At 41.7% G+C, this 72,089-nt stretch overlaps 2 protein-coding genes across 2 annotated transcripts in view; one reads left to right on the top strand and one right to left on the bottom strand.

Annotated features, from left to right (window-relative positions):
* fgf10a (fibroblast growth factor 10a) overlaps nucleotides 1-1,582 on the top strand; it is a gene marked incomplete at its 5' end in the record, with an annotated part of 16,328 nt that extends 14,746 nt beyond the window's left edge. The window contains one exon of the mRNA XM_079179734.1: nucleotides 675-1,582. Within this exon, the coding sequence (XP_079035860.1) occupies nucleotides 675-875 (201 nt within the window). The 3' untranslated portion in view covers nucleotides 876-1,582. The remainder of the gene's footprint in view (nucleotides 1-674) is intronic.
* A 42,676-nt stretch (nucleotides 1,583-44,258) lies between these two features.
* Nucleotides 44,259-70,937, bottom strand: nnt (nicotinamide nucleotide transhydrogenase). The gene is made up of 22 exons (XM_079179675.1): nucleotides 70,894-70,937; nucleotides 68,902-69,119; nucleotides 64,894-65,123; nucleotides 64,467-64,684; nucleotides 64,213-64,300; nucleotides 63,971-64,059; nucleotides 63,585-63,772; nucleotides 63,168-63,301; nucleotides 62,882-63,073; nucleotides 61,582-61,735; nucleotides 60,484-60,645; nucleotides 58,006-58,116; nucleotides 55,852-55,997; nucleotides 55,495-55,690; nucleotides 54,699-54,932; nucleotides 53,467-53,627; nucleotides 52,796-52,975; nucleotides 52,330-52,489; nucleotides 49,892-49,973; nucleotides 48,542-48,660; nucleotides 47,857-47,972; nucleotides 44,259-46,859 (listed from the first exon to the last, which is right to left on the bottom strand). Exons 2-22 carry the CDS (start codon nucleotides 69,056-69,058, stop codon nucleotides 46,710-46,712), a joined length of 3,267 nt encoding a protein of 1,088 aa, XP_079035801.1. The 5' UTR covers nucleotides 69,059-69,119; nucleotides 70,894-70,937; the 3' UTR covers nucleotides 44,259-46,709.
* Nucleotides 70,938-72,089: the final 1,152 nt, after the last annotated feature.

The raw sequence follows: 72,089 nt of genomic DNA, 5'->3' as shown, positions 1-72,089 counted from the left end.
GTGGTCACTAAGGTAACATAAGCCACAAACACGGTGTCACGATGCTCTTTGCTGGCACGGAGCCCGAACCTTTGAGACGTCACATCGCACGCTAACCTCTCTCTCCCCCTGTGCCCTACAACACACGCCCTACACCCCCCATCATCCACTCCACTGACACACAAACATCACCTACAGCAATCTGAGTTCCATGTCCAATGTTTACAATCAGCTTGATTCCACTGGGGGATTGTGCAGCAGATTATTAAGCAATGACTGAGCATTTGTTGGTCCATGTTGTCATAAGAGGTAAAATATCAGGTCGTGTCTGTGCTCAGAACAACTAAAGCGAGTTATGATAGTAATAATGAAACTCTTAATAATGAAACTGAAAGATTAAGAAGAGGAATTGAGGACAAGATGTGGATAAGGAGAATACACATTGGATGGGAGGAAGATCATGACTAGGCTCCATTAAATTGTGGGGTTAATAAATTATACAGCAACCACAGTTGTACATTATAATAACCATCTGAATTGGGATAAGTTAAATAGGGTCATGGAAAACCCAAAGATATTAAGTTTACTATCATTCAAGACAAATAAAAAGACTGTAAACTGGACTTAGCATTAATAAACTAAATGGTTTCAGGTCTTACAAACTGACATTTACACTCCTTGTCTTTCCCCTTCAGAGGGACTTTGGTCCGGACTGCCGTCTGATTGAACGCATCGAGGAGAACAAGTACAACACCTACGCTTCAGCAGAGTGGCGCAACAAGAAAAAGCACATGTTTGTGGGACTGAACGCCAACGGAAAGCCAATGAGGGGGAAGAAGACACGGAGGAAAAACACTGCCACTCACTTCCTGCCCATCGTGGTACAGCCACGATGATTGGACATATCAGCCACGAGAGAGCTCTGCACAATGCAGGGTATTGGACTCTTTTGGAGTTACGGCGATGGCTACATTGGACAGATCTGAATCAGATCTGAATGATGCACTGAGGAGGAACGGAATGGAAACCTATGGACATTTTTATCTCTGTTGGATAAAGACATTTCTATTTTTAAAGAAAGAAATAAGATATATTGCCTTACAATGTATATTTTATTTTCTGTTTTAAGTTATCAAGTACATTGGCACAGTAGAAAATATGAAAAGAAATGACTTCTGTGCCAAAATGTGATTAGTAACTCACATTTCTAGATTTGTGTACATGTAAAGCGCTTGACAGGGAAGAGATAAAATGAGAGAATATGTAAGAGAGGAAAAGAAAAAGAGAAGAAGAGGAAGTATGGATAGAAAGCCGACTGATAGAAAAGGAGGAGAAAAGACAAGAAAAGCAGGAAAGGAAAGGATGAGAAAGAGTTAGCAGTCAAGAAGCACCATCACAACAGCAAGTCTAACACTATCATATGTTTTCTTTAAATTTATTTATTTTGTGTAATATTTAACGAAAACGAACAAAAACACAAAAAGGACGAATCTTGTCTTTTTTACCATTTATGCTTGTCTTATTGAATACTTATCATTTAAACCTGAATAAATATAAAAAATATATTTGTCTGTAAGTTGTTTGACTGACTTATTTTCACGTTTCAATTATTGGTTGTTCATATTGTAAATACACAGTAAAGAGATAGAAACAAATACATAAATAAACTAAACATTCAAGGAACTGCCTCAATCAGTTGACTCCGTAATTGATCCACTGTATTCCTTTTATATTAAGATGAAAAGTACTGGGAATTAAAAGATTGGAGTCCACTTACTGGCTTTTTCTGGAGCTATCAAACGCATCTCATGGTCTTCATTGGTAGATGGACCTTTACTCAGTTTGACTGGATGGAGCAACCACCATTCAATGATGTTTACTGTGTGGTTGACAGCTTCAGAGCTAGTATGTATTACCATTTCATAAGGTCAAGAATCATCTAATATTATCTGTTAATAATCATCTAAAACAAACTGTGAGTAAGTCGGTGGAGCGCTTTTAAAACCGAGACGTGAATCAGGAATCTGTAAGAAATTAGATTTTTCTTTTAAAGAATCCCAGCAGACAACCTGGTTGATGAGTTCAGGGGTTTTCATTTTCTCACCGCAAAAACCTCTCCTCTTACAAGTACACATGGCAAACATGGCTTCCTGGAGGATAAACACTGTCTTTTATGTGATAACAACAAAGACAAAACAGGCTTTAGAAATGGCCGACACACACGCAGGCTCTCTCTCTCTCACACACACACACACACACACACACACACACACACACACACACACACACACAGACAGACTGAGGCGGCTGGGTAAAGTGGTGTGTGCATCAGTGTGGTCCAGCAGCTGGGAAAAGCCTCCTCCTTGACCTTACTTGTCTGAAACCTGTTGCTGTGCCCCCCAGAGACAGAAAGACACATGGAACAGGCCATATGGTATAACGTAAATATCACTCCCTTGTTTATCACCTGATTCTAATTAACTATGATGTCATGTTTTCTTTATTCCTCTCTCGCTTTCCCTCTTCTTTTCTTAAACTCCCTCTCTGCTGTCTGGGTCCTGCTGTTTCCCCCAGCGCTGCATTCACTTTTTTTTTTTTTTTTCCCTTGTTTTTCAAACTTTTGTCATGTCTTGGTAAAGTTCAGATAGATTCCAGCATTTAGAGGGATCAGACCTAGAGCAAGGTTATCGCACAAACACACACACACACACACACACACACACACACACACACACACACACACACACACACACACACACACACACACACACACACACACACACACACACACACACACACACACACACACACACACACACACACTCACACACTTCATCTGCCCAGGGCTGCAGCAATTGTAATGTGTTCATTGCATCCATCACCTTCAACTCTCTGCCATCTGTTTCTGTGTGTGTGTGTGTGTGTGTGTGTGTGTGTGTGTATAAGGTATTTTCTGAGTATGATGGAGTCCACCGGAGTCGGTGGATTCCGTTGTGTTTATTACAAAAAAGGTCCTAGATCCTCTTTTTGTGTTCAGGAGTCCTCAGTGACTAGCACTCAAGTCAAAAACGTGAGTAAGTATGATGCATCAGAGGGAGATTCAAATTTCCTTTCATCCTCCCAGGGCATCTAGTCCTTTGTTTATATGATTACTTGGGTGTTCTGTAAACGACATATCATGTACAATTACTCTGAAATGTTTTCAAGACACTGATTCCCCCCCCCCCCCCCCCCGCCCCCCCCAACCCACCCCCAATCTCCCTCCCTCATAAAGTTCAAGGGCTGGCATTCCTAAGCCAAGATTTCATTATTATTTGGGGGTACAACTTCAGAGATCTATGTAAAGCTTCTCGTTTAAGTCCGTTTTAGAACATTGGAATCTTGAGCAGATATTTGAGACAAATGTGTCTACTTGTTCATTCAGGGGAACTTGGAATCAAGACTCCATATATATATCATGTGTAGACCTCTTTGGAATGGCTTGAAGTTTTTTTTTTTTTTTATTGCAACTTTAACATGACTTAATGTACCGCTTGCCTTTTACCCGTAATGCATAACAAGGCCAGACTTTAAAAGCAGGGCGTTTATCCAACACAGATGTTTCACACTGATTATCTACCCCAATGACATCTGAGTTCGTCTGTTCAGCGGCACCAAGCCACGCATCATTTCTCCCATTTCTGCAGTGTGCCTAACATGTTACTAAAAACTGTTTGCCAATGCCATTTTTTTAGTGTTGTGCTTGGGTGTGTTTGGTTAGTGTTTGGTTTGTTGAGGCATGTGGCGAGGCTCAGTATGTGGTTTCTGTTTTGACTACATCAGGATCTATCGGACCTGTGTCGGACCTCAAATGAAACGTACACCATCGGCTTCACACGTTCACAGCTCCTCTGTTTGCTCAGAGAGTTTTGTGGCCGTGCGACCTGACCGCAGCAGCAGCTGTGAATATTTTACTTCCCGGGGAGAGGGGGGGGGGGAGAGAGAGTTTGCAAGCTCTGAATTGGAGAAAGACGTGTGGGTTTGGAGGAGAGGTGAATAACTGAAAGGACCACAGTCCTGGGGGCATTTACGGCAGTCGAGATGGGGGGGGGGGGGGGCTAGAAAGAAAGAGAGGAGGGGAGTTGTTTGCTGAAAGGGCAGCAGTTTGGACGGGATGCCGAAGGGTGAAAGGAGGGGGTGAGCGGCTGAGAGGAAGAAGGGGTGATGGGGGCGATTAAAGGAGTTGCCAGAAAATTTGGGGTTGGAGGGTCGGGGGGTGGTTTTGAAGGGGTATTTGCAGAAGTAAAGAGGGTTGGGGGGGCAAAGGGGCTTGGAGGTAATCATTGGAAGCAGACCAAGGGAGTTCCTGGAACCGTGGAGGTGAACCTGGAGTCCTCCTCCTCCTCCTCGCATGTTCAGCTCCTTTTACTTAATTTCTTTTTTTTTTTAAATCATTTAGTCCTTCATAGCTAAACTGTTTGACATTGTCTCTCTCGTCAATAGCACCTTTACCCCCTGGCATGCAACATAATCAATAATCGATGAATTACATTAAAGTGTAAAGTAAATGGAATTGCTTGTACTGACAAACCCATATAGACTTATAAGAAAACTCTGAAGCTCCAAACTGCTTTTCAGCCTTACATATTTCACTGTTTTGGTTTAACAGCCAGAATGTTAATTCAGATCTTACAGCTCCAATCAACAAGACAGAAGCAATCAGCCATTTCCAGCAAAATAAAAAATCTGATTAACTGACGCTATGTCAGCTCTCCAGCAACAGATCAAGTCAGCGACGAGCTGTTGAAGGACGACATCTCGCTGCTATAGAGCTAGCTATCTTTCTCAGGTGTTGGTGGAGACCAAAACAGAGCTATGAGAGTCATTCATGAGTTAGCCGGAAAATTAATTCCAACAGATGACAATCCTGATCTGCATCTACCCGCCCTGTGAATACTATAACTGTTTGCCAAAAAGTTAGCCATAACGGCATATTAATGCAGTCGTCATGGCTGTGTGACTGACCGCTTGGTTTGGAGTTTGCCCCTATTGGCCAAAAAATGGTAACTGAAATTATTTATCATGCTAAAGTAAAGTTTGTTTGTAGTAATACACTTCTACTTACAAGTAATTACTTACTATTCAAATATAGAACAACACATTAGTAGTCATAACACTTGAGCACATACATGTATGTTTGCATTTGTTTGAGCTTGTCGGCTGAAATGCTTTAGCTACTGTTACAAGAGTTTATAGAGTGATTCCACAGTAGTACACACAGCATACAGATGTTACCTCTACCTGATAGGGAACCAGCATACAGATGTTACCTCTACCTGATAGGGAACCAGCATACAGATGATACCTCTACCTGATGGGGAACCTGTATGATGACCTAGACTAGCTACACTAGATAGCTGAAAAGGTTTAGCTACCAGTCATTTTCAGGTACACCAGCTAAACACACAGTCCTCTCATTTCTCCACTATGATGGCAGGCAGACACACACACACACACACACACACACACACACACACACACACACACACACACAAACACTGGGCCAATGGTTGCCCTGAACGTAACTGAACACATCCATCTCATTATTATATAAGTGCAAGGAAACCTGGAAAAGTTTCTCGGCGGGAAATTGGGAATAGATAATTGTAGAAAATGTTCCTGCTATTATGTATTTTTCTTTTCAGTGAAGCATCAGCCGACAAGCTCCTTGAAGTTTAAATATAGAAATAAGGATCGTTCCATCTCATTTGTAAATGTGCTTTCACACACACACACACACACACACACACATCAAGTAGTTCACCCCCTGCCTGCGCGTTGACACACACACACACACACACACACACACCGCTCTGAGTTTTCCGTCGCCCTTTCTGTTCTGGTTCAGGGGCGACCTGTACCTGGAGCGCAGCCTGAGCTCCAGCTCCATCTTCACATCTCCTGAGGGCTTCAAGTTTCCTGCAACAGGTGGCTCAAACATTTGCCTTGGCCTGCACTGAGGTGAGGCCTCTGTTTATCGATTCAGAAAGGAGAGGGAGGAGAGTCAGGAGAGGGAGGGAAAGACAGAAATAAAACGAAAGAGGAAGAAAAAAAGACGTTAAAGCCAGTCAGCAGGATAGAGAAATATTCAGGAAAAGTCACAAGAGTCCTAAATGTGAGTCAATGAAGTTGAGTATGTTACATGTGCATATGCTACATGGAGATACAAACAAAAATGTAAGCATGTAATTTGCAATAATATTCCGGTCAGGGCTTTGCTAAAATTATGAAACGTTTTCCAGAGCCGGAGTCAGAGTATACAAAACCTCAAAATGAGTCTCCTGTCCTCCCGCAGTTTCTTTTTTTTTTATCATCTCATTCCTGCCTCGCTTGATTCATGTCCTTTCTCCTTTCTCTCCTCGGCTCTACCTCTCCTTTCCTCACCTTTACTCCCCCACCCTCCTTCCTCCCCGCCCCCCCTTCTCTCCAGAGGAATATGCCTTCAGCCTAAACGAAAATATATTTGTTGTTTTTGTTGGCCTTCTCTCCTCCAACTCCACTGGCGTGTTTTAGCCTTAGACCCATGGCTGCTGGAAGCGGCTACGGCAGCAGAAAGCCTCTATTAGTCCTTGATCACCGGCCGCCTGACAGCAGAGTCAACATGCAGGGCATTAGGGCCTGACATGGGATCAAATAAAGGCTAATTTACTGGGTGTCTGTATACAGTAAAACCACATTAACCATTCCCCTCACTGTTTTTTTTTTTATATAATTAAATTAGCTGCCAATTAAATGAACAAGAGGAAAGTTTTTCTGGAGCAAAAACACTAAAAGGGAAGTTCTATAATGTATTCTGGTAATGGTTAGAAATGGGCAGCTGATATGATTAAATAGTATCCCATATAAAAATAAATCACATTGGTTCCATTTAAAGGCAACATGGGTGCCAACCAGTTTTCTTTTTCCATTGGAAGGCATTTGCTGATTTGAAAGGGACTTTGGTTGAATGTCTTGTTTACATTGCAGGGTAAAGATCTTGATACAAAGCACTACAAGCTGTTATGATGAAGAATACCTTTACCATCTGCTGTTGATTCATGTAGAAAAGTGTCATCATGATTGAGATCAGACTATCCTTCTCCCTGAGGGAACATGTTATTGCACAGACCTCCGAACGTGATGTGAAGGTGTTTGTAGGATGGATTAAACGCATTTAGACATCACTGCCGTGAGCTAGAAACGGCCACAAACTCACACAGTGATAATGCTTATACAAGCTTTTACAAGGTCGCTGTATTCGCAAAACCGTCTCTGTTCTTCGTCATGAACCAAGTACTGCGCCACAGTATCAAACTAAAGTAGTGTGATAGGCCAGGTGTGCGGAGGTGAGAAAGCAGGCTGGGTTTCAACTCCTCACTCCAGATCTCTTTTTTCCCCCCCATTCTATACACAACTATTTCTGTCTTTTTATTTCTACAACCAAGAGCAACTCAACACTTACGTTTGGTGTCTATATACTATTTAATTTATGGCAGAAAAGTGCTGGTAGGGGCGCTGGGGGGAGCGTTACAGGTATACAGTGACGGCACCCGTCGCATATTAAACTAGAAGCGCTCAGAGCGGTTGCACCAGAAGGCTCTGGAAAAAGATGATGTATGGACACCTTACAGCCCTGCAGGAGAGGCCGCCTGAAACGTGCACCGTCATCCTGATATTTCAACTAGCTTTGCCTTCCAAACGTGGTCGGACGATCAAGTATCCAAATATCTATTCATGCATGCAACGGCCTTTTCTCCGAGTTCAACTTTTTAGTAAAATACCTTTTCACCACTCCATCTATTCTTCACCAAATCTGGTACAAAATCCTTCTGCCTGCAGGTGGTGATGCAGCAACATGAGGAATTTAAATGTTTGATAATCAATTAGTCACTTTCATTTGGACAATTTGTCCTTGTCAAAAGCTCTTGTATTCCCAGCATGCACGAGGGCTGTCCCCTCTTATTTAATTAGTCAAGCAATCGGGCATTTTGGTCTTAGTCAACTCATTTCGATAGTCAATAAGTCAATGCTTCTTCATGCTCAGTGACTTATTTCCAAGAATCTAATGCGCACATTTCTGGTAAACACACAATTTAAAGTGGTGCTTTTGTGTGACTCTTTGTGGAGAAATTCCGTTTTACAGATCTGGTGATTAAATCAACTAATTGATTAGTCGAGTGTGAACTTCTTTTAGCGAGGACAGCCCTTCTTGTGAACATTTCATTCTATAAGATTAGGATTGTGTGGTCTCTGAGTGCTTTCTAGTTCTGAGCTTGTTTTCTTGATTATTTTTCTTACAACACATGTAGTTTTGAGAATTATAGCTATACCCAAACCCTTTTCCTGGTCACAGCGTTGGTAATGCGAGGGGTTGCGGCTGAGGTTGGTGGTTGGTGTGTTGTATGTGTGGTGAGAGTGTGTTTTAACAGTTGTCTGTGGTAGTGTGGGGAGATTGGTGCGGTATAGGCCTTCATCAGGGTAGTGGCAGGATCAAGCTATTTTAGGGAGCTCTGTATGTGTCCGGATGTACAGTATGTGTGCTGAAGCTCAGAATATATATGGAGATCATTTTACAATTTCTTTTGAAAATGTAAAATGCAAATGTGTGAACTGAGCATGGAGAATAAGAGGAATATTGTAAACATTCTGCATCCATGTTAAGAGTCTCTGTGTCTTTTTTTAATGTTTAATCGCCACAAGAATAAAAATCACACCGAGAGAGACAGTGTAGTGGAAGTCTCTAGGTCTTGTTGAACCCTATTCAACTACATTTTTCAGTGTCTGACCAAATGGTAAATGTAAACCATTAGCTTCTTCGTCACACACTTTGCTAATAATTACATCATGCACTTGGGAATCTCTACCACTCACCAACGTCTGTGTGAGTTATTGAAAGTGATTTCTTCTTTCAGTTTGTGCTCGTTTACTCCCCCTCGAGCTCAACTCCCACTGGCTGTTACTACAATTGAGCTCATTCTTGAAAACTCTTGGACTACTTCATGACACACAAGCCAAGAAAATCAACACATTTGAAAAAAAATAAAAGAAGAGAGACTCAAGTGGCGAGTCTTGAAACCTGTCATACATGATCATTTGCACAGACTGTTGGGCCCACGTGTCCCTCGATCACCAATTCAGCTCAACGGTTGGAATGTCGTAGTCTGGTTTGGAATCATTGCGAAAACAGTCGGCTAGTTAAAATTGTGTGGCAATAAGCAATATGTGGTTTTGCACTGAGAGGGGTCTGTGTGGGTGCACCACATCCGGGGGTTTAGATATCATAGTAAATCCTACAGCCTGTAGAAACATCAGCTCTGGGATGTATGCTCTCTGTGGTCGACTGTGTTGTATCACACTGTATGAAATACCAAAGCTGCTTCTCACGAATCAAGTTCAACACAGATTCACAATGAAACCGGATTTACCGTAAATGCAAGGGGTGAACAGCAGTAGATACTCGCAGCATAGTTGTTGTAGTTCAGTGTCAGATCGAACCTGTTTCTAAAAAAAAAATATTAGATGGATGCTCGGGCAGTATCGTGATTTTATTTCATTCCTCACAAGTTTACTGGAAAACTGTATAATAACACTAGTAAACACATACACACAAGGATTGCATTGGTATGATATTATGATTGATTGTCAGCTACCTTTTAAAACAAGATACAAGGTATTTGTCAGTGTGCATAAACACAGGCTGCCGGCTAAATGGTCGACTGAAGCGGGGAAATTAGTCTAAATACAGCAGTAACTGAAATGGATATTGATTTATTTTAGATGGCAGTTCACAGGTAATTAAAAATGACCCGAACCCTGATTTTTTTCAATGCTTTGAATACAATGTTTTCTTTATTCAGCTGCAGTTTCTTGTTAGTCTGGATGTGACAGTCTCAACATAACTTGCTTTGGAACAGCCTTGTTGTGCAGTGGCCCTGAATAAATTATCTGTTTCAGCATGAAACACCACTGTAAAACCAACAAGGTCAGGGTCAAGCCGTAAATTAACTTAAAACTAACCCACTAATCTTAGCCCATGGCCCTAACAAAATAATTCCACCCCTTTCTCTCTCTCTTTCGCTCTGCTTCAGAATAAAACAATGCCTGCTTCATTTCAACCGAGCCTTCTCCTGCTGGGCCTCAAAAAGGGGTAATCATGGAGAAGATGAGTCCTGTGATGGTTTGGTTGTGGTGTACGTGCACGCACACACACACACACACACACAAACACACACACACATGTTGGATGTGGACCCACCAGCACAGAGCCCACAGGAATCAGGTTTTCGGTGATGCACTTTGCCTTTCAGCACGGTAGAAGACGTCCCATTGATGTCATTTTCTGCAAGCGCTCCATGCCGGTGTATCATCATAACTCAGATGCATTATAATACCGGTTCCAGACACTAAGACAAACAGGGGCACTTAGGGGGCCTTCATAAGAGTCCAAATCAGTAATTCATGAGGAAAGAATGTTTTGGCTACTTTGGGATACTGAACTAGAATTGTTTACACGGATAGTCAAGCCGCAATCAAAAGCAGCCAAATACATTTACTTGATGAATTATAAACAAACCACAGCCATCCTCATGCAGGTGAGCCAGGACTGTAATGCTACACTGTAACTCTGTTACAGTTTAGATCTCACTTACTGCGTATCAACATCTGATCTGCAACAATTCATTACGAGAGAAAACAATCATTTAAAACTGTTGCAACAAAAGGAGATAGATAATAAAGTGCAGCCAATTCAAGACAAGTTTTCATTTCTTAGTTTTAGTATTATTTTAGCTAACAAATGATAACAGCGCAGTGGACGCAGTGTGATCATGTCTTAACGGTAAGAGCACCCTGAGACTACATATTACAGTAAAAAAAAAAAAGAATTTTCCTGGCAAATGTGAAACACATGTTGGCTCCATACGAAAGCAATAAACAGCTTCTGGCCCCATGTCCCCAGTTCCAGCCGTCATACAGGCCGAGTGTAGATAATAGCATTGATGACTGCCCAAAACACATTTATTGCATTTAATTATTTAGTATGGTGCTTTCAAGTCCTCAAGGTTATATGAGACACAGTCATTTGCCATTAATCATGCAGCTTTAAATCCTAATCAATTTCATGTGTGAAAGCTTAGTGTAATCTTAGTAACGAGTTGATTTTTCTATTATAGGATTGTCAGAAGTTGTTTATCATCACACTGCCATGCTGACAACAAAACCATTTGTATTTGATCCTAATAGATTTTCTTTTTAAAAGCAGTCAGACTTGCACACGAGATCAGCCCTTACTTTACGTATTTTGAGTCCATGCAGGTGACTTGATGTAGCTTGCCGCTACAGTAGCTATATTGTGTCCTTAGCAGACACCGGCAGACTCTAGCGCCCCGAAGGGTGTCCCCACAGTCTGGCAACCTGATTCTCACACGGACACACAAATCATCACTGCTACAGCTTGAACAATTTAAATGAAAGACAAGCCCCCTTCACAGTACATTCCTGCTCATTTTGTTCTAGACACTGTGGACAATAGCGTCAGACGTTAACTTAAGCTTAAAACAAGCGAAAAACAACAGGAAAAGCCCTTCCTGAAAGATTTGTCTTTTATTCGACTGTCAAAAGTGACGGCCGGCTAATAAGAACCGCAGGTCGCTGGAGACTTTGTGGCCTGAGTCTCACAGTCCTACAGTCTTTTTTTTTTTTTTTTTTTTACTGGTGGTTACGGCAAAGCCAGACTAGGACGGGCAACCACAACGTCACTCACAAACACTGTGCCCAGACTCTGTGTGGGTGCATGCGTGAGTGTGTGCAAAAAAAGGCATTTCTGTATGCGTGTGGAGGACAGAGGTGGTTTGGACTGGCATTCTTCGTCTATACCCCCCAGGTCACCTAAAGATCCAGATGTGTGATAGCTCGTAACCTACAGCGACTCTGGTGACGGCTGGTGGGGGACCTCCAGCAGTTCAAAGTGCTTCGAGTTTGCAGCTGCTAAATTTGGCGGGAAGTGTTCTTTTTTCTGGAATTAGTTAACCTCTGTTGCACTAATGTGTCAAAGGAGATTTTTTTTGGGATTGTTTTTGTTACTTGTGTGTGCGTGTTTGTGTTGCGTCCCGTAAAAAGGATGTCAAGACTATCTCATAAAGGGCTCCTAAACGCTGTGCTGATGCCGGCTGTTTGTTTAGAGAGAAAACAAGCCGCATGAGGCAGAGGAAAGAGACTCTTCAATTTCCTTATCTCTGATTCTCTCTGGTTACTGTCCAATATCCTTGGTGTGTGTGTGTGTGTGTGTGTGTGTGTGTGTGTGTGTGTGTGTGTGTGTGTGTGTGTGTGTGTGTGTGTGTGTGTGTGTGTGTCTGTGCGCGCGCGAGAGAGTACTCAGTCTCCTCCTGCAGAGTCCAGTCTGTGCGACCTGCATTCACAAGCAGCCTCTTTTGCTTTGCTCTCTATAGTAACAATCTCCATATGGCGGGCGTTATGATGTTTTGCTTCTTCTTGGATGAAATGGATCGGATAGAATTGATGACGGCCCAAGCTTTTTCCAGAACTTTCACGGTACTTTACACCGGCCACACGCAAACACATGCACACACACACATTTGTTGATCTGCTTATATCCATACAAATATAGGCAAATGTACAGGATGCAAGAGAGGATACAGACACACATAATTACCAACCAATGTATTGAAACACAGACTTCTACACACACACACACCACCAACTCACGTTTGCTACAGGTTTGGCCTCATCGTGCTCACTTCCATGCGTCTTTCATAAGTCAGACCAACCCCTCACTGTGTCTCACTCCCTTACTGCTCCGTCCCAACCTCCCATGTTTATGATCCAATGACCCTCTCCTGTACCACACGGAGTAGAAGATTTTAAAGGACTAACGTCATAACAACTACATTTTTTTAGAAGAATTCTTAAAAAAAAACTACTTTGTTATGCATTCTGATATCTCACCATACTTATTTTTATTTTATTTCACCTATACTCAACCAGTGGAAACTCACTGATGTCAGAAACCCCTTTTGTAAAGTAAACTTGGCCAAGACGGCAGCATAAAAACACGATACAAAAACCAACTGAAAACTACACTGTAACACTAAAAGCGGACAAAAACAGCTAAACGCACAGAATGTCAAACTCGATTCACTGACCACAAACTTTTTATTTTTTCTCAACTCTTTAACTCAGTCAAAGTCAGTTAATTTGCTTGTGCAGACAATTTCAAAGTAGCAGATTGCAGCATGAACTGTGAGATAAGTTTATGAAGACAGTGAGGGTTATCACGGGATGCCGCCACATTGGCCCTCTCGCACTGCAAAGGTGTTCCTTTTTCCCAAAACTAAACTTATTTTTGTTGGAGACTGCCAATGCTCTCAGAAGTGGGATGCGCAACATCAACCCTGCGCACATTTTTAGTTTTCATTCTCTCCTTCATCCTGCTTCCTTGCTCTCTTTTTAACCAGCTCCTCGCCCTGACTTCTTACTGGCTCTCTCTCCTCCTTTCGCTCTCCCGTTGTTTTACTAGCAGAGCTCTCCCTGCCAGATGTACTCTATAGACAGAGTTTATCTTACCTTGGCTTTAAAACTCGGGTCCTCCACATGATTAAAAAGAGTCAGGGAAAAGAGGGGATGAGGGACCTGCGGGGAGAGAAGGAGAGAGGAACGAGTGCGTAATGACGACGATTTATTTTCATGTGTGTATTCACTTGCTGCACTTATACCGCGTGCTATCACCGTAGAGAAGCAAAAGTACATCTCCCCTAATACAGCATAGATGTGAGAAGGACGAGTATTTACAAGAGTATATTCGGCTTCCAGTTCATTAAGTACACCGAGAAAAACGTCTAATACAACAGTAGGTGATACGTTACTGTATAAAACAGGATAAAACACGGAACCAGTCCTGTCTCTGCAACATTAAGATGTTATTCAGTGGCATCCAGTCTGTTTATATCGTCCCGCCACAAGCTGTACACAAAATTGTCCATTACATGAGTTTGTGTAAGTGTATTCCACTCCCAGAGTTAAAGGAGTGCGAAGAAAATACTCTACAAAACAATTTATGGATCACTACAGTGATCCATAAATCCACGAAGGTCAGCCAGAGAAAAATAGCAGGATCCTGTTATTTACGGTGCGGGAGGTACCCGCCGGGGGTTTCCCCCCCCTTTGAATTGTTACATGTATGTGGCCACAAACCTTGAGGTGTCTTTGACCTATAATTAAACAAAGGTGGGTGAATAAATGGTCCAAGCTCCGCCGCCACACTGAAACTCCCCACAGGGTTGTGATGTGGTCTGAACTCCTGATTCATGTTTGAGAACACGTTGTTCGGTGCAGAATGGAAGCAAAGCTGAACATGGGAGTAAAGGAGGAATCCCACGGTGATTGTTGCAGCTTTGTTCATGTGCTCCAGCATGATGGCTCTGCATGCCGCTGTGAGGAATGCTTCAGTATGGACTCAGCGCAGATATATTTTCTCTCAATCTTATGCTTCGGGTTTGATGAGGCACTGAATATGACACAGAGATACCGGTAGATTCATTTATTGCCAGAAGTGAAAAGTCTTCTTTACAAATTAGTCACAAACTTCATCCCTTATTCATCTCATAAAATCAATAAAAGAAAGACGACAAAACATTGACACTAAACATTAACAGGCCGTGAATACCACGTTGAATCCACAGGTATTAAGCTAAATGGTAAATGGACTTGAATAGCACTATTCTAGTCTTTCCGACCACGCAAAGCGCCTTTACACTACTACATGTCGTTCATCCATTCACACAGCGATGGCACAGTTGGGTTAAGCAATTTGCGTTGAGTGTCTTGCCACACATCGACTGGGAGGAGGGGATCAAACTGCTGATCTTCTGAAGGAGGACCCGCTCTACCTCTGAGCCACAGCTGTGAATAATGAGGGCCTGATTGTGAACCAACCCAAATCCTCACTAATGCACCAAAAAACACAGGTGCACTTCGTCTGACTGCAGCAGGGAAAACGGAGATGCTTTTTCGCTGAATATGACAGTAATATGCAAACATCTGGACAATGTCATGTTGGCTGGTGGAAGACGTGAATATTTCTTTTTGTGATAATGATTCCAGTCATGCATCTGTTTTTTATGTGTGTCCAAGTACACCTGCATGTATTCAAATGGAAATATATACCTGATATCAAGTAATGATACGCTCACTCTGTACATGTGGGGAGACAGGGAATAAAAAGAGGGTTTGGCAACAATACAAGACTCTTAAAAATGAGGATGGGAGAGGGTGATTGAAAATGTTGCAATTCTGGCAATGCTGTTGTTGTGTTTGAGGTACATAAATAATATTTTATTCCAAAACAAAATCAAGTATAGAGACAAAGTGTAAACTGATCTGCTCCAAGATCACATCTTAAGTCAACGATATGCAGCTGCATATTCAAATGCTGCTTTTTCAAACAATTGCGGAACTATTTTTTTGTCGATCAACTTATTGAATAATCAACCAACTGAAGCATCTCCTGAGACGCTGAAGTGAACTGGGCAATGGGGGTTGAACTTTTCTTCTGAGGTTCACGTCCGAGAGTCTTCTGGATCCGCTTTTTTTTTTTTTTCTGTCACGGGTTTGAGTCTGACTTCTCTGGCAGCACTTTTTCAGGAGCTTCTGATAAGTGTTTGCTGCACTGCTTCAGCGTTCAGCACAACCAATCAGAAAAGACACGAGTCGTGCAGACTTCTCTTTAAAACTGACACGCCTCTAAAATGCAGTGTGTCAAATATTACATACAGCAATTTGCATGGCTTCATATCACGGCTTCAGCGTGACATTACATCTTTTATCCGTCACACGTCGTAGATAGAGAGGACAAAGAGTTGATGAGCCTCTCACAGTACAACAAGTACCACAGGCTTCCAAGCAACCATACAAAGATCTCAGTATTCTCGCAGTCCCGCTTTCGACACATGAGAGACAGAAGCGATGCATGGAAAACTAGAAAACACCAGCGTATCTTCCAAGTGTGAAGCATCTTACAGAACTCAGCCCGGAGCCTTGGACCAACCTGCTCATCAAAGACAGAAGGGGAATTACCCTGGCCTGGTGAACACACACACACACACACACACACACACATATACAAACGCACGCAGACACACACATTCAGACAAACACAGACGCAGGTCTAATGAGTCCCAGCTGTGAATGGTTGCGTGATACAGCAGGACAACAATTAATGTGGAGGGGAGGCAGGCCATGTTGACCTACTAAACAGAGCAGGACGGAGAGCAGAGGGGATGAGAGGGAGATGGAAAGATGAGGGAAGGTGAGAGAGATGAGGAAAAGGTAGAATTAGGAAGAGGACCAAGAAAGTGCAAGAAAGACGTTCGTATACCAAATGACTTGCTGCGGTAGAAAATGATAACCTCGTGTACCCGCTAACAGATTATAGAAACTTCACTGTGCACTATATCCTCTGAAATATCAAGTGAATCACTGCATATAGTCTAGTCCCTCAGCAGCTGTTGGCGGGATGCAAGTCGTGTCATCTTAATCACTCTTGATAAGCCCCGAACTGAAGAGAAAAGACTCTCTAAACAGAATCATCATGTGTTATTCTGAAGATCTTCCACAGCTTAGATAATCATTGTGAACGGGAAAACGTCTCTTGAAACCAGGGACACGAAGAAGAAACTGAAGGCTGAATGTTTGTGTGTTTGAACTTCACTTTGCATCCTATATTTCACGACGGTGTTGACATCTCCGAACCAGAGAATGTGCCCGTATCCACATAAAGATTTCCCTCAGTGCTGTCAGGGCCTGTGAAGTCAGTTTTTCATTATCTGTCAAAGGAGCAACTGTTGTCTTTGTAAGTTAAAGTGTCTTGACATTAAAGTACAGCAGGTTTTGGGAATAGGATTTGAGTGTGTTTGACCTCTTTCTGGAAAGTCCAAGTGAAGAAAAACTTCAGTATGCTGTTCACGCACAAGTGAACAATATAAAAATAATTTCATTTGATGAAATGAAAGAGTCTCGACTAGACCACGGATAATCAGTGTTTTTCTAACCCTTTCACGCTGTATGTAGTAATCAGGTTCAGTACAATTGAAGGTTGGATTTATATGTGGTGGCATATTTCCCTTAAAAGAGTTGTATTTAACATTAAAAGCATTAATATAGCAGCAAACAGATATTGTCTATGTAAAGATATAGTGGAGCAATGTCTACCTGAGCAGAGATTGTAGCTCTCCACCTGTGTGTCGTTATCCTCAAGTTTAGATATTTATCAAGTATATGTGAACCATATCATGTCAAGTTTTAAAATCCTTAAAATGTGGCCACATACAAAAGTAGCAACGAATTTGTAATTCATGGCAATTCCTTAAAATTGGACAGAGCTTCAAAAAACATAATAATATCTCCAGTTCTGCTGGGCCGGAAGAAAAATAAATTCCAGCCTTAGGACACTTGTTGCCTGTCATACAATAATGAATCAGAGCAGACGCGTTATTGTCACTGAGAAGACAGGATGTTCTCTTCTCAGCCAGAAAGGCTTGAAGAAGAGAAACCTTAGAATGCAGAGCTCACACTAAAATAATCTATCATGAAGCTCCCAATGTTAGTTCGGGTCTATAGTTTAGTTTGAACATGAAAAAAGATCATTTTTCCATTGACCGTAATGGCTGATATCAGTCAAAACTGCTGAAGATTCTCAATCACAGTCCATCAACAGATCAGATCAGATAACCTCTTTCCACATGTCCACGATTTATTTCAGTATAATCAAGTAATGGCACCTACTTAGCCGACTATAGAAACTAATAAAAAATATACCATGTTTTGAAAGGCAACATAAAGCATTGGCCTAATAGATGCAAGCCAAGCTGCATGTGTGAGTAAGGAAAACTACTTGGGAAGAATGTGCTTTTTCCGAAGTCATGGAGTTGCTAGAGATGACTTGGTGACATCATTGTGCAATACTGAAAAAGTTCAAATGACTCAGGGATGACTTTCAGAGAATTTGGCCAACACAGAAAGCAGTAACGCTATACCCTTTCCATCAAAACCCATTAAAATGTTAGCAAGCCAGTAAAAGCCCTGGTTGTCCTTTAATCTAAACGATAAAAAAAAAAAAAACAAGCTCCATGATTTTCTGACTTTCCACAAAGATCAGTCTCTTCGACTTACACTTCGCTGAATAGAAAACAGCAATAGCAGCAATAATGAACACATGCAGCTTAATGTGGCGCTGCACTGCACCTGTCAGCAGGTGAACACATAGCTGGCTGAGATAAACACCTGCCACATTGCGACTCTGTAAAACAACAAACAAATACTGTAATAATCACCTCCGCAAGAACATTTTAAGAGGTGAAGTCAACCTCACCACAGCAGCTGGTCGAAACTGGTCGAAACACACACTGACGCACACGTATGATAAACACAAGCAGGCAAGCACATAAATATAGAAACTCTGTAACAGTTAGGCCATGTACACACACACACACACACATGCATACACACTTTCAGATTTGGCCACCCAACACTCATCTAGCTAATAAAGCTTTTGGTTCGCAGCCCAGGGTTTTTTTGGGGGGAGGCTGTGCAGAGTAAACAGAGCTTTAAAAATAATAACAAGTCACTTGTGAAAGATTCTGAGTTTGCAGCGGCTCTGCGGACTAATAAACTTTGTATTAGCAGGTGACTTTATTGAGACCTCGGGGGAAATGGGTGGAGGTGTTTGCTTGTGGAATACAACAGGGATCAGACAGTTCTGGTGTCATCAACGCAGGGAGGATAACAAACACACAGGCACGCACATGATGGACCGCTCAGACACAGAGTCACAATCACCTCTCACTATTTTAGAGATTTTCTTCTTTTTTTTTACAGACAAAAAATACACTGGAATTTTATCTCCGGACCCGTTTAAAAGTTGTTCTCTCAAAGCTAAAAGATGAAATGTATTGTGAACATAATTCTTTCGTAATTAGCACAATCTTCAGGTAGTAGAATAAAAGAGAAATTGTAAGAATGTGCAAATGAGCTGCTGAGGCTAAGAACGTGTTCATCCAGCAAAAAAAGCTGAAACTGCCTGAATTTTTGCCAGAACGCAACGCAATGTCCTCTGGCAACACAATGCGTGTAGAGTTGTTTGATGAGTGTTTCTACTGCGATCGTCACAATGCAGAAAAAAAAAAATTGTTGCTTTGATAACTTAAGCGAGTTGTAAAATCCTGTTTCATTTCTAAACCACTGTGAAGTGTTTAGACATCCGAGAAGCCTTAAACATTCTCAGATGCGTCAAACAAACGCGTCTCCCTGTATATTATGTGATTGTCAACAGCAACAACGACGCGGTTTAACTCTTTTTTTTTTAAACAAAGGGCTCCCTGACCGAAGAAGTGCTTAGATTGCATTTTTTTTATTCTATTTTCACGAAAAAAAATGGTTGTATTACTGACCTCAGACATTGAAATCAGATTTACACGTGATCTTCAATATTAAAATTAAGGAAATAAACCCCAGATCTTCACTTGATTTATTTAAATAATGACACCTCCTTTTCAAGTCAACTGTTTATGTGATTATGTGGAACACAATGTATACAGCTTAATCGTAAACTGTAGAGTTGATGTTGTCTTGTTCATTCGCAGTCCGCTGCCTCACTGAGTGACAAGCTAACAGGGGACCGTGGTCATTTTATGATAAAGCAGTTCAGAAAGGAGGTTCACACACTAGTTGCATGGTTTGTCATGACATTTTGCATTGACAAAGAGGACAATAGAATAGTTTACTCATGGGCAACAGGGCATGCAACAAATCAAAAGTGACAGTGAATGTCAGCTTAACTTTGAGAAATAAAGCGACATACACACACACACACACTCACACACTCACACAGCCATGTTCAGTTCCACTGAAGCTCAGGTCACCCCAACTCACCACAGTCTCCACAGCCCGGGTTCGAGATGAAATGATGTTCACACTGACAAAGAAAAAAACCCACATTCTCCATCCAGAGAATGAGCAGCGAAAACAGGGGAGCGGCGCAAGCTAGTGGGGTGGAAAAGTATTCCTCACACAAAGAATCAGCACAAAAGGTCAGGCATGCTGGAGGCTGGGAGATGTAGCCACAAAATCCCTGGCTCCGAAAACCACACAAAAAACAATAACTGTTGATCTTTGCAGGCTCGAAAAAAAAAATAAAAATCAGCTCCAAATGTGTTTTAATGCAAAGTAGTAAAATTAGAATGTCTGTATAGAAATATCTGCTGTCTTTTTCCTAATCCGAGAGAGCAGTGCCAATATTAATACACCTCTTAGAGCACGGAGGCAATGTTATTTCATCTGGATATTGAGTATCTGTGTGCGCGAGTGCTTGCGTGTGTGCAAAATTACATCTAGGAATAGCTGAAGTGACCCCGAAAAGCCAAGTTTAAAAACCACACACACACACACACACACAATGGAATCTGTGCTATGTTTGTTTTGTTTTGTTTTAATTCCAGACCCCCAGTAAGTGGGCTGACTGGACAGTGAAACGGGAGCTGAACAAGGGCCAGACACAGCCAGGAAGGAGACCAAAAGCTACTCACTCACACCTTCCTAAGGCTCTGCCGGGGTGCACTTTATCTGTCATATTTACAGCGATCTCGAAACCATCTTTCAGCGGAGCTCGCTTTAACGCAACATTTAAACGGGGCCTGGTCTGCACTAAAGAAGGTTGTTTTAGGGTCTCCTCGTGGTACCTTGTACTGTAGAAGTGATAACATTTACACAAGAGACTATTTGTGAACTAGTACCCATTACAGAACCAGATAAACTTACAGCCTTCTGATTCATTTAAGTAATTTATTAAAACGTCATTTATTTCTAAAGTACTGTCATACACTGTGCTAAAAATGTGAGCGGGTTTGATAACATTGGCCTAACGTTGTGGATGAAATTAGAGTATGAGACAAACATCTACTCCAATATAAAATAAAACATCTTTTCAAACAAACTCAATGCTAAAGGTGCCAGGAGGCCTCAAAAACTCAGGTATGGAAAAAGAGGCTCTGCACACTTGCAATCACCAGACCTTCATCTGGGCAAAAGCCCTGAAATAGGCCTGCAGATATTTAAAGTAAAAGTATTATTAATAGAACTAACAATGGCTCTGTTGAGATCAAATGTCCCAGTAAACCATGACAGTAAGACAGCATGTAATATCAGGACCCTGAAACTCAAGCAGCTAAATGGTTATCGAGCCATCATTCGTTTTATTATTCACGCTTGTGACATGTCAACATTGCCTTTTTCCTCCAGGGAGCCATCCTCTGTGAGCCAAGCTGACTCTCGAGCGAACCAAACTCAGACATACCTCACATCATGGCCTTCTATGGGAGACAAACTACTGCAATTTCACTGGACCAAGACACACTTTGAGGACGATCACTAGAACGTATTCCACCTTCATGTGAAAGGCTGTCAAAAATCATGCCAGATCCAGAAGCACATTGAAATGAAGCCCTCTGCATTGCTTTTATGAAGTAGTAACTAACCTTCGAAGTCTAAATATTTGGTTAGAATCTGGATTTTATTAGGATTGACTCGTGTGGAGAACATTTATGATCTTGTTTTTTTGGCCTTTATTCTGTCAGTTGTTGAAGTTGTTCAGCTTGCAAATGGGGCTCTGCTTTGGTCCTCAGCGGTTACAAGTCAATGCAAGCAACTTTAATATCATTTCAGGGAATAATCCCGACAGTTCTCAGGGGGGTTTTTTCAGGCAAAATCCTTGTGTAAAGTCCTGTGCAAACAATGCTGATTTTGTACGACATGAACCGCGGTCACTGATGGAAGAGCAGAAATCATCTGTGCGTCTCCACATCCAAACAGACAGGCAGGTAATTTTAGACCCTGGGAGAACAAATTGGTCCGTTTCACCCACTCAAGTCAATCAAGAGAGTGAGGGGGAAGGGAGAAAGAGAGACAGACAGAGAGAGAGGCTAAAATACTGAACAAGACATGATGGAGAGAATAACAGAGATACAAAAAGACGACTGTGTCGAAGAGAAAAGGATGGAATGGTTGATCACAGACAAAGTGTGTCAGAGAACAATGAAAAGGAGGGGATACAAAAATGTGAAAAGAAATCTGCATCCCCATCCTCCCACTGGTGGTCCATGTTCCCACCGTTGCCTCTCTTGATTTAATTGCCTGGGTAGGAGTGAGATCAGAGCAGGAGTTCAACACGAGGCTTCTACCAGACTTGAGAAACGACAACAAATGTGAAAATTAAAGAGACGAGAGAGAAAGAAAAAACGTTGACGAGTGAGGAAGGAACTAGAAAGCAGTGAAGCATGACGAAAAAGCTCACAGTTAGAACCCGAGGAGGAAGACCGAGCGCAAAGACGTGAGCGAAAAGAAAGGGAGGGACGGAGCAAAAGCAGAAACAAGGAGAGCCGGTGGTCCATTTCCTTCTTTTCAGCTATATTTAATTACCCAAGTAGGAGTAAGTTCAGTAGATCAGTAGATCAGCAGTAGGAGTAGCAGGCCTTCATCAAAGCAGCAGTCACTGCTTATTAGAATATTATTACAGAACAGCAGCAGCCAGCCAGTGGGCTGATTACTGACTGGGTCCAATGGGAGGCCTCATTTGACTGGAATGTATGGAGGCTGAAATGGAGAACAGGGATAAACACAGAAATGCCATTTATAGACTAGACCTTTTGATATGCTTTTATTAAAACTTTGTGTCCACAGGAGCGAGATTAAAAGACCAGGATTTTTTTCTCCCCCCGTCATTATACCGCACAGGGCGTTTCCAATGGCTTTCATTGATCTCTTAAACATAAGATTTTATCCAGCTTTCGCTTTGCAAAGATCTCGTGTAAAAATGCATTTAATCATAAAAAATAACCATCATTTGTAAGTAATAGCAGCAAAAATCTGCAACGTATAAAATGATTGGATATTTGAAATTGCTGAAAACGATAATCAAAGGGATATTGGTCTGTTTGTGGCGTGACTCATGGGTGATTTCACGAATGTTTGTACAACTTTATTGCAAGTTTAGCAGGAAAACTGCATTCAGCAGATCAAGAAAAGCCACAGAACATTGTTTGTACAATGAAATGTTTTTTTTGTTATTAATTCATCATGGAAGTTGTATAAATTATAATGACTAAGGTTAAATATAGGGATGGGGTAAATATAACAGTATGAGCAATATGGTGCAATGTGCATCTTGGAACATGTGCTGAAAGAACTGCATGGCTTAGATGATGTGATGGGAAGATAGTTAGAGTAGAGAGAGGATATTTGAACATTCCTTTGCTGTTTTTATTCAAACCATCCTGCTTTTGCCATCTAGCTTTGTTCCCCTTATACACATTTGGTTTATTTCAACCGAAGGTCAGGGACGTTGGGGGAAGTGAAATATTGGAGCCTAAACACAGACCCGATCTAGGAATACCAATTCTGGGATGAAACACAAGTAGAACAGCATGCTGGGCAATTAGCATTACCAGGAGGAATTCAGATCACATCTCCTCCAATCAGGACGGACACTGAACTCAGGTTGATTAGTTGGTTGACTGCGTGAAATTAGGCAAAGCTATGCCTCATATTTATGCTCAGATTTGATATGGCTGGTTGATACGGACACACATGCACACAAACACACATTACATCCCTACAAACTGACACACACACACACACACACACACGCACACACACAAACATACACACACCTAGTGTGGTCCAACCAACGACCACCGTGACAGAATGAGGCACAAACACACAAACCACAAGCATCCAGTCAGTCCTGACTGAGAAAATATTCATGTTAAGTTTGATTTGGTCCACTGCGTAACGTGATTTAACAGAGGGGGCAGAGCACAACTAAATTCACTGCTATGCATTTATGCTTTACCAACGTACTCATCTTTTTCACAAGTTTTTGCTCAAATGTAATGGGAATGTAGTTAACGAAGGCTGTGTTTAATTATAATTATGCTTACCTTTAAACTGAGATTGTCCCTTTAAATCTAAAAAAAGTTTCATAATGCATAATACATCAGACTTTTTGGAAATACAAGGTCTCTTCGGGCGGTCAAACAACTGCCTTGCCGAGTTGGATATCCACTTTTTGGCATGTTTGTACTAATATGACTTGGATCACAAATTTTAGTCCCATTTCTGCCAAAAACCACACTGGTGTCAGCCGGGGTGGTGTGGAGGATTTCTGGAGAATCATGTCTGGGATTTCCAGAGTCCTGCTTTTAATCTTTGCAAAATAACACTATAAAGCACATATTACAATTAAATTAAATGCAGCGCTTCCAAGTAAATCAATCAATGTCCCCCCTCTTTTTTCTTTCTTTATCCATTTCATACAGACACACTGCTGCATCAACAAGAACGCATCAACAAGGCAGAGTGTGTTTGTGCGCACGCGAGCGTGTGTGTGTGCGTGTATAAAGTACAGGCGTAGAGTGAGTCAAGGTTGGCCTAATTGGAGGTTGTTTGTATGTCTGGGAGAACGTGTAAATGATGGAGGTAAGGAAATGAAGGAAAGGGAGGGAGCAGGTGGCCTCCTTCATCTGGACCACAGCTGTACGCAGCATGACTCACACACTCCTACCTTGACCAAAAGTTACACAAAAGACACACACACACACACACACACACACACTTGCATGTACGACACACAAAAGCATTTGCGCACATGCACGCTCAAACACACATTTAAAAGCCCTTGAGACATCTTGAATCAGACTACGAGGACCTCCATGTCACTCACTGACGCATGCTTTGATGTGGCAGAAAACACATTATTAAATGAGTAATTCATTTCTGTAATTTTTGCTGCATAATTCCCCATTATTTCTTACTAAGCTACACGGTGTTATTAAGGCATTTTTCCGAGGTTTCTGTTAACCTATGCAGAGTACTTCACTTTTAATTTATCCCACATTATTCCTCAAATGTTTCTTTTGGTGGAGCAACAGTTTTATACAGACTGTGTCGGTCAAGATGTGAAAGCTCTGGCCATTATTTTTGTGCACCATCATCCTAAACTGTCTAACAACTAAAAGTCAAACAATGCTCGTTTGTCGGGGGAAATTAACAACATTTAGCCCGACTACGCTGAAGCAAATTGATTATTAATTCACTGCAAAATAAATTGTACAGCATATAAAATACTTGATTCATGTCTACTACTAAATTAAAATGGTTTACATTTTTCTGCTTGGGTCACTTTGTTTTATTCAGTTCTTCAGTCATGCTTTACAGGCAGCTGGCCGCTCTGTTCTCTCCTCTTTCTGGGGTTCTTCTATGGGCTACAGGTTAGTGTGCAGTGAGAGTGTGTGTGTGTGTGTGTGTGTGTGTGTGTGTGTGTGTGTGTGTGTGTGTGTGTGTGTGTGTGTTTGTGTGTGTGTGTGTGTGTGTAGATGTGGAAGGGACGGGGCTGCTTGCACTTCAGGGCGTAGTTAAGGTCCTTTGGAGCTCAAGCTTTTTTTCCTTCTCATTTCACTTTGATTCCTGGAACACTTAACGTTGCACATGCATGAGCACTCGCTCAGTCACACAGACATTAAAACACACACACACACACACACACACACACACACACGCGCACACACACACTTCACTATGAACGCTTTTCTGACAACAAAGTTGGGCAACAGCTCAGATGCTGTATTCACTTAAGATGGCAAGTGACACACTCACTTTACCCCCGTCTGTCTCTCTGATTCACTGGGAACTGAATGTTACTTTGATTCTAATCAAATTAGCTAAATCAAGAAGGCGTATGCAATTCTTAATTTCATGGTGAAATAAATTATTCGCCAAAGTTTTCTTCGACGGGAACTTGAGCTGCTGATTTGCAAGTCTTGCCAAAAATGTGTGTTTATTTGAAACTGCGAAGATTTGTTTTCTTCAAATTTGTAATGTGCCATTAGTTAGTTAGGACTAGAGCATCATATCTTTGGGAGCCGCGGTTAATACATTCCCAATAAATGAAACATTGGTCTTAGTTGATTGACCTAATTAAATAAAAATGTATTGTTGATGATATGATATGATATCATTATCCCATTTCTAATGAAAGTCCATAAATCTGCTTAGATATCATAGACAAAATAACTGGAACTTTCCTGAGAATAGCCACATTTTCCAGTTTTCTACAATTACAAAGTAATCCAGTGATAGCTGTCGGTACATCCATGAGTACAGAAGTAAACAGGAACTGCTAATAGCTGATTCTGCATACTTTTTATGGTGCCAATATGCCAAAAAGTAAAAAAAAACGTAGCTGAAGTTTGCAGCTAACTCACCGTGCTTTGGCAACATTATACTTCCTTTTTACAGCCCCCAACGCCCCCAAATTAAGGACACTGTAGTTCCAAAAGTTACAGCATGTTTATCCCTATAGAGAAGTAAGTCAAAGAATAATAGGAGTGACGAATCCATGAACATTAAGTATTTTCATGTTGCACTATCAACATTGTTTTTGACATTACTGGGGGAGAAATGCAGTTTGTCTCAATTTTGTCTGACAGACGGCGTCAGACTTTAAAAACCACTGGGTTTGGGTAACATCAAGGTAATTATTTGCTGTTTGTGAGTAACATGCAAGTAAATGCTAAACCAACGGTTTTAGTGTAAAACAGGGTACAGTGTCCTCCAGACCTCCTCTGAAGATTCCTCTCCTTCTCCTTGTAGACTTTTTGTCTCTTTATTTTACAGTCTTACTTTTCTACATTCTTCATGGCCTGTTGAGATTCCTTGTCGTGGATTGTGGTTTCCCTTTGCCATGACGGTTACTTCACTGAACCTTGGCTTTGCGCCTATTTGGAATTCTTGACATGCTCGTTTTATGGACGGAGCATCGGAGAACTATTGTATTTTCCATTGTTACAGAGAGCCAATGAATTCATGTTTTGTTGTTGTTACTTTTGCACAAAATTTGATCAAATACGATGTTTTCCAAATCAGATGGGTCTGCCAATTTGAGGGGAGGATTAAAAAAAAATTCAAATAGTTTCATTTCAATTTGTAGTAATTGAGGCACAATTAGTTATTCATTGATAAATGTAGAATGCTTGTCAACCTTCTTTACAAACATCACACGCGGCATCTTGTTATCCATTGGCCAAGGGATGAAAAGGACAACATGTTTACTTGCTTAACCGTGAACATTACAAAACAAACAAAGCAGATACAAGACAGATACATAAAAGAGCAGATGTCTAGGTTGCAAGACAAAGCTGCATGGCAACATACAGATATAAACAAGAAAGCTTGTGCATAACTGCATAATATAGACTTGGCAGCCAAACACTCTATCCAAGCCTGGATGTAGTCAAGTTCAGTGACATTAAGGAACACAAACAGGCCAGACCAGAAACAGCCCCACAAGGAATGTAAAGAAGCAGAACAGTTCTCCAAATGTCACATGTGCATATTAGTCTTGGATAAATGAGAATGCTGCTTTGCAGACACAGATAGTATTTTGTTCCTCCTTTTAAGGGAAAGAAAGTTTGCTTACTGTGCCCGTTACCAACCGGTTGGTCTCGGAAAAGCCAAGAGCTTAGTTTATGTTCTGGAATATCAGTCTAGAGAAGATCCACACGAATCTATTCAGCTGGAAGCTGCATTAATCAGCGAACTCTGGGGAACGTTTTTTACGGACGGGGTGATTTAAATATGCCAAACCGCCATTCAATTACTTTGATTCAGCAAGTGCCGAACAGACAGTTAGTCCCAGCGACTGTTTCTCGATGCGCCCAACCCCCACCACCAGCAAACAGTAGTGGATGAGAATGAGCAATAATCTACCTTTTTTTGTGGGTCTTCTGAAAATGTGTGCTACATTTGGATGTAAACGTGACTGTTGGCTATAACTGACGTTCCATGGATGAGTTGTTGTGTTCTTAATACGTTTTTTTTTTAAAGTTTTTAGTCACCTTCCCTTTTTAGCGAGAACCTGCTGCTCCACCAAACTCCCTGAACCCTCCCTTAAGAGGACTTGTTTAACTGATCCTACAGCGCCAGAGGCTTTTTCCTTTCAGTAGAGTATTATCCGCCACTATAAGAGGATGCATGGAGTGTGTGAACGTGTGTGTGTGTGTGCGTGTGTGCGCGGCACACAGAACTAGAAATAGATAATCTTGCTGTCAGCTGTGCTTTTTAAGAATTCTCTCTGTAACCCGACGCCGGTACAAACATCTAAACATTCAAACGCTGGTTCCAGTAATCTATCGCTCAAACCAACATTGTGCAAGGACAAAAAAAAAAGAAGAAAAAAAGACTTAACTTGAAAGTAGGGTGGAAACCCTTTGTTTGTGTTCAATTTAATCTCATGGCTAAATTCTGCACTGACCTTTCTTTTGTTAATAAAAGTCATTGTAATCATTATCATTTTAAAGTGTAAACATCGCTACATCTCCAACACTTTAATCAAGATGAACGACCCTCTGTATTGTTGTCCTGGAGAATTCAGGCTTGGTATTAGGTTGTGTATTTAATAGCTGCAGTCGCCTCCTTTCTGCCGCTATTCGCTTCTCAGAATAGTAAAGGTAATCTGCCTGAAATCAGTGTTACGGACAGTTTTATCAATATTGATATAATCTCAAACTAAACACCAGTGCAGGAATGGAAAGTTTTCCCCTTCCAGCCTGCATCTATCTCTCCGCTTCTTCCGTTTCACTCATCAAAATGAAACTGGGATGCACATCCAAAAGGCAGGACATCGGAAAATGAGGCAGCAGCCTGAAATGGGAAGATTGCAGTACTCATTTGGGTATTTTCTTTTGATTCTCGTTTCTCCACCTGCCTTTGCCTCGTCAACTCTTTTTCCACCACACAATCTGTTTTTCCCGACTTTCTCCATAGTTATGTCACTCCACTCCCCTCCACATTGCCCACTCCCCTCTCTGCTCTTGGCCCTTTACCACATTCCCATCCTTCCCTGTTCCCTCTCTCCATCTCCCTTCCAATATCTCCCCCACCCACCCATCCTTTTCCGCCATCACTCCCACAGTCCCATCAGTGCTTTTCTGAGTCCAGGCTTGTATATCCATTAGTCAGTGTTATCTTCATGTCAACAGTTCCTCTCAAATATTTACAATAGTCCCCAGTGGGGAGACTTCCAGCTAGGGGTGGGATGATTCACCCTTTGTTAACACAATCACCCCAAAGTTACTCTGTACCACTCGGAAACACATGAACATGAGTAATAGGCCCAAAGTGTCCCTAAAACATGTTTGTAAAACTGAAGCACTTGACCTTTAAGAGCAGGGTTTTTGATGCACATTAAAGACAGAACAGGATGGGATGTAGCAGAAAAGTGACGGGCACCTGTGTGTGCATGTGTATCTATGATTGAACATACACAAGATGTATTTTCAACATCAGCCAACCTAAAAGACACTGAAGACACAATCACGATAAACCCGGAGGCTGAGATTTGATCATCATCATAATCATTGTTATAAAAATCCATATAATACTGACGGGCAAGAACTAAAGTTACAGATTCTTTTTGACTTGTTTCAGGTATGACAGACAAACACATATCCATATTTGGGATGATATAATGCCCTGACAAGCAAGTACTAGAGAGTAATATAAAAAACAATTCTTATCTCTCCAACTTTCATGTCTGTGCTCTATTCCAGTGGTGCCCAACCCGGGGGTCAGAATCCCCCGAAGGGATCGCAAGATAAACAGTTCTTTAAACCTACAAGTCAGGCAGCGGCAAGCAGCTGAGGCAAGAACACAATGTTGTGTAATGCTTCCACTGAGAACATACACAAAAGGTGTGAAAATAATAATAAATATCGTAAATGCACATACAAATGCACGCGTGTCACACGAGCAAACGTGAGCTTGTGCTTACACACAGATGCAGCAAAAAATATATTCAGAGTGAATCAGCAGTAAACTCTGATAGATAAACAAGATGTTGGAGGCAGCGGGTTTATTTGACATTTCTCTCTCTCTCTCCCCTTCTCTTTGTGGTGTCTGTCTTGGCCCATCTTTAACCGTGACCTCCTGCTGTATTTGTTTTAGAGTTGGGACTCTGCAGCGCTGTTTCGGGGAAACACAAACACACAGACGGGCACGCTCATGTATGACACACGTAGTGTACATGCGCACGCAAGAACGCAGACATTGCCTAATGGAAGGAGGAAATGTAGTAAGTTCAGTCTGACGTTAGTAGAACACTCAAGTGTTTCCTCATGGAGTGTCTATTTATCGTAAGAGCTCAGATATTAAATCTGCGGTCAGCTTGTGCTTGAACTTGAAGGACTTGTTCTCACTGAAACAGTAAATTCAGTCATTCTTTGTGAAGCTTTTCTGGATCTGAATCTAAAGATTAGAGACAAGCATGTGATCAGAAGCGTGACTGAATAAAAGATCCACTTCTGTTTGTTTTTATACAATCAAAATTATCCTTTTTGGCCATCAACTCTGTTCACTAAAAGATCTGGCAACATGGTTACCAGAAACAAAATAGAAGTGCTCAGATGATCATAGGTATTAAACCTGATTAGCCAAACCAATATGGAAGAGAAAACGAAGGCAAACCTTTAAATGATTGCCCATACTGTTCCATTTAAACATCCATCAGAGCTTACAGACAGACGTAGACCCAATGGAACTTCATTTTAGCGATGTTACAATAATACAATATCGTATACCTAAATAAAAATGACCAAAACCAAGAAAATAAAACTAAAGTTGTAAAGAAACAGAATAATCTGCCCAATAACAACACTGTATAAACTGGTTTATAGCACCTCCGTCCCCCAGAAAAAAAAGAAGTATATTGATGATGGGTTGGTGGAAAGATGGATCAATGGCTCTGTAATAACGAAAAGGTTTTTATTACATCTAATGAAGGACATGGAAGAGAACACAGATGAAGACAGTTGAAAGTAAAAAGTCAGTATTTCACATTACTGTCGTCATGAAGTCATCAGTTCAGTTTTGATGATGATGATGCACCTTCCTGGGTCGTCTTTCAACCAATGCTGCACTACTTAACCTTATACTTCCATAGACTACAGGGTAATCAAGGAACACCCACACATCAGCATGCACCCACCCACCCACCCTCTCACACACACACACACACACACACACACACACACACACACCTACACACACACTTTCTCCTGGCCTGATGATGAGCTGGCAAGTGGAGCAATCCATGTGCAGGCCGGGGTGTGTGAGGTGTAACGTTTCAAAACACACTGCCAATTCTGCTCAGAAACAAAGATGAAGTACCCTTACAGGGACACACACACACATCTGCACTGGAAGAAAAAAAACACATAAAATCCCAGGTGTGTGGAAGATTTGGAATAAACATCCTGAACCAATGACAGCAGATGATGAAAAAAGAAATATCTGGCAGCAAATAATAAACATCAGTCTTATTAGTTATTGTACTTTATTGATTATCCCAATAGTTACAAATAGCTGAATGCCTTTCATAAAGAAGAACACAGGTTTGGAAATATTGACACGTGCATGCGAGTTCAGTGTGACAAAGAACTTGAAAGGCTTGGAGTTTTTACAATCTCCATCACAGTTTGGCTCTGTCAGTTTTCTTTCTGTACAGTACATCAATTCCATGATCACATACGGTGTAATATGAGATTCCTGTTGGTCACGCAAGTTCAAAACCTGTCTCTCAAAAACATTATCAGCAGAGTCATGCCTATCTTGTTTCTAGCTGTTGGAGAGACTTGCTCATTTTAAAATATCTGCACTCAACTGTCCAAAATCATAGCAGTAACACATGTTAATTCATGACCTTATATGCTTGAGTCATTATCAGAGTTGTGACTTTTTTGGTGTGTGATACTGAAGTTTAAATTGCTATATAACCATACCTGGCCTTGCACCACTACTTTCCTGTGACATAATGTGTCAGAATGGTTTTACTTCGATGTGCATTGTGGGTGGTTTGCATGCAGACTGTGTTGAACGCGAGCGAGACACTTCCACGTCTGCTTTTGGAGATCCAATAGCTATTTTTGCTAAATTTAATTCCCGTGCTTCTAAAAAGTATTATTGAAAAGACAAGTGTTACTGTAGCTCCAGCTCTGGTCTCAGGAATTGATTGTGGTCTTTGGGTTCGGTCTATCACCCGGAGAAGACACTGGATAGAATTCCATGATTTAAAGCATATCTTATCAGGCACCCAGACAAACCACATTCAAATTCAGTCAAATGCACACCCATTGTGAAAGAACAATATTCCAACGCTCGGGCGGGACTCCAAACGGCTGGAAAAAATTTAATTCACATGCTTCAGTGTCAGGTTTTCTCAGCGTATACCAAAATACAAATGTTAAGGTTGTAAATGATTAACAAAGTCAGTAGAATTCATCCTCTGGGGACGATGAACATCTGTACAAAATGATGGCAATCCGTAAAATAGTTATGTCAGTCTGGACCAAAGCGGTGGACTAACCAACAAACCAAATGTGACCCCTCTTAACCAAAGCAATATTCTGTGTGTAAGGGAAAAAACAGAGTTATTAAACACCCATCACTGCTTTGCGCTTTATCTGTCTCCAGCCCTACCAGAGATCAGTTATGGTGTACATGGTCTTGGTCCACAATCACACTAACCAAAACAAGCCTGCGATCTACAGCCCTTACAAGTAAACAGACGCACTTTATCAGTTTCTTCCTCAAACCTGCTGGATTGAATCACAAGCAAAAGTTATACTGAAGCAGACCAATGGCAAAAAAAACAGGAGTATAGACAGGACTATTAAGTAGGCAACAACTACACGATAAGTGCAATCAAGCATAATAAAATAAACAACCTCTGCCCTTTATTTCTATGTGCAGTCTAATTAACTCTCCACAGCTCATCTTCATCGTGACCTCCATGCTTCCCTGGCAACAGCTGAGGAACATCTCACACTGATGCACGTCTGAACACACACACACACACACACACACACACACACACACACGCGCACAACTATAAACCCACACACACACACACTTTCAAACATTTATTAATATCTCCTGTTCTGCTGTGTTCTCTTGGCAGACTGAGCTGCCGCTGCTGCGGTGTGTGGCCTGGCTGCACAAACAGAGTTAAACAATAAAATATATCTCTAAATTAAGTTTTATTACCTTTTTAAGGGGTGATTCATCGTGGCTGTCACGCTAATGAGGGGTTCCCCTATTTCTCCCCCATTTATTCTGTCTCCCTCTGTTTATTTCTTCATGCTGGCATGTCTGTCTTTGAGCCTTCCTTGCCCTCAGTCGTTGTCATGCTCTTTCAATACCACACAATGTAACAATTTAATATACTTCAAAAGCCTGGCGTGATCGTGCCAGACTGTCCTCACCAGAAAACAACGGCATTGATTGTTCATTCAATCGACCCATCTTTTTTTCCCTTTCAAGTGACTTGCTGTCATCACAATAGGAAAGATTGTCCTCTCAAAGTAGCAAAAGGTTGAAGGGCCCGCGATGTTGCACTACCACAGAGCGTCTTTGGGGGAGAGGTTGTGGTGGATGGCCGGGTGAACGGAGACTGTGGATCGCAACTGTTCCCCCACGTTTAGATTCATTCACTGGCAGACACCTCCAAAGAGCCACAGTCAAACTACTCTAAGCTTTCAAACATCATTAATCGAACCGTTCTTCTTGGATCGGATTTCGTCCATTATACCTCGTAAGGCTCTCTAATACTCTCACATAGCATTTGACACTGATACAAAAGTTATGAAGAGGAATAAGTGAAAAACAGCTACACTGAGTATGAGAGAAAACGCGACAACAAAACAACCTGAGATTCTCTTTGATAGCAGAAAATGTAAAAATGAAAGATTGATCAACCAACAAAGAGACTGACTGGCTTGTATTTAAAAACAATCCTGAAAACATCTGCAAGGCAGAGAATCTCTCCAATCTGAGTGATTGATTTAGAATTACTTAATCGTCTGGCAGAATTTAACCACGGTTGCTTATCTTATCTTCCTGGAATCTGTTCGTTGCGTCAAAGTCAGTCATATATTCATGTCTGTGTAGTTGGCAAGGCATTGATAGCTTTCTGTTATTACGGTCTGCTTGCAGTAAAAGTCTAAAAAATGTCTCAGAAAATGTATTTATACAGTCACAAAAAAAAATAAAAGGGTCCTTGTCTACAGGATGATTAATGGGGGCAAAGTCACATGTAGCACTGTGTTGTGGGTGAGCCGATGAACGGTCTTATAAGTGCAGCCGTCAAACCCTCACCTCAGTCTTTGTTGCTGCTAATGTCTCTGCATCTCTCGCCCGCAGCATTCAACTGCATTCTCTGTGTCGTCTTCCCAGTTTCCAGTACCGGGTTACAGTCCATGTCCCTTTGCGTTGCGTTTCTGCTGCCTGTAAATAAAACTTAACAGGGAGAGATGCTGCACAAAGCAGAGCCATGATGCCTCAATCTGCAGAGCGCTGAGCTCATAGTGACATATCTGCACTTTCTCATATTCTCAATTTAACGCAATGCGTCCCTGATGGTAATTATGCTTTTGCGGATTAAAGTATCTGAGACATGGATACAAAATGACACTAAGATAAATTGAAGCACATACCAATGTACAGACCAATATTTCTTCAACATGATTATCTGAATGTCATCAGGAAGAAGAGGTAGATTGCTCTTTGTTGTGTTTTCCACAAATTCAAGCGAGGACGGGACACCGGTGCACCGTCTCTGTTCCACCTTTTATTCTTCTCCAGCTGTATCTATTGTCTATCCCTAAGCCCCAAGGAAAAGCACCAGGCTTTGAAGTAAATTGTACATAGTGGCCAAACTGTGGAATTACAACGTCCGGGTCCATCACATGCCGCCATTGTGCCAAAAGATACTTTTTCCCCATAGACGTACAATGAGAAAGACACGTTTGTAACTCAGCTCTCTCTTTTTTGAGTGGAATCAACTTCAAACGCTGTATCCAGGTCTTATTATACATCCATGTCCATCCCGACAGACATGAAACACCCACAACAACAACAACAACAACAGGTGCTTTTAAAACACCTGAGTGATATGGCAGAGTGATGATGTGGGTTTATAAAAGTGAAACCAGTGAGCCCTCAAGATCACTTCCATTCCGTGCAATAATTTGGCACATATGCATCTTCGCATTGGCGTGGAGTTTTCCGCCTGAATTTCACGTCGTCAACTTTAATTACACTGACTGACTAGGCCAATACAAGAGTGTGTATGTTGTGAGATTGTATTTTTTTAAATCACATTTCACAACTTTCTTTTTCATTCACCCTTTAGTTTCATCTGGAGCATTCCAAACAAAGCCCCATTTATGCTGCCTTCAGGGCCCGGATTAAATTACCAACAGAACAACTTGTTCCTGCTTAAACAATAAAAAAAAGGGGGTAAATGTAGAATCATTAAGCCTTATTAAATCACTAGTGGTGCTTTGTTCAGCAGGTGTCCACAGTGTGAGAAGCATAACAAGGGCAGGAGAACCTCTCATCATGGGCGATTAATATTACATGGTAGTAAAATCACTATTTAAAAGTATGTCAAAGGAATGTTAATGGTTGCCCTGTTGCCAATTTTAGGCAAAACACCAATATCAGTCCAACATATCAGCAAGCCAACACTTCGGTTGCTGGGTGGCTAACAAACAGGTACCATCAGATACCCACTCAGACGGTGTGATCAAACACTGAATGCGAGCCACCGATCACTGAATGGGCCACCATACAGCTGGGGAGCGTTCAAAGGCTCTCAGGTAGGTAGGCAAGTGAGGTATGCAGGCTGTGGCTGGACGCTGTCATCCAAACAGACACACACACACACACACACACACACACACACACACACACACACACACAGTCTCAAACAAGTGGCACATTCCTTCTATGACATAGTGCTGCTCAAATACGGGGCTCAGATGTTTCTCCCTTTGTAGTTTTGCAAACACTATGAAAGATTCAGAAAGCGAGCGAGACAGAAAGAGAAAGGGAGGGAAGAGATGTGATGTTTTCTTTTTCCTGCCTTGCCAGTGAAACCCTATCCCTCTTTCATTCCCTCTTTCATTGTGTCAGTTGCTCTTTTGTGTACGTTGCTGATGAGGCCCCCTTGACACTGAAGAGGTTATGCAGCTGATACCTGACTCCCATTGAAGATACTTTTCTCTCAAAAACACACAGACAGACACACACACACACACACACACACACTTACATTGACGCATCCACTACCCTATTTCCTTTAGGTTTTCACACACACTCAAGCTTCTGTCTCTCAATTCATTCCTTTCTTTATTGTTCCCCCAGTCTTTTTATCACTTCTCCGCCATCCTCACACAGATACACAGGTCACAGCACAAAAAGATACAGCGGGAGAAGTGTTGGAAAACACATACATCACCGCTGAGAGAGGGACAGGGAGGGAGAAAAAGAGTGGGAGTATGGAGGGAGAGCATCTGTGTGTCCTTTCCCCTGGTTGCTGCCTCCTGTGCACCATTTCTTCTCTTCACCCTTGAGCGATATCGGGGTATTGAAAGACCTTTTATTTCTTTGTTTTTCCTGATTAGACCACATTTCTATCAATAACAGAAACGAGTAAAGTTTCATCACCTTGACAAGAGAAGGTAAACGTTCTAACCACCCCCTACCAACCGGAGAAAGGACACCACACTAGGTCAGATCCCGCGGGATTCGAGCTCCACTCCAGACCTCCTTTTTGGTTGTTTCTTCAGCGACTCTCACGGAAAGCTCTGGAGTTCCCCCTAAGATAAAAGACACCTCAGATTACGGAGTGAAATGTCCACCATGTCACAGGACAAGGCTGGGTGTGTTTATGGTGCTGGGTATGATGAGACAGAGGGAAGCAGTGTGTGTGTGTGTTTGAATAAAAGTCCATGATGACAACTCTTTAACAGTGAACAGCTGGCCCGTATACTCACTCCATATCCAATAATGATCGGTTTAAACTTCTTATATTGAAGTCAATAAAATGTAAACATTGTTGGCTATAAAATTAAGCCTGAAAGTGTGCAAAGTTTAAACTTTTTATTGATTCGGCTCTACCAGCGATTCATTTTAATGGACCCTTAAAGGAGCCCCCCAGGAACCTTTTCATTTGTAGGGTGCACTGTCCTGGTCTGCTGTGCTGCAAATGTAAAAAGCATTCTGTTGCCAAGTCCATATACCAAAACTGTAGACTTAGACTTAATCCACAGCCAGCAAAAAATGGTCAATAAAAGACTTCAAAGTAAACTTTAAGTCAACCTTCTCAAAGTGTCATGGGATTGAGGTCCTTTCTGGACAACTCCGTAAGACCCCCATATCTGAGCTGACAAGAAAAAGGTGTATTGTGTGGGATTTAAAACCTTTGTGCAATAGCAGTCTGAATAGGAAGTATGTTGTCTCACATGAAACAAAACAAAGCAGTTTGACAAATATTGGCATTTTAGCATGGAATACAGGCTTGATGAATCACAAACCTGCCTCTTACTTATAGTTTACGTATATATTCATCTTTAGTCAGCATACACGATATGATGCATACCTAACCCAACGGTTAGCTTAGCACAGTGTTTCCCAAACGTTCTTCTTTCTTCTTTATTTCCACTTTTTCAAAATGACAAACCACCCAATTTAAAATAGGTCTCATCCATGAATCGTGAGAAGAGGGAATTTGTGTGTAAATGAATGTTCATGATTATTTTTAGAGACATTTCATCATCACCTTGTATTATCTTGAATAGGTAAACCAGCCACTTTGGAGAGATATACATTTGATGAATCACAACTTTGAGGCCAACAATGAGGCCAAATAAATGCATTTTGCATTTGGTTAACGGGCTTTCGTTTTTTTTTCTCTCGTCAGAAAAACAAACAAAATGTACGCTAGCCTTTCATATTAGATTCAATCTTATAAGTAGGCTACAATTATCAGAACAATACGAACATTCAGGCTCCCTCATGTGGCTCAAAAGGTGTGTGCAGATATAATTGTTCAATAAAACACTATGGAAGAAATTCTGCAAATGTATTAGACAACCCTAATAAAATCTACAGCGACCCACCTGTGGGTCCCAACACGTCTTTGGGAATTACTTCATCTACAGCAGCTTATGGAGTATCTACTTTATATGAGACTACAATATTAACTGCTTTGCTTCACAGATCACGCTATGGGATGTTGGAAACATTACTGCACAGATCCATGTACACACTGCACACAAGAAACACAAATTTGTATTTGGCAGAGCAATAACATGCAAGATTCGAAATGTCTCTCACCTGCCAGCTTTCTTGTTTGCTCGACTGCAACTAAATGGGAAGCTTCATACAAGACATGAAGGTAAACATTGAGTGAAATGCTATGTAAGGCATCTCATTTATGTAATTTGTTTTTGTTCCTATCACTGGAAGTGCAAGAGAGAAGCACAGCATACAGCCAAAATGGACAGATATAGACCAGGACATAAATACCCAACTGGAATAAAAAATATGCTGTTAAGTCATGTCAAGTATAGGAAGCATGGGGAAAATAAGAATTGTATCCTCTTTCAGCACAGCACAACAAGTACATAGCAGACATATTTCAAGGATTTCCATCCCAGTTGGTGTCTAACAGCCATAGTGAGCCTCACATCAGCTTCAAAGCCTTCCAGTGTGACCCCCCCCCTTCCCTTAATTTGCATAGGTTGGGTTTCCTAACCATTCAGTGTAAATACATCTTGTTTCCTTTTGCATTTCTTTTTGCTCCTACAACTCTCGCCCGGCCACAAGACGATAACAAATTGGTGCGAAGTGGTCTGGGAAGATGTTTCAATAAACATTTTGCTTCTCTGAACTTTGTGATGCCTCTGCTTTAAATGACACATATGCACAAACATACGGATGCAGAGATACACACACGCACAGGCAAACCACTCTAAATGATCCTGCCTTACTTCAGAGGGTATCCCATCCCCTCACTTCTTACCACTACATTAACCACCCCCTCACCTCTTTGTTTCACCCCCGCCTCGTTCCCCTCTTCTCTCATCCTTCCATCCCAACCTCTCAACAATTTACATCCAGAGGTTGAGAAGCAGCTGGACAATAAAAGCAGCTTAAAAGGACACACTTCCACAATGTTTATGTCAGCCGGCCATGAGCAGCAATGAAATTGAACAGTTAAGAGGCCAGATGCGTTGCTCACCGGCCAGGTTTTTGTGTCTACATTTATCTCTGGCTGTCGCAGTCAAAAGGACAGTCCGGGGCAGACGTTGTGTATGTGTGTGTGTGTGTGTGTGTGTGTGTGTGTGTGTGTGTGTGTGTGTGTGTGTGTGTGTGTGTGTGTGTGTGTGTGTGTGTCCACGGGACGATGTAGCCCAGAGGCCTGGGTCCGGGGTGCTTTTAAGACACCACTCAATAACGCAGTTTCTCCAAACAAGCTGTTCGGATTATCAGATTAGACATTAAGCGAGGGAACATGCTCGAGATCAAGGAGGAGAGAGATTCCTCGCGTTGAGAGGTCCGCCATTCATAACACAGGCCGATGATAAACCATCACTCTACCTGCAGATATAACAAGACCAGAGCTGCGGTGATAGATCCGGATGATGGATGTCCTGTTTGATACAGTTCATAACGTTTACCCAACAGATTATGGAGATTAATGACAGTAAGTCATATTATAAAAGCAAGACTGTTTCATTTTCGAAGCTGTACACATTGGCAAATATAAACGTACTGTATCTATTTTTTTATTTAACTTTTATTTAATAAAAAAGTAGGTTCAACTTAGGTCAGAGACCTCGAAATCTGGCCAGACAGCAGAACATCAGAACGGTAGATTCATTTCTGGGACCTCCACTTTATCCCAGGAGATATATTCAGCCTCAAGAAAACCTCCAGCAGGTAGCAAGACCAGTATGAACTGTGAGGGGAATTAATCCTTATTTAACATTGTTGAAACTTTACTAAGATCTTACATCTTAGTCTAGGATCTAGAAAAACAAGGACATGGGGGCATTTATTTAAAGTCCAGGAATTCTTAGTCATAATATTGCCACATTGAAGTTATCGATATAGTGTGGTTGGATTTTAATGTATCCAGCTATGGTAAGTTCAAAGTATGAAACTGCATGACTGGATCTAATGCCTATAATCTCATCAGCATATGTTGAGTATGAATGCAAAACAAGCAATAATGTAGTTTATTGAGACTGTGCCACGGGTTTATGAGAACAGATTTATCCGATTTGGGACCAGGGTTGAAAATATTGAATAACGCCACCTGTGGTGAGTTCAGGCCATGTTGCATGTCAGTTGAGTAGCAAATACAGTATGTAGTTCATGTTCAGAAAAAAAAGACATAAACAGATGCTGAGCCTGGTATAAAGGCTTGTGGAGAAGTTTCATCCCATAGCACAGCCACATCCCCAGGCCTGATTTTGACACACACACACACACACACACTCTCTCTCTCTTCTGTGGCGGGGGGACCCAGCTACAAATCTCTCCAATCACACATAGTTTCATCTGCACGCCTTTCAACAAGCATTACTTCATGTACACAAGGCCAAGCGTTCTAACACACACACACACACAATCAGTTAACTAGGGTCTGTGGGTTTGGAGCATCACTTTTTAGGGCTGCAGGGTCTGAGGTTGGCGCTCATCACACGATCAAACCCTGCAGAGACTCGAGTCTGTCTGCATAGCATTGATTTAAAATGTGTTTCTTGAGCTAACAGCGCTGGAAACCGTGCGGTTCCTGTCGTGGTGAGTGAGGGGGGAAGATGAGATGTTTGCCGTACAGCATTCAGACACTATTTGTTCACAGTTGAACGGGATTTGATACCGAATGTGTTCAGAGTCGTCACGACCAGCAAACACAAACCAAGGTGAGTGCGATTAAGGTGTGGTGCCCCAGCAGGTGGCTCATTTCCAAACACAGCACCTCCAGACATTACAAAAAAATACGATGAGAATTTAGATGGAACATTTTAAATGAAACCAAATAAAACAGCATCAGGCTGAGACGTATCAGCTACATGGCAAATCATTGGCTTGAACAATCTGTGCTTGAAACATTAGCACATAAACAACAGATTATCAACGGTGCACTGATACTATGTGGCAAGAAGGTTGGGATTGGTTGCAGGTGAGAGCAGCAGCAGCAGCATAAACAACAGAACCAGAGGGCAACATCACATGAATAATACTAATAAAGCAAGATAGCAGATAACACACATTTACTCCGAAACTCAGGATTTCACCAATGCAGCTGGACGAAATATGCATGTGAAAGAAAGCCATGTGGAGTGCCAAGTAGCAAATAGTGCAGGGACATAATAAAGTGGAAAACAACACTCTTGTTCAGCTACATCCCTAAAGCCAAAATGTTGATGTGACCACGATCTCCATAACACAGAGCCAATAACCGCCCAAAACAACAGCAATAATCTCTCGGCCAAACCCAATCTTTCTAGCCCCATAATCTTCACAATCACATTTATTTTTGAAACTATGACTCAAACATGAGGATGCACACATCAAACAAGAGCCAAAGGAATACTTAAACCACTGCTAATTGAATACATTCACGACAGCAGCAAGCAGCAGACAAGTGCGCAGAGCAAACAAGAAAAAAACGCAAACAACAATCAGCTGTAACTTGGGTACTTAAAGTGAAGCGCGGCCCTCGACATCGGCACCTCAGGCAGTGAGAGTAAGCTGCAGTCCTAAACCTCCATGTCCCCCAACGAGCAGAAACAAACAGCACAGGAGACTCCCTTTGCTCTTGATGTGGTGTTTTGAGGCCCACATCGCCATAAAGTTTCCCTTTTGTTGTGGGGAGACACATTATTTATCCATAAAGCGTGAAAAAAAAATAAAACGAGGTAGATTGCTTATGGCGCAGTTCATGACTGAGTATTGTGACAGCTTGCTTAATGGGAAATTGAGCGGAATTGGAAAGGATAAGGAGTGGGCGGAGCAATGCACGTTTAAATTGGCCGCCAATGGCGCGCATATGCACATATTTATATGTATTTTAAGTGGTGGGATTATAAAGGTATAATTTTGAGGTACCTTAAATGGTACTTTATACTTCTACTCCCCTCCAGAGGTAAATACTTTGTGGGTCGAGATTTTATATACAAAACGTGATCAGTCTATAATATATGATGCACTGTTATATATCAAACTACCCACCAGTACATGCAGTGAGAAGAATCTAGCTCCATCAACTACCATATGAAATTATGCATTTTGATGTATTGTAAAAATACATATACAGTAGCTTACACCACTAAAGCAAAATCATCTGAAATGATATGAGCCTCAACCCGGGTTCTGTATTGATACCCGTCTTGTCTACCAGGGGGCCTGTATTAAAATGTACATCTGAGGCAAACAAGGGGTCAATATGAGTCAAAAGATCATTTTAGCCCCCTACCAGGTTCATCCACCCATGTCTAAAAGTGGACATTATGCATACTTTTACTTGTCATACTGTAGTATGTTGCTGATTACATGTCTGTGTTTATACTTAACTCTTAATTTTGATATGTGGCATCTTTACTTTGAAAGTAAAATAATCTGAACGCTTCATCTACCACTGCCTATTTTCTTCTCACACACGTCTACATGCACGCTCAATGACCTTATCAAACATGGAATCCACATAAGTCTCATCATCAAAAAGATTAAAAAAAGGATTCACCCAGCAAAACAGACTGTCGTCAGGAATAATTAAATATTCTCCACGTCAAATTGCATGCAAGGCACAGGCAAAACAATCTGTTTTTTATTTTCCAGGGAGGACAGACCATCCCTGCAGAGAGGAGGGATGGAGGCTTATTGTGGCTGGAACATGCTGGCTGTCCTTCAGCACTCTGGGTAAATACTGGCGGTGTGACAATAGACTCAGCTTGAGCTGAGGAGGCTGTCACCTTAGCGCTTATCAGGCCGTGGCTATCTCTCACACACACACACACACACACACACACACACACACACACACACACACACACACACACACACACACACACACACACACACACACACACACACACACACACACACACACACACACACACACACACACACACACACACACACACACACACACACGACCTGTGTCCAACCTGAGACCCTCCACATATATCATTAGACAAACGTCTGCAAGAAGTGCATTTTATAAATATAAAGAAAAAAACCTGAACTCATGCAGGTAACAATTCAGACGGATGATGCACCAAAAATAAGTCATTCCTCAACACACTCTTTTATCACTATCGCGGCATCTGGCCTCTGCTGTGGGAGTGACAGTTCTCTTTAGATCTCCTCCAGTCTGAGAGCAGATAACAGCCTGTCTGAGTGCTACTTGTTACAGGATGAAGCCACCCTCATCGCGCACACATGCAATCCCCATCTTCACAGATCTATCTACCGTCTAATCTCCCCTAGATCTGTGGGCCCCACTCCCCTTCTAAGTACCTCCAGTTCACTCTCCGCTGATGAATAGCAATCAAGTGCCGCTTGTAGGTGAAAATGTCACACAAACTGATATTTACATTTCAGTCATTATCACAACCCTCATGACGGACTCATGCGATCCCCCTCTGGTGCACAGGGACACTTTGAGGTTGCAGAGGTGGCTTTCCTAACCAGTATCCCTCATCAAGACGGCGCTATTGTGTTCATCTCTGAATAGAAGAAATGCTCTTTGCATGACACCAGTGGAAGGACGATAAAAATAAACCCACTTTTCTAGCTGCGTTTCAATGGCTTCATGTGAAGTTTCTTAATTAAAAAGTATAATTTTGAAGAAAATGCAGTTGTACTGTTATCTTGAGCTCTTCAGCTACATTTATTTTACATTTCAGTGTGCTAACAATTTGGAAACAGCAACATTATCAGCGATCTTTTTTATTTTTCCCTTCTACAGTTCAGATAATTGTAGTCTTTCTGGCCAATGCACCTGCAGTTTTTTCATCGTCAACACCCGGTCAGTTGCCTCAAATGTCTTTTAAACCTCAATCATCAAAGTGCTGATTGCCAGATTTTGATATAGCTAAAATTCTTTTGCACAAAGTGTTAAAAGCATGCGTACGAGTGTGGATACAAATCATGCAGGTAGCATTACCATCTAAAGCTGTGGTAGACCTCGGGGAAAACCTTGCAGATCAACTTGTTCATTATAAAAAGGAATTCATTTGTACCTATAAGAGTGCGTCAGGGAAAGAACGACAGCCTCAGGCAACATCTAGTGTAAATACAGGTTTATTATTAGGGATGAAGTTGTTCCATGATAAACAAAAGGGGAAAAACATTCACAGTACATTTCATCTCCCTTACACGGTGCATTGAAACATTGTACAACCTCAAAACCCCATTGTTGCTCTGCACAAATATGGTGCCTCTTTACAAAAATACTTCCTCAAGAAGACGATACCGGTAAGGGTACAAGGGGGCACATCGGCAAAACTATTAATATTCTCTTTCTCCATTCATTTGATCAATACCTCGAAAATGGCAACAAGCTACAACAAATATTAAGCAAAATCTCAATTTCATAGTCCCTAAAGAATGTATTTGTGTAAATGAACCTGGACGAACAATAACCCCTCGTGAGCGCTAATGACATCTGCAGCTCTACACTTGCACAACACACAGTAAACTATCCAGCCGAAAGCTGAGGTCTGATGGTTAAAAACGCAACGAGAACACAAAACAGGAGGCAGCCGGTCAAGTTTAGGATACATGAGAGCGGACTGGTTGAATTCAGGTGTGTGGATAGAAAACGACTGGTCCGTCAGACATCCTGTGGTAGATTTAGTCAAACATGATTGGTCAGATCAGGGTCCTCTGTAAAGTTATTGGTCTTTTTAAGGAGAGGTAGGATAGTTGTCATGGTCAATGTATACGGGTCCCAGGATGAAACTATAACAACTAACTTCTTACAGCACTTTTTTTAAAAGCAACGAAGACCTGCTGACCTGTCACCTAATGACCTATTGTTCTTCAAACCTCGCACCAGGAAAACTTCTCACCAATTCATCTACTGTATCGTTAACCATCAAAACTGTGAAAGGGATGGCAGCGATTCAACCGTATTTAAAAATCTAAAGTTCATGGACCAAGTTTCTGGTGTTTTTAGTTATGAGATAGTTGGGTGTCGAGGGGGAGCGACTGACATTCTGTCAGTGATCTTTAGGTTTGTGCCGTAGATTGAGTGTAAAAGGGGACATTTTGGCACGAGTTTATGTTTACGTTTATGGAAAATGAAAAGGACAATTTCAATTTAGAAATGCTTAATAACAATGTTGAACACTCCATGTATTCTGAAATGTGGCAGCAAATTGAATGAATCAAGTGCAATGTTGCTTGAGACCCTTTGCATGACAGTCAGGTTAACATCTGGCCCTAGTTTACAAACAGTAATCCTTCATTTCCCGCTAGAAAAATAATGAGGACACACACATTGGAGTGGATGGAGCCACAAACACTTCAAAAAGAAAAAAGAAAACCCTTCTTTACCGTAAAGGCCAACGGCTAGCATCACATGTACTGTAACATCAGAACCACACAGGGTGATGTGATGCACCTGGTGCAAAAACATCAGTGAATCCATTCAGCTACCAGAGATTTGTTCGTAGGAGTGGTAGTCTTTCCTAGCATTACATCACTTCTGTGGCGTCATGGTTAAAAAGGTCGGATCCATTTGGTTTATTGCATTAAATGCTTGATAGAAGCGGTTTGAATGGCTCTTTAATCTTTTTGAATCCACGTGTGACTGCTGCACTAGAAGCATCGGTGGAGGTCATCACTAGACACAAGTGAAAAGAAAAAAAGCAAACAGCATGACTAGATTCCCATCACTGGCTATGGCTTCTAAAATGTGATTTTCTCGGTTTGTGATAATTATTGGACCGAATACAAAAATATTTTAGCACCGTATAAAACTGGAACTGAAAGAACTTTTCAAAAATGTTGCACTATTCTGCTTTTTTTCTTTTTACTTGCACAGAAAAAGGTGAGACATTAGCCTTTCAGCAAACAGACCTCATAGATCTGTATATAAAAAAGGGAACACCAAATTGCCTTCCGATAACAAAAGAAAATTGGAGAAAATGTGGGAGAGAACAGTTAAAAACATTGGTGCTCAACTCTCTCATACCTCGTTCTCTTGGGTTTCACCTTTATACCTCTGCTTTTGTTCCTTTTGAATTACAATTCATCTGAAATGAAAATCAACTATCTCCTAAAACAACATAACAGTGAAATTAAACTTGTCTGCATCTACATTTCTGATTGTTGTTTTACATTAATATAGGTGTCTATAATGAAGAAGACATTGCCGGTTGCTCTGCAGATTACACAAACCACATGCAAATGGTTGACGCATCCTTCCTTTAACATCTAGAAATAAAAGTTGCACGTTACCACAGTGGGGGCACAAATAAAAACTACAATATCTGCATCGCTTGGCTCCTATTGCACAAGCGCGTGTCTTTTTACAGCAAGCATTGCAATTTATTTTATTCATAGACGATAGGAAGGATGAGCCAAAAGCTTTGAAATCATCTTTGCTCAATTGGCTGAGTCACAAATCGGACAAAGATCATTAAATGTGGAGATATTTTTTGGGGAAAACATTTGACTCATCGTCTTCCACCTCTCTGCTCCATGTGTGCTTCTTAGTAGAGGCGTCCGCCTTACTGGTTCTCGGACTCGCGGACCTTGGCTTGCAGGGCGTCACAAGTCTTCTTGGCGTCGCCGAGCAACATCGCAGTGTTGGGCTTGTAGAAGATGGGGTTGTCAACAGCTGCGTATCCCACACCCAGGGAACGCTTCATCACAACAACCTAGAGAGGGACGAGATACAGCCACGGGCACTCGTTAGCCTCGATTTGGATGATTAGATGCAAAAATACTGAAGAAGTATTTAAAAAGAATTTGTGGGGGGGGGGGATGCAAATTCAGTTTCAAAACGATGCCAACTTTTTCTAAAAGGAAAAAAAACAGAAATTTCCCCTGATCATTGCCATTCTCTCCTCCTCAACAGCCTCTGTCCATTTGGCTTAGATCTAGAGATAGAGCTGGGATGTTTGCAATTTAAAAAGTCACCCACAGCTGCTGTATTAACATATTCAACAATATTGTTTTCATTAAAAACACTGCTCGTCAATCAGTAGAACTGATTAAATTATAACCTGAAAGTTTGGTTTGGACAACATTAATTCAACAAAGATGTATTTGACTTAAGTCCGACTTCAACATGTGTAAAAGTATGTAAATGTTTGTTAGTGTGGTTTGCACGTGACTCATGCATGAGCACTTATGAATGACCATTCAAAAGCATTTGTGTGATTTTTCTGTAAACCCATTTTTTTTTCTTCTTCTTTGTGCGTCTTTATCTGTGCACCTGTATGTGTGTCTCTGTGTGCGTCCATATTAGCGTGTGGGGTTAAGGTGGAATGTCCACTTTGATTTCCCCAGAGGAAAGTGTGTGGAAACAAGTGGGAGCGCTGTATAAATCCCAGATCTCGGATCGGTGCCAGTGGGATGCTCTGAATGTCGTCATTCCACAGCGACAGAGTCACCACTAATGGGATCAGCATGGGACTGCACCTGGAACTGTAACAATCTGCCTCTATGTACGTGAGCCCTGAGTGTGTGCGTGCGTGTGTGTGTGTGTGTGTGTGTTTGCTTTCAAAATGGGAGGCCCCTCTACGGGTGTAGACTCCAACATTCAGTCGGGACGGTAAAAAGCAGTCCAGTTGTCGTAAAATCCAGTCGTCTCTATCTTTTTGGGCTTCAGGGCAACCTCATTATCACACATGCATGTAGCAGATGTCTCACCTGCTTCGACTTCCAGACCTCCAGCACAGGCATACCAGCAATGATAGAGTTGGGATCTTCCTGGGAGGCCGAGTTGACTGTGTCATTGGCACCGATCACCAGGACCAGGTCCGTTTCTGAAATTAAAAATAAATAAAATCAGAAAACATATCTCAATCCTTTTACCTCGTGTTTACTGGATTTATTTGAGCCGGCCTTCGTCTCCATGACGTTCTACATCTTTTCCAATCTTTCGCTTCTCAACTAAAGTTAACAAGTTGTATCACTGTAGTCTAGCGGTCACTCTGAGGTTGCCAGGCTCCTAAATTTGCCATGAAACCCCTTACTTGTCATTTTAACACTTTGATATGTGAACAAACGAGATAAACATCTTGATGTCTTCCAGTCTTTGTACTGAGCCAACCGTCTCCTGGCTCCAGCTTCATATTTAGCATAAACACATGAGAGCAATACAAATCTTCTCAATAAACTCTCAGCAAGAGAGTGAATAAGTCTATTTCCCCACATGGGGAAACTAGTCATTTAACTCCATATTTTCAAATGCCAAGTGCCTTCCCTTACAACTCTCTAAAAAGCTGCAACAAAATCAAAACATGTTGGGTCACAATCATTCTAGAGGAGTCAGTTAAGTAATTCATGGCAGGTATAGCACGTACAGTAAAAGACAGAATGGACTAGATCTTACCAGCGAAGTCTTCATTAATCTCCTCCATTTCCAGGACAATGTCGTACGGGACACCAGCTTCAGCCAACAGCACGTTGAGCTGACCTGGCATACGGCCGGCCACAGGGTGAATACCGAACCTGTGAAAACAAAATGGAACAAGTACTTTAAAACGGCCACTGCTCTACATTAACTATAACCGGACTTTCTTAAAACAAGGGCGATGCGATCAAGATTAATCGAGATGGAGGTTCTGTACAAGTGGAGTAGAGAGGCGTTTGTGATTATAGTCTGGTTACACACACTTCCCATTGTAATCCTCGATTATGTGTTATTTGTTGAGTGTGTACGCATGTGTGTGACTGGGTATACATAGCTCTCAAACTCAATTAGCCATGTCATGTAATCTGGGTACTAAATTAACACCAGCCACTGAATTCCGGCATCTCTCTCTCTCTCTCTCTCTCGCTCCGACCGACCACCATTTGGAGATTTATTGTCAGGTTTTTTGGGGCGAGTTTAGGGCAGAGTCAGAGTGCAGTTGGCAGACGTTTCTGGGATCTATTAGCGACCACGGCTGCCGATTGAAAAGACATGTTCTGCCCTTCATGTAATGCCATTCAGACTACATGTAGTAGAGGGCAGTGGGAAGACGCACAGGTTTTGTTTTTTGCGGAAAGAAGCGAAAGTGTGCTGCGCTTCCAGACTTCATAGGGTCAATATTCTGTCGTGTTAAAGGAGGAGGAATAAAACGGCAGATGGTTCTTCCAGACTGAGGGAGAGGTGTAGAGCGATTACGCAGGCGGGTATGAAGAGTAAGAACACGAAAAATTCAAGAGAACGCATTTGAATACAGAACAGAGAAAACTAGGAGAGGAGGAGTAAGACATCAGGGCAAAGGCTTGTTTTGTGACCACCCACTTTCCACTAATCAACTACAAATGCTCTAAGTAGCAGCAGCTGCAACAGCCAGGATCAAACAAATGAGGCAGGACAATTACACATGCTGTACCTCGTCCTTCCTCTCCTTCCTTTCACATTTCCTTTTCCTCATTCTTTCTTCGCACACAGGTCTCTTCCTATCTGTCCTGCCCCATCTTCTTGTCATCAAGCTCAAAAACCACAGCTCTTCTTTTATGTCCTCCACGGCTCAGTTTACATCTTGTATTGGGTAAAAGTGTTTGACTTTAATTCCTTGCATCCTTAATCTACATGTACATCTATATCTATCTAGCTATCGATCTGTATACATTACAGTCTTATACTACTGTTTTTGTTGGCCTGGGATACAATAGTTACTGGAGTTTCTTTCGATGAGTTCAATAAATCTACATCTAATGTGTAGATGAGTTAGTTTTATCACCCCTTTACCTGACTTTCTTGCCAGCATCTTTAAGCATCTTCACCAGCTCAGCAATGGGGTACTGGGCCTTTGCGGCACAGAGTCCATAACCTGAAAGACAGTTTAAAACAACAGGAAACAATTAGCGGATATTAAAGGTTAGTATGGTCTACCTGAAAAAAAACAAGTTTTATGACAGTATATATATATATATATATATTTTTTTTTTCAAACTCTTTTGCAGCCCTAGTATCCACTAACCTTCACCAACCAAAAGAAATACAGTAAAATGCTCAACAGCACAGAGTGAGTAAGCATTATAATAATTACAAGTCCCTTTAACCAAAAGTTACCATGCTAACGATACAAAAGCACACAGTTTGTGATAAGCGGCACTTATACAAACATAAACAGTCATCTGTGGTAGGCAGCGGTCTGACTGACAGCTGGTGTGGAGGTGGTGACGGTAAAAAGCAACCTTCAGATGGACAACAGAGTCTCAAAGCGTTTTAGCAAAGATTTACCGAGGTGCCTTTGAGTAAAACACTCCTTGACCGCCTTCTTTAATTTGGTTTAGTGATTATGCTGTCGCTGCTGTGAGACTTCCAGCAACAGATGTTCGGTTGAATGATAGATAAGACAAAAAAGTACTTCACGAATAATGCATTTCAATTAAACGTTTCCTATAAATGTGATACCGTCACAGTTTTCAGATCATATATAATCAGGTTACTTGCCTTCTAGTAGAGCGCTGGCATTGATTTCTATACACAGTATATGTTTTTTTTTTCTCCAAGCAGTGTTTAATATTGCTATTGTGTGGGACTTGATTTTTATCACCCTGTCACACACACAAACACACGTCAAACGGTCCAGTGGTGTTTACTAGCCTTGTCACAACAACCAGTCAGAAACTTGTCTTGTTACATCACACCAGTCAAACTGACAAGCTTTCAAATTCAGCATAGAAAAAGGGAAAAAAAAAAAAGAAACTTGACTGACTGTATGCAGTCCAGCTCAACAATGTAACGGTTTTGTTCTCGCCATCACAGTTCTTCTTTCATTCCTTGTGCTTCCAATAGTCTCTGTGGAGTTTCTTCTATAAGAAAAACAAGTGGACCCAGGCCATGCGGAGATGGACCAGACGAAGCCAGGAAAACACTTATGTTTATCAGGCCGAGTCCTAACGGTTTCCACAGATGTCAATCAGGCAAAGTGACTGTGACGGCTCCAATTAAGAGACTGGTCAAAACGGAAACAAGGGGTCTGACTGAAGGCCGGCGCTGGATAACAATACTAGCTGGCTTAATCACTACAAAAGGATTACTCAACAACTGACTGAAGCGCTTCATTCATAAAGTTACTTTGACACTATGATGATGGTTTTTTCACTTATTCGAATCCTGACATTTCACTGGTTTATGTCTTTCTATAATCCTCCAAAGAAATGTCTGGCATTTTGTTATTCGCCTCGTCTTGAATTGTTTGTAGAACCTTTTTGAGAAAAGGCTACCAAAAAAAAAATAGAAATTGTAATATCCGCTCTTTCATTTCTCCCACTCCTTCCCACTGGAAATGTCTTTGGCCTGCTTTTGTTTTCGGCTGTCAGACATGTTGTCTCTTTGGCTCAAAAAAGTAAAGATGGTTTGGTTTAATCTACATTGGATGCTGCTACATGGATCACTTCTCAACCATGTGACCACTTTAATTCTTGTAAATTGCAAGAGTTTACTCTGAAGAGTTATTTTTGGTGTGTAGGAACTCAGCAGTGTGACTGGAATCACTAATTTGCAGGCTGGATGCCTTTAGTCTGTGTTTACATGTACCCACGTGAGCAAAACAGCTCTTGGGAACTTGGGACCGTCTGGTGAGGGGAGTGAGATATCACCGGGCCAAACAATGAAGGTTTTAGGACAGCAGCACCAAGGACCATCGTAATAGTCCAAGTGGGAAGTTCAGACACGTAATTACAATAGAATATTGAAAACACGTGAAGCGAAGAAAAGCATGTACCTGGAACAAAGGGTGGACCCCGAGCTCTAACCCCCAAAAAGAACTAGAAGCCAATTTTGAACGTAGTGCTTGAATTGTCAACATAAACCCAGCATACCCTCATTCCATCTCATTTTCCCTTGACCTTGCATATATGCGCTGCACTGTAGAATGTCTATTTACCTGGGACTGACGACCACACAGAAACCGCGTGTGTGTGTGTGTGTGTGTGTGTGTGGCCGCTCTACCATGACTTGTCAATTAGCCTAGCAAAATGGTGATGTAACATGGGTCAAGAAAAGGTTAAATAAACAGAACACACACTTTGCTAATGCTGAAATAAAAAGAAAAGAAAAGTGACTGGCAAAGTCAAAGTACCATGTTTTTCCACTCACGCACAAGACCCTCTGAAGTGTGTGCGTGTGTGTGTGTGTGTGTGTGGGGTTGCGTGTGCTTGTGTGGGTGTGTGTCGTACCTGGAGTGATGATTATGCTCTGGGCGTCTTTAATCATTTCGACGGTCTGGTCCACGTTGACCTCGGTGTGTGTCCCGGTGATCTCCATGGGTTTCCCTGTACCGGTGGAAGACGTGCCGTAGCCTCCCAAGATCACGTTAACCAGTGAACGATTCATAGCCTGAGAGGGGAGAAAGAAGTTTTGCAATTAATTACCTGAACTGTATTGACTGTGTACAGCAAAATACAGCAATCAGAGGACATTTGAAAAGGGACATTTCCTCAAAAAACACATTTGTGACCTGAGATTTGTATTTACAAGAAGGACTCGACTGCGGTAAAGTTAGAGTCCCTCCTGGTGGAAAGGAGAGGAACAACCACATTGAACTGTGCTGATCTACAAAACACATCCAATGCAACAGCAGTGTTGCTGAGACTCAAGGCAGCAGCTCTACGACGCAGGTTTTTTAAAATTGGCTCCACTCACCACACACATGATATATGACAGAATGGCTCCAGACGACCCAATGAGAGCTCCGACGATGGTCAGCAGGTTGTTGTTGAGCAGGAAGCCCTCGGCACACAGGGCCCAGCCTGAGTAACTGTTCAGTACGGTGATTACCACCGGCATGTCAGCGCCTCCAATAGCTGACGTCAAGGTTACACCCTGAAGGAGAGAAGAAGAACGCAGGAGAGGCGTTTCATCCACTGCTGTAATCAGATTAGCTCTTTAATACAGTAAACGACACAGCAGATGCGATGATCAGCTACAAAGAGGAAAAGTGATCCCTCCATAACAACTGGAACTAGCTAGCTAAGAGATGTACTTAAAAAAAAAAACTCCCTTGATCTCCGTCCTGCTATCATGTGTGCAGTTTATGTTTAACAAGGGCCAACTGTAGCTATCAAAGCAGCAGCAAAATACAGAAGTGTCTGCACATTTCTTGGTGCACATCATAGATTGTTCTAGTTAACATACTGTAGGTGTATTTTTAAGAACTGAAGGAACACACACATGCACAATAAATTGTATTGTAATCTAAAGACTGATGAGAGATACGCTATTTTAAACTATTTTCTTTCCAGATTTTGCTATTGAGTGCAAAAAACGGACCCTAGAAAAACACACAGACCGACATGCACACACATGCGCCGTACCATGATAGCGGAGAGAGCAGACACAGATCCGAGACAGGTGATGCCTGTGGTGAAGCTGGGGTCCAGCATGTAGGGAATCATCCCACCAATACACGCTGCCATAAGAGTGGCGTTCAGAGCATGACGACCAGGGATCGCCAGGGGGGCACTGCTGAGAACACCTGCATGGAGAGAAGAGGGAGGGAGAGGCAGGATTTAAAATCGAGGATTTTAAATAAAATACCACTAATAACTGCACATAAACACTTGTGTTTATTTATCAATCAGCTGTAACCGTAGTCTTAAAAAGGCATGAAGCAAAACAGCAGAAAAAGGCTTTAATAGCAGTACCACTTGAGACTTGTCATTAACTGAATGTCATGATCATGCATAATTTGCACTTGCAGTCAACAGACATTGCAAAGCGACTGCTAGGACTGCTGCCAGCACATGAACCCGACGAACTATTTTTTTTCTCTCTTTCCCCTTCACGGCATACAGCAGCGGGTATGAAGCGTCAGACCTGCTCTTGTTGACAACTACAGTTCGGCCAAGCTGACATAAAAAAAAAAAATACTATTAATCCTGTTGTGAGTGACGTTCATTCACATCGACAATCGCAATACGTTCCTTTTATTAGAGCTAGACAGCTTTACAAGTCACTTGTGATGATATCAACGGTTTAACCCAACAATTAAAATTCACCACAATTAAAACTTATTGTCAGTGTTTACCTCGATCCGTGATAAAAATCCAATATTGTCTACTTTTATTACCCCTAAATATTAAAGTGCAATAAAATGTACCGCTCACCTAACTGGTGGTTATGGACTGGACAAAGAATCAAAAGGAGTAAACTATGTTAACAATTAGTCAGGTAATGAAATACCTAAGCTGTTGCAAACATAACAAAATGAAATACTAAGTGATAATTCATGAAATCATAAGATCATAAGGATGTGTAACACTCAAAAACACAAATGTAACAAAGAGAAGAATAGACATTTTGGGAGCCACTACCTATAAAAGGTTCTTCCAACTTGTATCATGTAAAGTAACTCTTTTAAAGAGTCAAATCCCAAACATATAAAGGGCGACAGTTCAGGCCTACTCTTTGTTTACCTGTGTCAACATCTGTACTTTTAAATACAATAAGAGCATTAATGTAGGTTCCATGCATTAGCATACTGGAAATGTAAATGTTTGCTCTGCAGGGAACATTAAGTGTAAACACACGACTGTGCTTCTCTCACCTTGCAGTTTGCCATATGCAACCAAAGAGCCGCTGAAAGTGATTCCGCCGATGTAGGTGCCGAGGTACGCGACTATCTTGGTGAGGTTGGCGGCAGGGTCTGTGGCAAAGTGGGGGTACTCGATCATGTATTCGGCCACACAGGTGAGCACGGCAGCCAACCCCACCAAGCTGTGGAAGGCAGCCACCAGCTGGGGCAGGTCGCTGATCTGGATCTTCTTAGCAATGGCCAAGCCTTAAGGGGGAGAGAGAGAGAGAGAGATAACGAATAAATAAAGTGCAGTGGCCCTGAAAGACCCACACACTAATAACATGCAAATCACAAGCACGTGCGTGCACACACACTCAAGAGGACTGCTGGGAAGTGGGTCCATCTGAGGAACCAGGTGTTGCTGATGAGGCCTGTTCGGGGAAATTCCATGTTTGTGAGTGGGTCTACGCTTTGTGTGTGTGTACATTGTCTGTGTGGATAGTTTAGTCTAGGTTTCCGCTTCGTTACTGGAACAATTAGCATTTAAATGATCAAACTGTCCTGAATGAGCGAGAAAAAGTGAGTAATACATGCTGGTGACCATTTCGACAGACCCCCCCCCCCCCCCCGTGTCTAGCGGGGAGTTAGTCATGTTGTGTTTGATGTTGCGCTCTGCACACCTGCAGCTTAATCTGGCCAGGCTTGCAATGCATGCACATGCACACAAACAACAAGCAAAACCAATTTCCACAAATTTACATTTGCTGAAACACCATTCTGTAAGTCTGCCTTGTCCTTGTTTTGATATTAATACATACTGACTCACCAGTAGTGCCACCTACAGCCATGGCTGCACTCATCTGTGCCAGGAGCTCAGGACTCGGTTTGAGGGCACCCAGAGCTGCAATGATCCCCCCCGCGACTCCCATCATACCCAAAGCGTTACCCAGACGGGCTGTTTTCTGGTTGGAAAGGCCAGCCAGGGCACCGACACAGCACAGACCCGAGCCCAAGTACATCATCTGGTCAAAGAAAGAGGCAGAGAATGGAAAAAAAAGGGGGATTATAGACAACGATCGAGGGCCCACAGGATGAGAAATTAGGCCAAATGCTTTTCTTGGAAGGGCCTGTACCACATCTGGGAAAACACGGGGCACATGGCATTTCAAACATCCTCTCGCACCTGTTCAATGTTGTATCCAGAATGCAGAGCAGCAGCGTAGCCACCGATAAAGACACCACCAGGAAGAAGGTAAAGGTAGTTATGCTCTGGAGGATCAGTGGGACGCTTGAACATGTCCAACATCTTCTTAGTCACCAGGAAACCACCTGGGTGAAGAGAGAGAAATTGAGTACATCTGTACTTACAATGGCAATAAAATGGGTTTAAAATCTGCTTTACGGAAGAAATATGAGCAGTAATGTAACACTTGGATGTAAAGGCACCTGAAGTACATCTATTTTTAGACAACAGGTGTTTCAGTCAATAGCTAAAAACTGTTGCCAAGCCTAATAACCAATGTTAGGAATTTAATGAGTCTACTTTATGTCAGTGTCAATATTTCAAGTAGAAAACCTCAAACCGGGACCAGACGGTGTCTCACTGCTTTACAGGAGGAGATCACATTCCCGTGTGCATGTCTCTCTTTTCCCCCCATGGCATTAGCGCGCGCACACACACACACACACACACACACACACACACACACACACACACACACACACACACACACACACACACACACACACACACACACACACACACACACACACACACACACACACACACACACACACACACACACACACACACACACACCTCTTACCAGTTCATGTAAATTTAGTCAGACTGTCCTGGTTGAAAAGTGTAACAAAATCGGACTAATATTATTGCCGACCAATCTGTGTCAATATATTAACATGGAGGAATGTTCACGTATTTTAACAACGCAAAGCCAGTATCTACTCGTTTCTTTTGGTTATTTAGTTTATCAAACCCAGAAGGGGTCTGCTGACATTATATTTAGAAAGCTTCCCAGAATAGAAGTAAATCAGCAACACTGGCCAACATGAGGCCGTAGAGTCTACAGAGAGGCTAGCAGCTCTGCGGGGCTCTACTGTACATGCCAGTCACTTACACACAGTGAGGCATAAAGCTTATTAATTAGACACTGGTATTGGATTGGCACTCTGTATCAGCCGCTACCCAAATCCCAGGTATTGTTATAGGTCTCGGGACTGAAAAAGTTGGATTAGTGCATCCCTATATTGGTTATATAAATTTTGACCTGATGATGAAAAAGTAAGAGCATCTTTCAACGACTCAGCTGGTCCGTTTCTACCATGAAGGTAAATATAAGCCATTTATAAATCAGAGTTAATGAACAGATTTCGCTCAATGACTGAAATGAGTGGCCTGGTGCAATAACAGGAAAATAAGGAACGTGATATTGCCCATTGACATTGGGTTTGTGAGGAAAGAGGAACATATTTAGCTCAAGATATTCAACAGACCGAGGTGTTTTCCATGCATTCCCACATCTTTCAGCTGCGGACAGACAAAGGGAACAAGAAGCTTCGGCCAGGGACAGACTGAAAAATGTCAGGGTCTGTTTTAGTGGAGCTAAATTTCACTATTGTGTTTCGTCCCATTCCATGGAATGTTTTTTTTCTGTTCCCGGGGGTTTATGGGTAATGCGGTAAACCGCTTAGAAATGTGCGTGTGGAAATAAACTCATGTAGAAGATCAAAAATTAAACTAGGTATGTCTGTAAAGGCTGTGGTGTTTCAGCATGCTTTAGTTGAGGGAAATCTAAAAAGACTAATAGGAGGTTTGAACAGTACTGCCACAGGAACCTACAGGGCCCCCGAGTATTGTGGCAGGATTCACAGCCCTGCATCTCACACACAAAACACTCAAAGAAGCTTGGGTGCATTAAAACTGATCGATTAGCAAGTTGGCTATATTCATTCGCCTGGTGTCGAGCTGTGAGCTAACTGGAGAAATGAAAACAAATTCATGGCTCAGCCCTGGAGGAACAGGACTATTAGAGAGTGATGAGTATTATAATGACTCCAGGAACACTGTGTCATTATAATGGAAATTATTAAAGGGAAATAGCAGGGATGCATGCGTGTGTGGTCCAGGCCAGAGCCACCGACTCTGGGTCTGAGCAGGTGGGTAGAGGGCAGCTGCAAAACTTGGTTCGTAAGCATGTTATTGTACAATCAATATAAAACACTTCAATCTTCGGCCTCAGTTTGATATGTTATTGGCTAAAGGTTGCTGTAACTGGCAGTGATCACTGAGAGGTGTCTACGTGCGGGGGTGACTCACCAGCAATGTTGACCGAGGAGATGAAGGCAGCCAGCACAGCCAGTGTCTCAGCAGTAGTTGTTGGGGTGTAGGCGCCTCCCATCAGTGACAGACCACCCACAGCCGTCAGACCTGCAGGACAAGGATAGTGAAGTAGTCATGATCCTCCACGTTCATAGTTCGTTATACGGGACAGTGAAACCTTTGGTGAAGATGTTACAAAAAAAACAACAAAAGAATAATTCGGTCATAAAAAGAGTTCATCCTAAAACACAGCATTGTGTAACAGCTATAGGAATTTTAGGAGTTGTTTCTTAAGCTAATACTTTGTCTGCTTCCCGCATTGGAACAAGACAGAAATAGAAAGATTTAGAGATTTAAAAAAAAAAAAAAAAGAGGGAGTGTGTGTTTACCAAAAGAGGCTCAGGAAACCTTGATAACATCAGTCCTGTAATGACTTACAGGCAGTAGGATGCAACACACAGCACCCCAAGAGCCTGCAGTAATTGTGTTTGAGTGTAATTTAGGTTGACTAGCAGGTAGAGTGTGTGTATGCATGGATCAAATAAATAGTGTTGGTTAGAATTTTCAAATGAGGCATATGTGAAGTTTGACCCTCTCTCACGGGTCTCCTTTTGTCATATCAGCTCCTAAACAAAGCAAGTTTCAAATGCTGCCAAACATCATTTCACAACTTCTACGACAGCAATTGACAGGCTGATTCAATTCTTACCGTTTAGAAAGAGACGACAGAAGGAAACACGCAACGTTTGTTGGTGAGGCGCATATGATTAAGAGGACAGCATTCACATAATATTAATCTAAATGATGATTAAATATGCATCGGGCACATCAAAATAAAAGCTGTAGCCTTCTAGATTTGGCACGGCTTATTTTTTGTTCACTACTTTATCCAAAAAAATAAAAGTAGTTACACTATTTGGTGGAGATCAAAGGCAAGCCTGGCTACTAGAACTAATAGATTAGCCAGAAAGAAAGCCAATAGGCATCAGTGCACACACACCAAACATGTACTGGGTGGGCCAACGTCGCTGTGACAAACACATCAGCTACCAGGCTACAGGCACAGTGTGACAGTGAATCAGTGCTCTCAAGTAGATTAAAGCATTTCTATCAGACACCAGATATGAAGATGTGCCTCAATGAGCCACTGGATACGAGACCAGTGTCTGAAGTATTCAAGATGACCCACCAGTCCGTCACTACTGGTTGTAACAATATAATCCCCACATGAAGAATATAACTGTCCCTTACTCAAACCCTAAATTCCAATATGATTCCCTAATGTCTGAGTGTTTGTGTGTGTGTGTGTGTGTGTGTGTGTGTGTGTGTGTGTGTGTGTGTGTGTGTGTGTGTGTGTGTGTGTGTGTGTGTGTGTGTGTGTGTGTGTGTGTGTGTGTGTGTGTGTGTGTGTGTGTGTGTGTGTGTGTGTGTGTGTGTGTGTGTGTGTGTGTGTGTGTGTGTGTGTGTGTGTGTGTCTTTACGATGCCTGGCATAACATTAACAGAGTTATGTTGGTCTCACTGTTTCCATAACCACAGTCAGTCAGTGACAGGAATAAAATAATAATAAAGTAATAAAGTAACGCCAAATATGGATGGGAAATATCTCAACAGGGATAGAAGGACAGATTGAGGACAGACAGAGAAGTAGAGAGAAAGACCTTAAAATGAACTCTAACGTGTGATGATTCATTTCCTGTCTCATATTCTACTGATATTCAGTGATAATTTATCGATTCAATTTGACAAAATCAAACAGATGGTACACTTCAGGAAGACAGAACATGGTAGAAAATAAAAGCAAAAAAGACCCAGAAGAACAAGTGTGATGCTGTGAAGATACAAATGTGAAAATAGTGTATTGGTGCAAGTGATAAAGTTTTAAAAAGGGAAGTAAAAGCGGTCTCTTAGTTGTTACACTGCTTAGCTCCACAATCGAGCGCTCATGTCTGGCTGTGTGCACGAGTAAACGAGCAATGACTTCCCTGACCCTCAAAGATCACCGACGGTGTGTTACTTCCTACCCCAGTGTGGGTTTTAAGAGTGATCAAAGCCACGAGAACACACACATGCACTTACCTCTCTAACCTCTTAACCCCTCTGTGTTAAGTTGCAGCCGACAATCAGGAAACAATCTTCTAAGTTTCTATTTGGACCCAATAACAGCGTGGCTGCAGAGAAATCTGCTAAGAGTGATGGGTGGCATGTTTGATCTCCTTGCTTGGTCTTAATTTTACGCCAGAATGTGTTTTCGCTTTTTGTACCATGTGTTAGAATTTAATGGTGTTTTGTTGTTATATATATACACACACACACACACACACACACACACACACACACACCATCCCATGTATTGCTTTAAAAGATTAGTGTGACACTAAATCTGGCTATAGATTTCAGATCATATATGTGGTGTAGTACTGGATTGCATTATACCGAAAGGTGTTTGTAAAAGACACGCCAAAACACAACCAACCTGAGATGGCGTTGGTGACCGACATGAGTGGAGAGTGCAGAGCAGGAGAGACTCCCCACACCGTGTGGTATCCCACAATGCCAGCCAGACCGAAGGTGGTGACGATCTGAGTGAAGGCGGCGTTGGGAGCTGACAGACCCAGACCCAGCAGGGTGGCAGCACCTGGTTAAAGACATTTAGGGGAAAAAAAAAAGAGAGCTACTGTAAAAACTAGAGCACGCTTGAAGAGTATATCTGGGGGAAGATTCTGTTAGAATAATGTGGAAGCAAATGAGACAATTAACATTTAGTGAACAGTATATTTAGAGCAGGAAAATTGTCATTGGTCCCAGACCCTTTTACCGTATGAGCTTTGGATATAGTACATTTCCCCAACTATAAGCACATTTTCTTTGACTGCAAGATGTGGAAGGCACTTGACCACCCATGATGTCCTTATTTCCTGTTACTTCCACAGACAGGTATAATTATCAGTCGAAGAGCAATTTGTCTGGTGGCTTGAAACAAACTGCCTGGTGAAGCAAAAGACGCTATCCGTCTCCAAGGCAGTCAATCTAAGATGATTAAAAATGACTACATTACATGCCACACTAATACGCATGTAACCAGCATTAAGCAAGTTCTCACTATTTAAAATAAAAACAAAAAGAGTAGCTAAAACCAGCAGCTGTGAGTTGGTATTAAGTAGGAAACTACTCGAGCGCCTAAACAATGTGTGAACCACATTAACTGCATGTGGCACACTTAACACAGAGCGCTGTGTGGCACCATGGGAACCACTCACAACAGCACTACTTCAAACACACACACTCAGCGTGAGATTTCTTTTTTTTACAATGCACACTTCCTGACACTAACAGGGTGTCTGTGTGTGTGTGTCACTTCTCGCCTCCTGTGCACATTCCAGCAGCGACCTAAAAAACTGATTATGAACCTATGCTTCACCTTCTGGGCGGACCTCGACCTCCATTAAGACCCAATGTGGACAATTAACAAGAACAAGCCTTGTAAATGAGCAAAGTTCTCAGACATGGCATCCTCCTAAATTATTTTTCTTAACCAGAAAAATCTATATATTTCATGAGACATTCAACCAACCTCCAGTGTACACGCCAGCGGTAGTGAGTGTAGCCCTGAAGGGGGTGATTTGTGCAGCCTTCTCCTTCTCCTGTTCCTGGACGGATTTGGGTTGAGGAGGCGCTGCGACGGGCACATTGTTAGGCTGGGGAGCGGGGAACAGGTTCCTTCCATCCTGGAATTTAGACCGAGAAAAAGGTATGATGTGGAAGGGAGAAAAAGAACAAACAGAAGGTTCAATCAATCTTTCCTATCCACCATATTAATGGCTTGGCTTGTAGTCATCTACACTTTATTCCCTGATCTCATCACCTGATGGTGTACAATGTCCTCTGTTGCATTCCTAAATCTCTGAAACATTAGACCACGCTGTCAAGATCAAAGTAAGTAAACTAATGATCAGTAAGCACAGTAAGTAATATCTGCATTTCAGCCTCATTTGTGTGATCATTGTATCAGATATTAGTCAAATTACCATCGGAAATCTATTTGTTTACTCCAAAAAAAAAAAAAGAACATCGCTTAGATTGATTACAGCAAAAGTATTCTCCCAAAAAGTTAACAATGATCTATGATTGAAGACATGTAAATGATATGCGTCCACCAGACTGAAAAACATGGATATTTTATTGAAGTACTGATTTCCACATTCAGAAGATAAAAATATTTTTCTTTTATCAACACATAACATTGAAACAAACATTTTGATAAGGATCCCTTAAATTCGCAGGACTGTGACCCAGATCTGTACTGATCCGAACATTTTACAGTTGAAAAAATGACTTTCTTAATTACCACACAATAAAAATGGGGAAGCCTTTTAATGTAAAAAGTGAGGAAATTTAATCTGCCCAATTTGTAATCAAATACAGGTCCTAAAAATACACAAATAACAGAAAGATTAGACTAGCCGCTCTGGATTGCAATGTGTTTTAAGCTTGTTGTTCTCCCTCAGGCAACATCATATGCTCTATTACTTACTTATTACTATAGTTGTAACAAGCCAATAACATCGGCAGGCCATTATTTTAATAGGCTCTTATCAACAAAAGCATTATTAGAGTAGCACGAGCAGATATATTACAAATAAAAGCGTGAGATGATGAATTTGGTCACGCATAGACAGAAAGTTTTCATTGTAATGAACTAACAAAAACTTGTTTAGAGACATTTTTAGGGACAAAGCGTAAGAAGAAAAGATTGTTTTGTCTTAGAGTGACATCTAGTGACGGTGAAAAGGACCTGCAGGACATTTTGAATGATTTTATAAATGACTGCATGGATCCTCAGTTTTTTTTTTTCTGTGCATCGCACGTCGTACCTGCATGACAACGGATCCCCTGACGACGTGATGAATGGTCCCGTAGTCAAACTCCTCCTTGACATCGAGGTAAAAGTTGTCCTTGTCTGGGCTGAGGAACCGCATCAACTTAGTGATGTTGTTGGAGTACAGAGTGCTGGACTGTGTCGGCAAACGGCTGGGCAGGTCTGTGTAGCCGATATGGGTTACGCCCTAAAGATAATAATAAATAAATACAAATAAATTACAAGACAATCAACAAAAAAACAAAAACATCACTGTCGTTAGAGAGAGCACGTGAGCTGACCTTGTGTACCGACAGCTCTCCAGGTACTGTGGTCTCGATGTTTCCTCCGGCCTCAGCAGCCAAGTCCACCACCACTGACCCATCTTTCATGCTCTCGATCATGGGTGTGGTGATCAGGATGGGTGCACGCCTTCCTACAATGTTACAATGGAAACACGGACACGGAGGCATTACCCACCGACCCAAGAGGTGAAACACAATCACCACAGCTACTGTGTACACATGGCCAATGCAATGTACAAAAACTATTGAAACCAACAAAGTAATGGAACAAATGGGAAACTGTTGTAAAATATGTTCTGGGTCAGATTCTCTGACTACCTGCCCAGAACACGTCTCTCACATTCTGTGATATTCCACGACCGACAATGTGTCCTTTTCTACATTTACAGTTGGTGTCTGTGCTTCTCTGCATACCAGGGATAAGAGCGGTGGTGATGACAATGTCCACCTCCTGACACTGCTTGGCAAACAGCTTCATCTCTGCCTCGATGAACTCCTTCGACATTTCCTTGGCATAGCCTCCCTGGCCCTCTCCTGACTCCTCAATGTTCACTTCCAGCGGCTCTGCGCCCAGAGATTTAAACTGCTCCAAAGCTGCAGCTCTGAGAGAGGGGGGGGGGAGATTTCTTAGTCAGGAAGAGGGAAAATATCTCTGCTAGACTGATAATGTTTGTCCTTAAAACTGCACACATAAACCTCGGGTGAAATTGACAGATTTTTGTTAAAACAACGCAATTCAAGGAGTGTTTGTAATCCTTAAGATTTCAGCACAATCAAAATAGTAAAATATCAAAACAAACCTGGTGTCAAATCCTCTGACAATGGCTCCCATGGCTCTGGCAGTACCAGCTGAAGCCAACCCAGCCACACCACCTCCAATGATCAGAACCTATTCACGTGAACATACATGAAATAGATTGGGTTGGCCAGTACAGGGATTTAGCATGTTAAAACTGGCATAGACACAGTCACACTTACGGCAATACATCTATTCTTTGACAATAAAAGAAACTTTAAATGCAGAAACACTCATACTACACACCTTTGCAGGTGGCACTTTCCCAGCTGCTGTGATTTGTCCAGTGAAAAAGCGACCAAAGTTATTAGCTGCCAACACAACCGCCTTGTACCTGAAATGACGGAGAGCAAAATAACACAGGAAATTAATATGGATAGAGGTATGAACTATAAGCATTTAACATGTCCAATTAAAAAAATAAAAACACATCAGTGAGTCATTCGATAGGACACTTTTCACAAAAGCAGTGACGTCCCTTGAAGGCATCATGTACATACCCTGCGATGTTTGCCATGGAGCTCAGCGCATCATAACCCTGTGCGATGGTGACTCTGGGCACCTGGTCCATAGCCACGACGGTGGCCTTCTTCTGGGACAGCATGTCCATCAGCTCGGGGTTCTGAGCTGGGTAGATGAAGCTGAATAAAGTGGCCGCATCCTTCATCAACTCCACCTCATGGACACCCAAGTCGGGGTTGAAAATGGGAGCACGAACCTGGAAGCAGAGAGATTGATTGAAGTAGAACAGGACAAGCTCAGTACATTAATAGCTGTGCAAGTAAAAGGCACATTATGCATGACTTTAAAAGCAATAAATATAACAATAGAGCCACTGAATAACCCCAACTGTATTTACCTCCTCATCCCTTTCTGATCAAACACTCCACCCCTCATTCCCCCTCCATCCCCCCACCTAAAGCCTACCTTAACCAGCACATCAGATGCCAAGACATCTTTAATGTCTTTAATTGTTGCTCCAGCCTGAGTGTACTGCTCATCGTGGAACTTGGAAGGCTCTCCGGCTCCGGTCTCCACCACGACGTTGAAGCCCTGTTTGATGAGCGCCTGGACACCAGCGGGGGAAAGCGCCACACGACGTTCATTCTGGAAGATTTCTTTGGGCACGCCGACTGTGAGTTGCTTGTATGCAATGCCTGCAGAGGCAAAGAGAAACAATACAGGAGACATAAGTGGAAGGGGTCATATTAATCAATATAATTAAAACATTCAAAAACAGCAGAAAGATACACAAACAACACGCAGGACACTATCTTTTGTTGATAGAGTGGATCATTGCAATTATTGGGGCTCATGATTTAAGACAAAGGAGATACTTTGATGTTTAGAAAATGTTTTATTCTATAAACGTCACAACAGAACAGAGGAAAACACTCTTTCAGGCAGAAACGTCTGCAGCTTCAAGGAGAATTTCCTGAGGAAACAGCCGTGAGCGGAGTTAAAACTGTGTTTACCGTAAATACTGTACTGTATGTGCAATGAAGGCAGGCAGACAAGGTCAGTGTCCAGCAACAACAGTAAGAGTCCACAGCCGTGATGTTAGTGGCTCTTTGAGGATTGTAGTTGGTGTGTTAGCAAACGTTTGCTACTTAGCACTGAACAAAAAGTACAGCTGAGACTCATGGGAATGTCTTTAGTTTTGCAGGTATTTGGTCGTAAACCAAAAAATCATGGATGTCTCGACCAAATGTGCCAATTCATTAGATAGATAAATATTCATCACTGGAAAACTTTGACCTGCTGTTGGCACAAGAAGAAAAGTCAGGGGGATTCATCCTCTGGGGAACATGATTAGTGTGCAAAATGTAACAGCAATCCACCTTAATGTTCAATCAAGATATTACAGTCGTGACCACATAGTTTAACTGAACAACTGACATTGAAATCTGATTCAACATGTGTGAGAACAAAAGGGAAGATTATAAGAATTAAATCGGTAAAGGGAAGATAAAAAGATAGAAACAAAGATAGAAACAATGAGTCTGCCAATGACGCTGAACTATTAATATTTTCAGCCAGTTCATTCTGTGACTTTGTTAGTACTCTTGTCTACTTTAGTCTAGTGTCTAAGTAACGGTCAGGTCACATGTGTCGGCTCCTATGGAAAATTCCACTGCAGCTCTTTCCCTCCGTCTCCTTGCCTATAAATAAACACACGAGTCTCTCACCTGCTGTGGTGACCCGTCCTCTAACAACTTTTGTTTTATGAAAAAGCCTCAACACCACAATTAAAACAAATTTAAAAAATGGTTGCCAGCTATTGCTTTATAACATTCCTATAAACCAAGAGTCACACCTTGCCACTGAATGCATCGTGTGTCCCATTTGTGTCTGCCAACAAATTTAGCAGTCACCTAGCAATCAGCTGACGGTAATAAAGTCAGAGAGCTGGGTTTATCATATTATAACAATGCAGGGTAGATTAAGTTCAAACTCCAGCAGATACTCCCAATCAACCACCAAAAGACCTGAAAATAATGCAGCAGCAAACAAGAATTATCTTGTGTTTTGAGCTGTTGAGGATCTCACTGTAGAGTTACTATGATCATTGATAAACCTCTACATCTAAATCAAAAGAAAACGGGCACGACCACGAGGGTACACATGCACGTGGGCAGCAGCCGTTTCAGCAAACATGGATATAATGTGACTTAGGATTTAAAAATATCTTTAAAATTCGGCATTGTACGTGTTTTAAGCAGAAGGAAATGCATTCAACACTTCTCTTAGACCTCACGGACACACAAAATGTGTAAGGAACACTGAATATGAGATCCATAATGTACATTTAAGGCTATGGGCGCACTGTGAAAAAACACTGTTCCATCATTCATTTCAATTGGGATATTGCACACAGATTGATTCTCAGCATGCTCGCCCCCACTAATGCACAAGTGGTGCCCTGTTTAATGTTCAAACACCCGGTAAGAGTGCGTGAAAACGGACAGATCAATGCATCTGCTAACTAAGAGGCATAGTTACTGTATTCATGTCGTAACACTGGTCTCACAAACAGACATCTCCAGTACATCCAAGTCTGTAGTGCTTGCAAGTTTTGAGAGGGCCAGTAACCGTCATTTTGTCCATGACGTAGTTCACATCAACGCATCGGTCTATACTGTATATACTGTCTATAGGCTCCCCAGAGGTCAGAGCATAAGCACATCTATATGCAGTGTTTGTGGTGTGTGTGTGTGTGCCCCTCCGTTACGAGCCTGTAAGCTGATACTTGTGTGTCCAGAATAGACGCTGCCAGCTGTTATTGGCGCTGGCTGAACTGCAGGAATGTCGGCATGAACCAGGTCACAAGCACTCCTTACCAACACTCACCTGCACATACAGAGAGACATCAGCACAATCATGACCCCAGCACACACACACGAAGCACCTGCAACCAGCTGGTACTGGCTTTCACAGCGCACGCACACACGCACGCACACACACACACACACACACGGGTTACTGGGTACAAAGTGAGGGCATGGAAAATGGAGAATAATGCTCAATGTGACCTTCGGATTCAAAGCAAATGCAGGTAGCAACATTGACCTCTGCAATAAACAAGGGATTGACTTCTTCATAACAATTACAACAAAGAAAGAATTAAAAAGGAATAAGCATGCAAAGATAAGAATGAATGAATGAATGAATGAATGGGTAGGGCTCTATTAGGCCAACGGTGAATTAAGCACACTTCTAATGCTGAATAGTACCATTAATGAGTGAATGAGTATGTTGCCACCTGCCACAAACGGTACATGAGAATGCACACAGAAGGTACAGGTGGTGGTTTTTTCACGTTGCTATCAGTAGTGAAACGTGCATCTATAAACCTCAACAGCTGGTTTACAAGTGTTTTACATTTAGAGTCCAACAGGAAGGAAAATGAGTCTGGTATCCATGAATTAAACCATCCCTTTTTGATCTGATGACTTTATATTTGAGAAGGCCACAATACCTAAATCGTAGACTAGTGGGACATGCACCCATACAAAAAAGGAGCCATGTCATCATAGGAAATGTAGTTATGTAAATGCTCAAACATACACAATTTTGGACCTGAGCATTTACTTTTGAAGGTTTGAAAAATGTAAACCACGTGTCTGCTTTTAATACCGGTTGGTGCCATCATCCACTTTCAGTTTCTTTGGACAATCACGTTAGCCAATAAAACACTAGTAAACCAGAAGGGCAATTAAGGCTGCAACTATTCTTATTCTAAAGATTTATTTTCCTGATTAATGGTTTAACCATTGGACTGTAAAACGCCCTTTCCATTTTTCCCCAGAGTCCAAAGTGACAAACAAATCGCTTACTTTCTCTGATTAACAGTCAAAACCCCAAAAAGATGAATTGTACAATAATATTAAACAGACAAAAGCAGCAAATCAACAAACAAGAAAATGTCATTGTAAATTAAAAAACGGATTAATGGTTAATATATTTTAAAAAAACAGTTGCCATTCAACTTTCTATCAATGGACGAATCAATTAATTGACAAATTATTTCAGCTGCAGAGGCGACCTTTCCCTTTCAGGTCCCTCTGCAGCTCTCGCTTGTACTTCAAATATGAGCGGGTCATCAAATGTGTACAATCTGCCTTATACATGGTAGCTGTCCACACAAGTAGCTGATGCTAACCTCATTAGTTTACAGCTTGCCAAGCAAAGCAGGTATGCAGTCAATAAATCAAATGTCCACGAACTGGCGCAATATCAAAATATTTACGCTTGGAACCGTTTTATTTGCTCAAGGACGGCTGGAAAAGACTCAAATGTCGCTGTCACACTGGGACAGTGTGTTACCATCACAGCCTCTGTGCTCTCTATGTACGTTGTGACCTCAGTGGAGAGCCTTCATTACAACTAAAATCTCAGGTTTGCGTTTAGCGCCAAATGTGTATCGTGTCTCACCTGGACTGGCACACCGCCCGAGAGCTTGATGGGTCCTGAAAAAGCGAAGGCACGACGACTTGATACCGCCGCCGCCGCTCTGCAGCTTCACGCAGGACACTCCGCTGAACACAGGGGCCGAGCAGCTGGCCGCCACAACACGTAGGAGGCTCGCCATGGTGCACACACACCCGACACTAACCGACAGGAGGAGCTCAACAGGACACACAACACCCCTCCTGGAGAAGAGACAAATGAGATAAGGGCACCAGAAGACAGAGGGGGGTTATGGGTAAATAAGAAGAGGATGAAAGTACATGAAAGAAAGAGGGAACATGTATGTGTGACAATATCTCTATCCACCATAACCAGATCTCAATTAAACTGCAAATAGTCTTCCATTTGAAAAAGTAGGACTTTAAGTTGCACTCACAAGTTTTACATAAATATATCCTACCCTGTTCCCTTGTAGATCAAACACACTTATGACCTATGTTTATGCAATAGGTCACACACTTTCCTCTACATGCACTTGGACTCAAATCCAACACACATACTGGACACAGGCATATGTACACTTGTGTCCTATTTCCAAGGACAAACAAAACTGACACATCTGTAAATTAAGTTGTAAATCAAGGACAATCACGGCCTACTGACCGACTCTAAGGCAGGAGACAGCATGAGGGACACTGCATGTTTACTCTAAAAAGGGAGATAATGGAACTGGGATAGACTGGGATAGTTTAGCTGATGTGGTAGGGTTAAACTAGAATAGACTGGCGATAAAGAGTAAACAGGCTGTTTTAGATAAAAGGTCAAAAACACATCAAGTTAAGGGGGAAAGTTAAAATTAAAAACGGACAACAATAAAGACCACAACTCAATTAGATCTGGAACTAGAGCAGAATTTATTTGACAATTAATCAAAGTAGCGTAATAATAATTAATTAATCACTTAGGTCATTTATCAAGGTGAAATTGTGTCCAACAAGAGAATTGCTGCTTTTCTCCTTTTGTGTCTTTGCAAATTGAATATCTTTGAGTTATTGGCTGTTAAGAACTTGACATTATTTGTTGTTATTGATGTTATTGTATTTGAGTCAAAGGATCAATATAGCATTACTTTCAATCAAAGCTATAGAATCAAAGGGAACAGCATCGGCATATTAAGCACAAAGTAGGTCGTCTGTTTTCAATGTAGGTTGTTAATTATGTCATGTCAGCTATTTTTAGTCTTACAGAAACAGTTAAAGTGAGTCCAATTTGTTTTGTCCAACCAACAATCAAAAAACAAAACTTATTAAATGTACTATCACAGAAAACCCAAACTGTAAATTTGGGGAACTGGATTCACTTCATTGATTTATCTCAGTGCAGCTACAGCATGGGTGTGTTAAATTAAGACCGAAAAACTAAAGCTACCACGTCATCAAAAAGTATCAAAAATGAGTCGCACAGATTCAGTTCCACATTTTGCTACATCTACAACGTTAGCTCATCAAACGGATGAACGCGGAGTCACACTCGGGAATCACAGTGGTTTGCTTTGTCCGGAATCCGGATTAAACGCGGGTCAGGAATTGAAGGGCTCTCAACCTCTAGCTAACGGCTCATTCAACGTTTATGACCCAATAAATTACAAATAAATCAACTGCTTCCACTGGCAACTCTGCCTCACAACTGTGTGTCATCCATAACAAAAACGAAAGCGTAAAACTGGTGGATTAAATGTGTTTTTGGTGCTCATTGCAGATGCTATGGAGTCACAGATAAACATGATTGTTGTGCCTGCCACTTTCCTCCTTTTGTCTGCAACATTTAGCCGGGGCTGAAAGCTAACATAGGCTAGCTAGCTAGCGCTTTTCTCCGGGAGCTAATACACATGTCTCGCACACGAAAGGCGACGCGTGACTCAAAAGGACACCTGCACACGCGCAGAAATGCAAAAACGAAACAATTGCATGGTGAAAAGTGAGAGTGGGAAGATTACCGACAGACGACTCGACTGACCTTTGCCAATAGTCCTGGCTCTGTGCTGCAGAGGCGAACTCTTTGTCGACCCGGAAGAGGTCTGCTGAAAGCGGCCGATAAAGCAGTTTTATTGGATCATATGAGATGATGCATCAGAGGTTATCCGACTGCTTTGAATGTGCTGTCGCTGACGAGGCATAACACAGTCATTCATAGGCCTAATGTAGTTTAAACAGTGTTTTACCAACAGTTAACCCAACATATTATTAATTGAGGGCAACATTAAGGTTCATATTTTGCATTATTATCCTTAACATGATCAGTTATAGGTTCATTTATGTAGACATTTTGTTTAAACCTCTTTGCAGGATGCATATGCACGAGTCCATTTCTAAATAGACAAACAATGAAAATGCATACGCAATTATTTAAAAATTATTTAAAAAATAAGCAGCACATATACGTGTATTCTACTATATGAGAAATGGCGTCCCAAACAATGGTTAAATCTTACTGAAGGTGCAGATCTGAATACTTCCACTGAGGAGCGCTCTTTTACCATATATCCACTATCACATTGTGGGGGGGAAATAGTCTTTTTTAAATGTTTTTTATTGATTCCTTCTATACTAAATAGTAATGAAATGGACTTTCACATTGACTTATATATACATCTGAATACAAATATGTCATACATGGCGGACTAATCCTGTTAAAGGGGCATGGGTCAATGCAACATCCATCCAACTACTTTCTATACCATATTAATAATAACTATTGTCCTATACCAGTTCACACCGTGAGAGAGGTGGGATACAATTTTGAAGTTGCTGCCAAGTTGGTAATACAGAAAAATGTATTACATAAAAAAATGCATAGATCTTCACTTTGCACAGCATCCCTCCTCCTTTTTGAACACCTGGCCCTCATTTTGAGACTTCAACTGGTGCAGATAATCATACACCGCTGTAAGAGATCCAGTGTGTTCAGATATGTGGATGGTGGTGTGTGATCACTGGAAAGGGGGCTTTGACTCAATAGATGTACAGTATGTGCAATCTCAAGCATCACATCATGATAAACAGATGTGGACGAGAAGGATATCAGAACTGATACTTTCGCATATGTAACAATTTTCTTTTTTACTTAAAACAAATCTTTAAAAGTATTGATCTTCTTTATCAAATTGTTCAAACAGGATCAAAACAATATGAACTGCCTATAGTCCAGGATTT

The sequence above is a fragment of the Pholis gunnellus genome (genome assembly GCF_910591455.1).
Source record: "Pholis gunnellus genome assembly, chromosome: 18".
In the NCBI taxonomy this organism is placed as follows: Eukaryota; Metazoa; Chordata; class Actinopteri; order Perciformes; family Pholidae; genus Pholis; species Pholis gunnellus.
This window is presented reverse-complemented; position numbering and strand designations above follow the sequence as displayed.

Coding starts and splice junctions, on each gene's coding strand:
- nnt (XM_079179675.1), bottom strand. CDS start 69,058: ATGGCGAGCCTCCTACGTGTTGTGGCGGCCAGCTGCTCGGCCCCTGTG. Junction 64,060..64,212: donor GGAAAGTGCCACCTGCAAAG/GTGTGTAGTATG, acceptor TCACGTGAATAG/GTTCTGATCATTGGAGGTGG. Junction 48,661..49,891: donor GATGCTGGCAAGAAAGTCAG/GTAAAGGGGTGA, acceptor TTGTTTTCACAG/GTTCGGTATTCACCCTGTGG.